The 72,089-nt window shown below is 40.1% G+C and overlaps 1 protein-coding gene across 1 annotated transcript; it reads left to right on the forward strand.

The window, feature by feature from the left end:
* Positions 1-2,708: 2,708 nt before the first annotated feature.
* Positions 2,709-50,057, forward strand: SH3BGR (SH3 domain binding glutamate rich protein). Its single transcript, XM_059921579.1, has 8 exons — positions 2,709-2,910; positions 10,374-10,559; positions 24,855-24,935; positions 32,896-32,970; positions 33,501-33,593; positions 41,868-41,897; positions 45,475-45,621; positions 49,626-50,057. The coding sequence occupies exons 1-7, from the start codon at positions 2,866-2,868 to the stop codon at positions 45,586-45,588; spliced, it is 624 nt and encodes a 207-aa protein (XP_059777562.1). The 5' UTR covers positions 2,709-2,865; the 3' UTR covers positions 45,589-45,621; positions 49,626-50,057.
* Positions 50,058-72,089: the final 22,032 nt, after the last annotated feature.

Below are 72,089 nucleotides of genomic sequence, written 5' to 3' on the forward strand. Positions count from 1 at the left end.
TCAGGAAAGTGTTTTCAAGGGTAAAGTGAGGGAGGGGAGTGCTGTAGGGTGGGTGATCAGCTTGTGCACAATTATCTGATTGGTTGATGGTGAGGGAACCAATCGTCAGGATGGTGTCATAGGAGTTAACATCATCAATCCTCAGGCTCCAGTTGGTCTGGGGGCTACGTGCTCACCATCATCATGCAGTTAGCTTCTTCCATTTGGTGGGGGCTTTAGTATCTGTAAAACAGCCCAGGAATGTGCATCAAATACTGTTATCTATGTCCTTCAGGGAGGAACTAAAGGTTCTGTGACTGCCGCATGGCTGATTTACTGTTTAAATCGTTACCAGTTCTCCTGGCCCAACTGATACTTTTGTCACTACATGTTCGTATCCTTTCAATCATTAATTCTTGAGCCAGGCTTTTGTGACTCAGGGGAGGCCTGAGATAACTATAGGTTTTCTACAGACAAGAGGCAGGCAGAGGATATGGGGTGAGGGGTCTGTCCAGGGAGGCCCCATAGGGTCTTCCTCAGTTATATTATATGATCAGCAGATGTATATTCTCTAGGGCACAAGAGCTACAGTTTATGTCACTAACTTACAAAGGCATTAAGAAATACACAGAGCTTATTACTTTCTTAAATAATATTTGCAGCAAAATAGTATGCTCATGTGGTAGATTTAAGACTAAGGTGTTTGAAAAAATATTTAATGTGACAAAAATGGTATATACTCACTGTAGAAATTTTGGAAAATACAGCAAAGAAGAAAAGCAAAAATGACCTATAATCTTTGGTGGGCTTTAAAATAAAATTTACTGGGACGAAGTGAGAGAGTGGTATGGACATATATACACTACCAAATGTAAAATAGATAGCTAGTGGGAAGCAGCTGCATAACATGGGGAGATCAGCTCCGTGCTTTGTGACCACTCAGAGGGGTTGGATAGGGAGGGTGGGAGGGAGAGGCAAGAGGGAGGGGATAGGGGGATATATGTATACGTAGAGCTGATTCACTTTGTTATATAGCAGCAACTCACTCAACGTTGTAAAGCAATTATACTCCGATAAAGATGTTAAAAAATAAATAAAATTTATAATGCTTGTGACTTAAATTTGGGGAACCATGAGTCATCTTCACCTAATTTGGGGAGTAAACTTTGCATGCCCTAAGTTAAATTGTTGCGGGGTCATCTCAACCATTCATCCTGATCTAAATGAAGTTGAGCTATATTCTAGGGTCAGGGTGACCTTTCGTGGAGGGCACCTACCTGAGGGGAAGGGGAGAAGGCCTCCAGACCTCCTGGGCTCTGGTGAAGGGGCTGGAGGTCAAAACCCACCAGATCCCTCCCCGCTCCCGGGATCTTACAGCCACGACCTTCATGAGCACCCAGGGACTTAAAATAAGAGAGAGACTCAGCCATCTTAAGACTAAATATATCCTCCTGCCTTTGCCCCTAACGCCCTTCATCTTGACTTTGAAACCCACCAGGAGAGTGGAGTGGCTACCATTTGGGCTTCTTAGTAGATTTTTAATGCCTCTAACGTTTAACACAATTCAAATTATCTATACAAATACGACAGAGAGAGAGCCTGTTACAAACAGGTCATTCATTTCTTCCCCCCAATGTCTCTAAAACAGTGGAAGCAATTTGCTTGTAAGCCAGCCCTCCCTGCCTGGTCGGGGATGTCAGTGAAACCTGACACGGTCCTCAGCTTGTCAGCCTTTGTTCTTTAGGAGAAACAGGTGGTAAAGGGGGAAAACTGGGAACAGGCCACTCCTAAAGGAATCTATTGTATGACAGTTCATTGAATTTTTTTTTTTTTCAATGCAAAACAATCATTATTTTTACTTTTTAACTCTATCCATAGGAATTGTATTTGAAGGTTTCATTAAGTTTCCAGGTATTCCTCAGAGTAGACTTGAATGTGGTAAAAGGTGAGTATTCATAAATGATAATGAACAATTATTAAGTATTGCTTAATTAGCATGCCCCCTTCTCTGATTAAAATACACGCTTTGTACATTAGGTGCCATTGCTGAGCGGTTTAAGGATAAAAATCATGCACCCTTTAAAAACACTCTTTAGTAACAGACCGTTATTGCTGATCCAGATGGCCTATCATTTGTATTAATGACAAACTTAATTTCTTGAGTAAATTTTCACCCACTGTGCTCCCTTGATTTTTCTTGCTCAGTGAAATTTATCTGAAGCAAAATATAATAAAGCATGACATATGCATCACGGAATTAAAGTGGAGATTAATTAAAGCTGACTCCAGTTGAAGGTCATTGAGTTTTTTTTAATCTGCCAGAAAATTTTAAAGTAAGGAAGCCGCTCTTTATTTAGGTAAAGGCTTCTGTAGCTGTTCTGACCCTTGCTGTGTGTTTGCCAAAAAACCCTGTAAACAAATCCTCCTCCCGCACCCGTGCTGGTGTTTTCTGGGCTTTTCCAGCTCCGGGGAGCGCCTCCTCCTCTTCTCTCCTCCTCCGCTACCCGGGCTCCACCTCCTTCCGCCCGAGGCATCTCCCCGCAGGTCTCTGATTGGTGAGGAGCGCAGCCTTGCCTTTTAGGGACTGTTGTCGGGCTTTCAAAGTGATAAGGGAAAGGGTCCAGCGGCTGCTTATATCAACCAATCAACTGTTGTCCTGACAGATCCCCAAATATTCCCTGGCCAATGGCGGGGAGAGCCCGAGGTGCCTGGGCCGCTCCTGGGAGAGGCAGGGCTTCAGTTGAGCTGAGAGGCGGGAGCTCAGACAGCCTTGGGCCCCTGGCCAGTCCCCACCTGGCACTTATCTGTGTCACTTTCAGGATTTGTCTGACTCTGCGCTCCCTCGCAGGGGTGTGTTGGGGGGGAGTCCTCTTTGCGACTCTCAAAATGGTTATCAAAGTGTTTGTTGCTACATCATCTGGGTCCATAGCGGTAGGTGTCTGATGGAATTTGGGGGCTTTCTTCCTGTCCTATTTTCTGAATAACTCAGACTTGGAAGTAGAAGGAGCGGGTATGGCCCAGCGCTGGCTTTACATGTCTTTTTGGAGCGTGTGTAAGTAAGCCTGTGAGCCCTTTGCTTTCTGCCTTGGTTTGAATGGTGTTGAAGAAGTGTGTGTGATCTGGGACAGCTGGGTGTGGAAGGGGATTCAGGGAAGGGGGTGTGTTTGATACTAGAACTTTTAACATGTGATTTGTGTCGTGTTGTGTCGCATATATGATAGAATGGGAGGCTTTTTTTTGGTGGAATGTTTTTGCCATTCCTTCTGCAAGACTTAGACTAATTTAAAATTGCAAATAAATGACACTTTGTGTAACAATATTTGGAGCGTATGATGGGCCAGATTACTAAAACGACTCCTGGGTGTAATTACTTGTGTATGCAATGTAATCCTAACGAAAGCGTAAAGTTAGCATGTGTAATACTATTATTTGAGAATAATGATGTCACAGTGACAAGAACAAACATCTCTAAGGCTAAAGATTTAAATGCTCTAGGAATCCAAACAGACCAAAAATAGGTACTAAAAGCCAACCTCCAAAACACTGCTTTGTCTGATTTCCTTGGGACGAGGCTGGGAACCACCCATCAATCTCTCTAAGTCCAGCTTTCATTCTGTGCCTTAAGAAATAGGGGCAAGGGAGGGACTCGTTTATCCTTGGAAATGATTCAGGCTTTGATTTTAGGCTTGAACCTGCAGTGTCTATCTGAGACCGACATTTCGACCAGCATTTTAGCATCTAGGAGGCTGTGGAGAGAAAAGAGTTTTATTAATCCTGAGAGTTGAAGACCAGCAAAGGGGCGGTTTCCTTTTATATCTGATTCCTGGAACTTCTCGGGTTGCAGCTTGGGTTTCAGTGGTCCCTCAGCCAGGGATGATAGCCTAGACAAATGGTTGGCCCAGGGAACTGTCCTAGTGGCAGCTCCTGAATCCACCCGCGGCGCCCCCACCTCGCCCCCTCCAGCCCTGAAAGTTCACGCGGTTTCCAGAGAGGACGAGAGGAAAACGCGAGAAAAGAGCCTGGTTGTTCCTTCTGAGCACAGCTGGTGGGCAACTGTTTAGTGATCTCTCGAACATCTTTTAACAGAAAACGATGAGGAACAATTCCAAATGCAAAACTGCAAAATCTTTTGTGGCTGTTGATGACCTCAGAAACTTTTAGTTGATCTACAAAAAGCACATTTTTGGATTGTTTAGATTAAAAAAATTTTTTTTTTGTAGAAAATGGCTTTCGTGGGCTTCAAATATGCTGTTGACACTCATTGCTGGAAACTTTTACCACTAACCTGCCAATCTTCTGCCTGTTCCATAGATCAGGTCTGAGTGGCCCCATGCATCCTTCCGGAGACAATGAACAAACTGATGGATTTCTTAGGATTACTGATGTCCTACATTCTTGAAGTTTGGGAGCATGATTTAGTTAGCTTGGGGGGATCTGGAGGGGTACTGTTTATTCCAGGATCTTAGAAAATCCAAGTTCATTCTGCTGCTGTAAGCAAATGTTTTGGTGCCACTTGGGACTATGTGACCTGAGGAAAGTTATTGCACCTTGCTAAGCCTCAATTTCCTTATCTGTAAAATGAGGATAAGAATAGTACTCATCTCATAGCGTTGTCATGAGGACTTAGGAAATAAGCAAAGGGTGCCCAGCAGAGTGTCAAGTGCTTAATAAATATTATCATTATTAGTTTTTATTTATTTATTTATTTATTTATTTATTTATTTATGGCTGAGTTGGGTCTTCGTTGCTGCGCACGGGCTTTTTTCTAGTTGCGGCGAGTGGGGGCGACTCTTTGTTGCGGTGCACGGGCTTCTCATTGTGGTGGCTTCTCTTTTTGCAGAGCACCGGCTCTAGGTGCACGGGCTTCAGTAGTTGTGGCTCACGGGCTCTAGAGCACAGGCTCAGTAGTTGTGGCGCACGGGCCTAGTTGCTCTGCCGCATGTGGGATCTTCCCGGACCAGGGCTCGAACCCGTGTCCCCTGCATTGACAGGCAGACTCTTAACCACTGAGCCACCAGGGAAGTCCTATCATTATTAGTTAATGTTATAATTATCAGCTATGGTTAGTTAGTATTATAATTATTATAACTATTGGTTATTAATGTTAGTTAATATTAATCAATATTTTTGTAGTTATATTTATTAGTTAATATTAGAAGATCTGCATCTGTGATGATGTTTCAGAATTGTCTCAAGCCACATAAATGGAAGAATTTCTGTCTTATCCTAAAGAATGACAACTGATTTTTCCCACGGTGTCAGTGCTAATGATTTTTCCGGCTGGGGAATTTCACCCAGAAACTTCTTTGCAGGATGACCCCAGAGCAGCTGCCAGTACTTACGCTGTGTGTGTGGCAGTTGGTCTTTTCCACTTACTTCTTCAGTCTATATACTTTAAAAGCAGGTTCTTGCCTGTGACCTCATCAAAGAGGGCATTATGACTTCTGTTGGATGAATGAAATAAATGAAAAAGGAAAAAACCAATTGTAATCTCTTGATGAGGTTTAAGCATGCAGCTGTGTATCACATCTCTATTTTAACAGTTGATGCCAAAGCGTGGTTCTGTGTTTTACCACTTTACACACAGATTTGGGTGAAGAGACCCTGGGAGTAGGGGAGAAAGTTGTTGTATCTTCGTGGCTGACCCTCCTCTCCTCCTGAAGCCCATTGCCACAGGGGTTGGGGGACAAAAGGAGAGAGGACAGTCCTCCTTGTTTTCAAGATGCACAGCCCCTGGACCACCATCTTTAAGGACAGACCCTAATGGTGGCCCCCGGATTTCGCAATCCTTTTTCCAGTCTTGATTGAGTGTAAATATAGAGGGAAAAACATGGCTCTTGAATTAGATGGCTCTGGATGTGAACCTTGGAAAATTCTTTAATTCACTGGCACCTCAGCTTTGTTATCTTAAAATGGTGATCAGAATTCTTGCCTGGCGTGGCAATCAGGACGAGTCATGCCAGGGTGACTGACTGCACAGCTTCTCGACTTGTGGTGCAAAATGCTTTTCCATACTTTCCTCATTTCTCACCAGCACCCAGGATGAAGGCGGCGTTCTATCCATTTTGCAGATGAGGCAATGGACGGGCAGAGCTTGTGCTCAGATAGCAACCTTCCCAGCCAGGATGGAAATGTAGGTCACCTCTCACTCAAATGCAGCGTGCTTTTTACTACAATACGGTGAACTTGTTCGGAAAGGTTCCTAACTGTACAAGACAATGAACGGAACATGCCAAGCGAGTGACCCAAAGATCACTCAGATGCAGCACCGTCACCAACAGTGGCCGGTGACTTCAGGACAGAGAATGATGGTTGTTTTTTTTTTTTTAATTATTTTATTGAGGTATAGTTGATTTACAGTGTTGTGTTAATTTCTGCTGTACAGCAAAGTGATTCAGTTTTCAGGTTCTTTTCCATTATGGTTTATCACAGGATATTGAATATAGTTCCCCGTGCTCTACAGGAGGACTTCGTTGTTTTTTTTTAAAAAATTATTTATTTATTTATCTATGGCTGCGTTGGGTCTTCGTTTCTGTGCGAGGGCTTTCTCTAGTTGCGGCAAGCGGGGGCCACTCCTCATCGCGGTGCGCGGGCCTCTCACTATCGCAGCCTCTCACTATCGCAGCCTCTCACTATCGCAGCCTCTCTCGTTGCGGAGCACGGGCTCCAGACGCGCAGGCTCAGTAATTGTGGCTCACGGGCCCAGTTTTTCCGCAGCATGTGGGATCTTCCCAGACCAGGGCTTGAACCCGTGTCCCCTGCATTAGCAGGCAGACTCTCAACCACTGCGCCACCAGGGAAGCCCCAGACTTTGGTGTTGATCCATTCTCCATGTAACAGTTTGCGTCTGCTAATCCCAAACTCCCAGTCCGTCCCTCCTTCACCCCCCTCCCCCTTGGCCACCACACGTCTGTTCTCTAGGAGAATGGCACATTCTTGTGAGTCAATGTAACAGGATAGGAGGTGAAAGCACGGAGTCCTAAGCACTGGTCCGCCAGGGAATTCCCATTGTAACAGGATAAGAAAACAGAACTCTCTCAGCCTCCACTGAGGTCCCAAAGCCTCCAAGTGACACACACCCCAAGGACACTGGATCCTCCAGAGGGGCTGCCCAGAAGGACGGTGCAGCCTGTGGGACCAGCAATGGCCATGGCGCCCTGGAGAGGGGAGAGGGGGTGAGAGGTGCAGGGGGGAGTGCATCTGTGGTGAGGGCTACTGGGGTGCTGTGCACACCGCTACCCTTGAAACCATAAAGGGGGGGTGACCTTTGGGGACTGATGCCGTGTCCCTAGGGTCAGCTCAGGAGGCCACACGGAGAAAGGCTGTACTTTGTGGTGGGAGCGGCGTCTAGTAGGGACCCTTGAACAAGGACCACCGGGGTGGGGGGCGGGGGGTGCTCAGGTGGGCATCAGAGTGCAGGCAAAGGCCACGTGCCAGCCAGGTGAGCTCGTGCGCTCCCTGCTCCCCCTGTCCCTCCTCTGGGCTCATCCTAAGACCCTTCTCCAGACCCAGGCAGAAGTCAAGTGCTCCAAACAGCCAGGAGAGCCATACTCTTGACCGAGTTTGAGTTGCTGGTGTTTGGGGAGTCTGGAGGGGCAGATTTTATTTTTCTTTTCTTTATTTGGGGGCGGTGCTGAGAAATAAAATGTAGCACAATACCGTGCACCCAACAGTCAGTCAGCTTCCTGTAGACGTAATTGCTTGTCTTGAGAGGAATCATAATAAACAGATTCTTTTTTTTTTTTTACATCTTTATTGGAGTATAATTGCTCTACAATGGTGTGTTTGTTAGTTTCTGCTTTATAACAAAGTGAATCAGCTATACGTATATATATGTCCCCATATCTCTTCCCTCTGGCGTCTCCCTCCCACCATCCCTATCCCACCCCTCTAGGTGGTCACAAGGCACTGAGCTGATCTCCCTGTGCTATGCGGCTGCTTCCCACTAGCTATCTGTTTTACATTTGATAGTGTATATATGTCCCTGCCACTCTCTCACTTCGTCCCAGCTTACCCTTCCCCCTCCCCGTGTCCTCAAGTCCATTCTCTAGTAGGTCTGCATCTTTATTCCCGTCTTGCCCCTAGGTTCTTCATGACCATTTTCTTTTTTCTTTTTTTTTTTTTTAGATTCCATATATATGTCTTAGCATATGGTATTTGTTTTTCTCTTTCTGACTTACTTCACTCTGTATGACAGACTCTGGGTCCATCCACCTCACTACAAATAAGTCAATTTCATTTCTTTTTATGGCTGAGTAATATTCCATTGTATATATGTGCCACATCTTCTTTATCCATTCATCTGTCGATGGACACTTAGGTTGCTTCCATGTCCTGGCTATTGTAAACAGTGCTGCAATGAACATTGTGGTACATGACTCTTTTTGAATTATGGTTTTCTCAGGGTACATGCCCAGTAGTGGGATTGCTGGGTCGTATGGTAATTCTTTTTTTTTTTTTATAAATTTTATTTATTTATTTATTTTTATTTTTGCCTGCGTTGGGTCTTTGTTGCTGCGTGCGGGCTTTCTCTAGTTGCAGCGAGTGGGGGCTACTCTTCATTGTGGTGCATGGGCTTCTCATTGCGGTGGCTTCTCTTGTTGCGGAGCAGGGGTTCCCAGCACACAGGCTTCAGTAGTTGTGGCATGCGGGCTCAGTAGTTGTGGCTTGTGGGCTTAGTTGCTCTGTGGCATGTGGGATCTTCCTGGACCAGGGCTTGAACCTGTGTCCCCTGCATTGGCAGGCAGATTCTTAACCACTGCACCACCAGGGAAGCCCGGTAGTTCTTTTTTTAGATAATAAACAGATCCTCCTCTCCTGTTTTCTCCATCTTTCTTTGACTTCCCAGCAGAAGAAACCTAAGTCAAGACTTTGGGAAATGTTCATCTGTATAGAAACTGTGGAACAAAATGAAATCCTTTTCCATCCCACCTCAGGTCCTGAGACATGATTTTCTTTTAAAGTTCTTTTTTTAAATTGAAGTATAGTTAATTTACAATGTTGTGTTAGTTTCAAGTGTACAGCACAGTGATTCAGTTAAGTCCTGAGGCATGATTAATAGAGATGGAAATAACGCTGGTGAGGGAGTGGACCTCAGCCAGGCTGAGGCTCCCGGGAGGGTATTTGAGGGGGAAGGAAGACAGGGTTTTGGACAGAATAAAGGATGTTGCCTTCTGAATATTTAATTAAAAGTATATCTGCCTGAGTGGTTAAGAATCCGCCTGCCAATGCAGGGGACACAGGTTTGAGCCCTGGTCCAGGAAGATCTCACATGCTGTGGAGCAACTAAGCCCATGCGCCACAACTACTGAGCCTGTGCTCAAGAGCCCACAAGCCACAACTACTGAGCCCACGTGCCACAACTACTGAGCCCGTGTGCCTAGAGCCCGTGCTCTGCAACAAGAGAAGCCACTGCAATGAGAAGCCCGTGCACCGCAATGAAGAGTAGCCCCCTTTGCTGCAACTAGAGAAAGCCCGTGCACAGCAACGAAGACCCAACGCAGCCAAAAATAAATAAATAAAAAATAGATAAATTTATTAAAAAAATAAAAGAGGGCATCATTCATTCTGGGAGTGAATTCTTTGATTGAAGAGAGAAAATTGTAATTGTTTCTGGGGAAGGAGTTCTAAGCTTTCAAGATGACCACATTCACAAAGAAATGGCATTTGGTAGATACAGTCCTTGTACGTGAACCAAGGGTAGAGAAAAGGGCCCTAGGATGTTCTCTCTTAGGTGTGGCTGGCACTCTGATCTCAGTTGCAGAGCTGGGTGTGAGTGGGAAAGGAGAACAGGGTTATTTTACTGCATTACTCTTCAATATTCTGGGAGAAATATCCACCAGCTTTTCTAGCTCTTTTTCTCTCTTTCTCTTCTAATAATCTCCATGTGGGCTTTTCAGTTCCTGTATTATTTCTAAAACTACTTTTGTTCTATGTGACTCGTTCCTATTTTCATAACTGTGAATAAAGTGCCTTTTAATGTGGGTATACTTGGTATTTGAGTTTCATAGTAAATTGTCTTTTTTTCCTTCTCTCTATCATCTTTTTCTTTGTAAACAATTCTTAATTATTTTTTGGCTTTAAAGCTTAGCAGAGAATTAAAAGTATTTTGAAGGCGTCAAACAAATGCTATGATGAGAGCATTGCTATTTTTATTATGTCAATTATACATCAGTGATTTAAACATTGATGAGATTAAGATTTCAGAATTTAAATGATGACCCTGTTGATCCTATGGAATGAAGAGCTGTGATTTTATGGATTTCCTTGTTTAAATATTTAGCGATATTATTTGTGTTGTATGGTATAGTTGAAGGAAGGGCTTAATTTATGTACATATAAATAAAATGTTTTTTTACAAACTGTCTAATAGTAATCTCTCTACTCTTGACCAGATTAGGAAGAAACAGCAAGAAGTAGTGGGCTTCTTGGAAGCTAATAAAATCGATTTTAAGGAGTTTGATATTGCTGGAGATGAAGACAATCGGAGGTGGATGAGAGAGAACGTTCCTGGAGAGAAGAAACCTCAAAATGGGATTCCTTTGCCCCCACAGATATTCAACGAAGAGCAGTACTGTGGGGTGAGGTTTGATTTTTTGGAAAAGTCTTCTGCATGTGTGTTTATCAGAAGTCATTTAAAGCAGATCAATTTTGAGGCAGCATTTGAATTTTTGGACATTTTTCAGGTCATGATCTATTTCTACCATTCAGTACCTGGATGGTAGATCCATGGTGAAGGATCAATAGTTAAGACTTACAAAATGATGGAAACAATAAAATAATGATTCAGAAGTTCTTGGGATTCTTTTAGGTTCCTTATCTTGTTTTGAAGAATTGAGGTCCCTTGTTCAAGCAAAATACACATTTAGTTGGAAAGATGGTCAACCTTGCAGGGTACACATACATGCTCCCACAGGGACACTGGGTATGTTTTCAATTTTGTAAAGAATAATTTGCAAAAGTAGAGTTTGGTGTAAATAATATCTAAACAGTTTAAAAACTGTTCTGGACACCCTTCCTCCTTGTGAGGACACAGCAAGAAGATGGCCATTTATGAACCAAGAAGGGGGCTCACCAGACACTGAATCTGCTGGTCCCTTGATCTTGGACTTCCAGAACTGTGAGAAATAAATAGCTGTTGTTCATAAGCCACCCAAACACAAAAAACAAAAACTGTTCTGGACATTTAATTATAATAGCAATTTTATTTTATACATCTAGTAGTCCATTTTGCCATAAAATCACTTTTTCCTCAGAGTTTATAGATTCTGCTTAGTAAATCAAATTGTTGAAAGGAAACATTTAAAAACTCAAAGGGCTTTGGAGCATGAGAACTGGAGTTATCTTAGGGGTCATCTAAGTCTTCTAGGCCGTTTTTCAGACGCAGCAATCAGGGTTCTGGAAGGCAGAAGGAATCAATTGAAGAGCGGACTACTTTTTTTTTTAAAATTAATTAATTTATTTATTTTTGGCTGCATTGGGTCTTTGTTGCTGCACGTGGGCTTTCTCTAGTTGTGGTGAGTGGGGGCTACTCTTTGTTGCGGTGCATGGGCTTCTCATTGTGGTGGCTTCTCTTGTTGCAGAGCACGGGCTCTAGGCGTGCAGGCTTCAGTAGTTGTGGCTTGCGGGCTCTAGAGGGCAGGCTCAGTAGTTGTGGCGCACGGGCTTAGTTGTTCCATGGCATGTGGGATCTTCCTGGACCAGGGCTCAAACAGGTGTCCCCTGCATTGGCAGGTGGATTCTTAACCACTGTGCCACCAGGGAAGTCCCAGAGCTGACTACTTCTGAAGGCTGTAGCCTGGTGTAGGAATCTTCACTCACCTTCTCTTCTTGCTGCACAAAACTGTTGGTCCTTTAGCTTAGCTTCTCTTTACTGTTACGTTTGTCACCTAAAGCAGGTGTCATCAAACTATAGCCAGAGAGCCAAGGCCTGCAGCTGCCTGTTTTGGTAAAGTTTTATTGGACACATCTGCACTAATTCACTTACCTAGTGCCTATAGCTAATTTTGCATGATGGCAGAGTTGAGCAGTTGCAACAGAGACCATATGACCCACAAAGCCAGAAATATTTATGATCTGCCCATTTACAGAAAAGCTTTCGGGCCTTTTATTTGAATCATGAATTGTTTTGTTGTTGGGGGTTTGCATTAGTTTCCTAGGGCTGATGTAACAAAACATCACAAACCTGGTGGTTCTTATGGACTGTGTGTTTGTGTCCCCCCCAAATTCATATGTTGAAGTCCTAATGCCCAATGTGATGGTGTTTGGAGATGGGACCTTTGGGAGGTGATTAGGGTTAGATGAGGTGCTGAGGGTGGGGTCCCCATGATGGGATTAGTGCCCTTACAGGAAGAGGAAGAGAGAGAGAACGGTTTCTCTTTACCATGTGAACAAACAGCCAGAGGAAACTGTCTGTAAGCCAGGAAGAGAGCAGAACCCAACTATGCTGCACCCAGGATGCATTTCTGTTATTTAAGCCACCCAGCCTATGGTATTTTTTTATGGCAGCCCGAGATATTACAGTGTCTTAAAATAACAGAAATTTATTCTCTCACAGTTCTGGAGGCCAAAGTTTGAAATCAAGGTGTCAATAGTGTTGGTTTCTTCTGGAGGCTCTGAGGGAAAATCTGTTCGCTGCCTTTCTCCTGGCTTCTGGTGGCTGACAACAATCTCTGGCATCCCTTGGCTTGTTGACATATTATGCCCATCTCTGCCTCCATCTTTACATGGTCTTCTTGCAGGTCTCTTTGTGTCTTCACATGGCCTTCTTTTTTAAAAATTAATTAATTAATTAATTAACTAATTAATTTATTTATTTTTCACTGTGTTGGGTCTTCATTGCTGTGCGTGGGCTTTCTCAAGTTGCAGCGAGTGGGGGCTATTCTTCGTTGCGGTGCACAGGCTTCTCATTGCGGTGGCTTCTCTTGTTGTAGAGCACAGCCTCTAGGTGTGTGGGTTTCAGTAGTTGTGGCACACGGGCTCAGTAGTTGTGGCTCACAGGCTCTAGAGCGCAGGCTCAGTAGCTGTGGCACAGGGGCTTAGTTGATCTGCAGCATGTGGGATCTTCCCGGACCAGGGCTCGAACCCGTGTCCCCTGCACTGGCAGGTGGATTCTTAACCACTGCACCATCAGGGAAGTCCCCACATGGCCTTCTTATAAGGACAAAAATTCACTGGAATAGGGTCCATCCTAGTCCAACACGGCCTCATCATAACTAACTACATCTGTAAATATCTTTATCTCCAAATGAGGTCACTTTCTGAGGTCCTGGGTGGACATTGCTTTATAGGTGAGAGTACAGGCTGTGTGAATTTACATGGCTGTGTTAGGATTCCTCAGAGGCTTAGCTCAAAGTCTTGTGGATGTGGGAGTGTCTTCAAACAGTCTTAACGTGGCAAGCAATTATTTAGTGGAACATATGGTCCAGTCCAGCTCTCCTGGGATTGAAGCTGGGGCTTCCCAGAGTGTAGAGAGCACTTGCTCTGTGAGGTAGAGTCCCTCCCCTGCACCCCACACTCCTCTCCCCACCCCCTCCAGACCTCCTGGCCTCCGGACATCCCTCAACCCTGAGCTGAATTTTTTTTTTGAATTTGACCTTATGTTTGTTTGTTTATTTATTTATTTATTTATTTATTTATTTATTTATTTATATTTTTGGCTGCGTTGGGTCCCTGTTGCTGTGCGCGGGCTTTCTCTAGTTGTGGTGAGTGGGGGCTACTCTTGGTTGCGGTGCGCGGGCTTCTCATTGCGGTGGATTCTTTTGTTGCGGAGCATGGGTTCTAGGTGCGGGGGCTTCAGTAGTTGTGGCATGCAGGCTCAGTAGTTGTGGCTCGTGGGCTCTAGAGCGCAGGCTCAGTAGTTGTGGCGCACGGGCTTAGTTGCTCTGCGGCATGTGGGATCTTCCCTGACCAGGGCTTGAACCTGTGTCCCCTGCATTGGCAGGCAGATTCTTAACCACTGCACCACCAGGGAAGTCCCTGAGCTGAATTTTTAAGAACTGCAACTCTTCTTGGATAAAGCAAGGGAGAATAAGTTTTTTCGGGGGAGGTAGTGGTGATGAGCAATTTTTATTTTTCATAAACTTTTTTAACAATTGAAAAATTAATAGATGTGCACACGGAAAAATTAAAATGGTTCCAAAGTTGCCTGCAGTGAAGATTCTTCTCCCTTCCATTTCAGCCCCCTCTAGTTCCTTCCTCTCGGGTGGGCCAGCTTCATGGATCTGCCATCTGGGAAGTCACACCAGACCCCGCTCAAGAGAGCTCTCAGCTTGGTTTAACGCTCTACTGTTGCTGTCTTGAAAGTCATAATGATTTTTGAACAAGGGAAGCCTTGTTTTTATTTTGCACTGGGGCCTGCAAATTATGTAGCCGGTCCTGCTCTGACCAACCAATGCTGGCAATTTCTTGTTTGGCCTTCCAGGAATTTTCTATGTGCATTAACAATTGCATATCACTTAAAAATGGGGGTGTACTCTATACACTTTGTTCTTTTCACTTAATAACCATATCTCAGAGATCATTGCATAGCTGCACATACTCTTTTTTTAAAAACAGTTTCATTTTATATTGGAGTATAGTTGATTAACAATGTTGTGTTAGTTTCAGGTGTATAGCAAAGTGATTCAGTTATACATATACATGTATCTATTCTTTTTCAAATTCTTTTCCCATTTAGGTTACTACAGAATATTGAGCAGAGTTCCTTGTGCTATACAGTAGGTCCCTGTTGGTTATCTGTTTTTTTTTTTTTTTTAAATTAATTAATTAATTATTTTTTTGGCTGCGTTGGGTCTTCGTTGCTGCACAGGCTTTCTCTAGTGGCGGCGAGCGGGGGCTACTCTTCGTTGCGGTGCGTGGGCTTCTCATTGCGGTGGCTTCTCTTGTTGCGGAGCACAGGCTCTAGGCATGTGGGTTTCAGTAGTTGTGGCACGTGGGTTTCAGTAGTTGTGGTTTGTGGGCTCTAGAGCGCAGGCTCAGTAGTTGTGGCACACGGGCTTAGTTGCTCCACAGCATGTGGGATCTTCCCAGACCAGGGCTCGAACCCGTGTCCCCTGCATTGGCAGGAGGATTCTTAACCACTGAACCACCAGGGAAGTCCCTGGTTATCCATTTTAAACATAGCAGCGTGTACATGTCAACCCCAAACTCCCAATCTATCCCTCTCCCCTACCCTTCCCCCCTGGTAACCATAAGTTCATTCTCTAGGGCTGTGAGTTTGTTTCTATTTTGTAAATAAGTTCATTTGTATCATTTTTTACGATTCCGCATATAAGTGATAGCATATGATATTTGTCTTTCTCTGTCTGACTTACTTCACTTAGTATGATAATCTCCAGGTCTATCCATGTTGCTGCAAATGGCACTATTTCTTTTTTTTTTTTTTTTAATCCCTCCCTCCCTGTCCCCTTTGGTAACCATAAGTTTGTTTTCTATGTCTGTGAGTTTATTTCTGTTTATAAATAAGTTCATTTGTATCATTTTTAATTTTTAAATTTTATTACTTATTGATTGATCGATTCATTATTTGTCATTTTTCAAATGGCATTATTTCATTCTTTTTAATGGCTGAGGAATATTCCATTGTATATATGTGCCACATCTTCTTTATCTATTCTTCTGTCAGTGGACATTTAGGTTGCTTTCATGTCTTAGCTACTGTAAACCATGCTGCAATGAACATTGGGGTGCATGTATCTTTTCAAGCCATGTGTTTCTCCAGATATATGCCCAGGGGTGGGATTGCTGGATCATATACTATTTATTTTAATGGCTGCAAAACATTCCATTGGATGTGACATAATTTATTGGCACAGTCCTCTAATGGGGAACATTCAGGTTGTTTCCAGTCTTTCTCAGCTACAAACGATGCTGCAGGAAACCTCTTTATGCGTACAGTGCTTTGTATTCAGTCTGAGTATATGTATAGGATAAATTCCTAGAAGGTGTGCTGAGTTACAGCATAAACGCTTCTCACCCTTCAATAGATATTAAACCTGGACTATAGTTGCACGAATTTACATTTTCAAACGTAATTTGAGGTGGCTGTTTCCCTGTGACTTTGACAACACTCTATATGCACACTTTTGGGTCTTCGCCCATCTGTTAAGTGAAAAATGTGTTCTTATTGCTTTGACGTGGTTTCTGTCTTAATGGGTGGGGCTGAACATCTTTTTCTCTGTTTATAAGCTCTCTGTGATTTTTTCTATGACTTACTAGTTTTCTATTTGGTTCCAGGTAATGTTTACTGGTTTGTAAGAGTCTTTACTTTTGAAGGAAAGTAGCCCTGTCACTACCGTTGCAAATATTTTCCCATGTTTCTTATTTGTCTTTTGACTTTTTAAACAGATTTTTTTGGAATGCAGGACTTAAAATTTTTTTGTGCAGACAGATCTATTAATCTTTTTCTAAAAAATGGTTCCTGTCTTGTTTAGAAAATTGTTCTGCACTCTAAAATTATCAAAGGAATCATCTCATGTTTTCTTCTAGTACTTTTCCAGTGAAAGTAGGATTTAAAACCTCTTACTTTTGCTTATTTTAGCTGTCCTTTTCAATCAAGGCTAGTTATGGTAGAAACAATATTGAAGCATTTTCTTTCAACCTATGTTAACTTCCAGGGTAAAAGTTCTGCAGTTATTTTCTGCTATAAAAATAAAACCTCAAAGGCATTTTTTATTCTGTTTTGCTGTGATCTAGCAATGCTTTTCATTTTAATTGTGGAAGAAGAAGAAAAGAATTCCCAAGTAAGAAAAAAGGCTTCTATTTTTAAGATGTATTTTCCTATTACAAGTATGGCTCTAATGAGATAAGCATACAAATTATTTTATGTTTAACTGTTTTTAATTCTTTTCAGTTCTGCCTTCAGAGAGGTATTAGAAGTTTTTCTTACTAGCAACTTTGCTAAATTTGCTTTTCTGCAGTCTGTGGATATTCTTAACAAAAGTTCATTAATGAGGCAAAGGACTTTGTTTTCAGAAAGTAGGTAAAAATGACTATTTGTATTGTAGGTTCTGATTTTGAAAGGAGACTCAAAGGTTATGAAGGATATGTCAGGTTTAAAATGGCATAAATCTACTCAATATTCTGTAATAACCTATATGGGAAAAGAATCTGAAAAAGAATGGATATATGTGTATGTATAACTGAATCACTTTGCTGCACACCTGAAACTATCACAACATTGTAAATCAACTATACTCCAATATAAAATAAAAATTAAATAAAAAAAGAAAGTGATAAACCTGCTTAAAAAACATAAAATGGCATAAATCTGGATGGCCAATGTATCTTTCCACACGATTGAAATGTGGACTGTCAGAATAATGCTACCATTTAAGTTGAATCACTGGACTCTGGATTCTTGAATGGTCACCTATATGTCATACCTGATGATAGCAGCAGGGAGAGGGGACCTCAAGGGCAAGCAGTGGCTTTCTGTGCACCAGGGCAGTGAGAGGGCTGGGTGTCACAGGTAGTTCTGAGTACCATCGTGTCCCTGCCAGCCTGAACCCCTGCTGCTCTGGGCAGAATAGATGAAGATGTTATCGTGAGGGCATGGCAGACAACTGTTGGCTACAGAAAGGGGACACCACCGGGAAGCCAGCACAGTGGAGGCCGGGTCACCCGCCTGGCAGAAAAACACTAACAGGAAGTAGCCAACTTGTCTGTTGATGCCAAGTCGGATTCTGTGCATTTTTGCCTAGGTGAGGGCTGAGGTGCCTGCCTGGGCCTGGATGCAGCAGCCAAAGGGGACCTTGACCATTCAGCAGAGAGGCAAGTATCTGTGGGGACTCAGGACTGCAAGGGAGGACAGGATGCCTGCCCAATTAGGGCAGGGGGAGGGCGTTCTCAACACACTGATGTTACTGAACAGGCTATTTTATTTTATTTTTTAATTAAAATTTCTTTTTCAGTATGATCACAATTTTATTATATCTTATATATAACTTTGACAGTACATATACAACACGTTAATAAAAGTTACTTTTTGTTTTGCCATTATGGGCAATTTTTCCTTGCCTCTTTAAAAAAAAATTTATTGAAGTATAATTTATTTACAATGTTGTGTTAATTTCTGCTATACAGCAAAGTGACTCAGTTATACATATATATTCTTTTCATATTCTTTTCCATTATAGTTTATCACAGGATATTGAATCTAGTTCCCTGTGCTCTTCAGTAGGACCTTGTTGTTTATCCATCCTCTATATAATCGTTTGCATCTGCTAATCCCAAACTCCCAGTCCTTCCCTCCCCTACCCCCTCCCCCTTGGCAACCACAAGTCTTGAACAAGCTATTTTACGTTATTAAAATTTTATTATGAAATGTGCCATAGATGATAAAAAATATGTAGTTTAAAGAGGGATAATAAAAATGAACAACCATGTGCACACCATCGGTTTGAGTAGCGTGATATCTCCAGAAATTTAAAAGCACACTGCATGCTTCTCCCTGATCGTGTCCAGCTCCCTTTGCACGAGAGGGAGCCAGGGTAGTGAATTTTGTGTTTACCGTTCCTTTCCTTTTCTCCCATCTCCCATGTATACACACCCAAGGAATACATTGTTTTGTTTTGGCTATTTTTGAGCTTTTTATAAATGGAGTCATACTATCTGTATTTTTTGAGTTGCTTCTTTCACCAACATATTTCAAAGATACCACCATGTTGATTGGTGTTGTTCGTAGTTTATTCATTTTCATTGCTTCACAGTGGACACTGGTGTGTGTCTTAGTTCGTCCGAGCTGCTATAACAAAATGCCACAGACTTAGTGGCTTATGAGCAAGAGAAATTTATTTCTCATAGTTCCGGAGGCTGGGAAGTCCAAGATCAAGGTGTCAGCGTGGTTGAGTTCTGATAAGGGCCCCCTGTTTCACAGCTGGTGCCTTCTTGCTTTGTCCTCCCGTGATGGAAGGGGTGAGGGAGCTCTGGCGGGGGGGTCTCCTCATAAAGGACACTAATTCCATTCACGAAGACTCCACCTTCATGACCTAGGTCATCACTCTCAGTATGTTTAGCTCTAACAGACAATACAAAGAGTTTTTTAAAGCTGAGCTGAGGGATGGTCACACTTCAAAACTAGTGACGGCAGTGATTCCAGGAGAGGGAAGACAGCTTCGTGGATGTTTGAAGCACTGGTGAGATCACCCCCACATTTCCATTCACTCTAAGAAGGTTTTTGTTGTTGTTTTGATCTGACCTTCCCTCTAGGTCCTGGGAGTCAGGACTGGGGTCAAGTGGAGTAGAACCTTTGCGAGTTGCACATTTTTACCACTTTTTTTTGGGTAAAATATATTTTTCAATTTTATGAAAAAAGATGGTGACAGTGGCTGACAATTTAAAAATATTTTCCTCCTTAACAAAATAATCCATCAATTCTATTTCAACCCCTCTCCCATTTAAAAAATGTTCTAAACCATCTGCTCTGGCTCCCTGTGGCAGCTCAGGGGAGGCCCCACAGGAGACATCCTTTAACTGTGGCCGTTAGTAAAGAGATTGCAAAGCTCTTCATGTTTGTGTGTCCTCTTCTGTATATATTTAGAACATTTTTCTATTGAGTTTTTGCCTTTTCCTTATGATGGAAAAAGGACAAGCATAATATATATTATATATATGTGTATGTGTGTGTATATATATATATACACACACATATATATACATACACATAATTAAGAAGAGCATAAAATTTGTGAAGTCCCTCCAAAAGAATCTAACAAGAGATGTCTGGAGAAAATTTAAATGTTATGGAAGACTTAAATAAATGATGCTATAGAACATATCCTTGGGTTGACCATCTCTATAAAAAGGTAGTATCTTAAAGATCCCAATTCTTCCCAAACTGATCTATAGATCCAACACTTTTTCAATCAAAATCCCAGAAAGAATTTTTGTAGAACTAAGCAAGATAATTTACTTAAAATGAAAAAGGAAAGGTCTAAGAATAACAAGAAGAAGCAGAAAATAAGCAAGTCTCATTATAAAGCTGTGATCACGAAGACAGTGTGATATTGGAGGATAAACAGACAGGTAGACCTCATGTCCGGCAATAGACCCCCACACGATACACAACTGGTTATGACAGTGCTGGCATGGCAGATAGATGGGGAAAGAATGGACTTTTTTAATAACTGTGGATGAAACAATTGGATGAAATAACTGGTGATTTAAAAAAATTAAAATAATTATTAAAAAATTTACCCTTATTTCTTTTTTAAAAATTGAGATGTAACTGACATATAACATTATATTAGTTTTAGGTGTGCAACACAATGATTTGATATATGTATATACTGCAAAATGATTACCACAATAAATTTCGTTAACATCTATCACTTCATGTAGTTACCATTTTTTCCTTGTGATGAGAACTTATACGATCTAGTCTCTTAGCAACTTTCAATTTTTTTTCATTTTTTTTGTCTTATTGATTCTTACTGATCTATATCTATATACATCTCTATCTATATATAATTTTTTTCCTATTTGCTAAATCTCTGCTCATCTTTATTTTTTCCTTCCATACTCTTTGGTTTCTTTTTTCCCCTAGCTTTAATGCTTGACTCATTACTTTTAAAGCTTTTTTCTTTTCTAATGTAGATATTTAAGGCTATAAATTGCCCTCTGAGTACTTCTTTAGCTCATTCCATGTATTTTGATATGCAATATTTTCATTGTTGTTTCTAAAACATTTGTAGTCCATAATATGATTTCTTTTTTGACCCATGCGTTGAGATTTGGATATATTTAGAGTTACTTCTATTATTTTGTTATGTACTTTTAATTTTTCCAACTTTTGCAGTTTCTTTCTTTTTTCATCTTTTCTTGACTTTATTTTGACTAAAGTCTTTTTCCCTAATTATATTTACCCCTTTACTTAATATAAGCTATCTGTTCTCTTAGTGGTTACTTTAGTTATTTTAACAACCATACTTAATTTAAATTAGGTAAGATTGTATCTTTACTTTAACCCTAATCACCCTTTTCCTATTTATATGTGTTCAGTTATTTTAGTATTTTAATTTGTTGGCCATTATACCACCACACAACATTTCTACTTGTTGTTTTTATAGTCAAGATTTGTTTAGATTTAGATTTACCCACATATTTATTAATATCTTTGCTCATTATTTCTTCTTGCATCTTAGATAATCCACCTGGAATCATTTTCCTTCTGCCTAAATGCGTCCTATAAAAGTTTCTTTAAGTGAGGGTCTGTTGGTGGTAAATCCTCTAAATTTTTGTTTGTTCAAAAAAGACATTTTTCCAGACAAGTGTCTTTATTTCACTCATGTATGAAAAATAGTTTCACTAAGTCTAGAATTCTGAGTCAGGGGTTATTTTTTTTGTAAGCATGTTGAAATTATTTTACTTTCTTCTGACTTCTGCATTGCTATTGAGAAGCCAGTTGTCAATCTAATGCCATACTTTGCGGGGGAAACTTTTTCCTTCCCCCCCCTTCTACCCCTCCCTCCATGGGCTGCATTATAATCTTTCTCTAGGATGTGTCTAGATTTAGAGGGTTTTTTTTTTTTGCCATGTGGCAGTGAAAGCGCCAAGTCCTAACCACTGGACCGCCAAGGAATTCCCTAGAGTTCTTCTTATTTATCCAGTTTAGGATTATTTTTGGGCTTCCTGAGTCTAAGGATTGGTATCTTCAGCAAGCCTAGAAGATTATTAGCCATATATATTTGAGTATGGCTTTCCCCCCATTATCTCTGTTAGCTTCTCCTATAAGATGTGTGTTAGACCTTCTCATTCTGTCTTCCTATAATAATATTTCTTCCATATTTTTCATCCTTTTTCCCCCCTCTCCAGATAATGTCTTTGGTTGAATCTCCCAGTTAGCTAAATTGTTTTCTTCTGATGTGGTCTAATTAGCTATTTAATCCACATTTTCATTGTTAGGAGGACTTTTTGGTTCTTTCCAAATTAGCTTAATTGTTCTTTCTAGTTTATTTCTTGTGTTTTCAAGCTTTTCTTTCATTTCTTTGTGTATATTAAATATAGATATTTGATATTTTCTGCCTGATAATTGTCTGATTCTGCTTTCCATTATTTCTGCTGGCTTTCACTCATGGTATATTTTTATTTCCTTATTTATTTTGTGATTTTTGACTCTGAATTGCTCATTTAAAAAAATGCTATTTGCAGATACTCTTTGAGCCTGGAATTTGTTTCTGCTAGTTTCCTGGGAGCTCTATAAAAGTTAGAACCCTTTTAACCTGATTTCCTTTGAAGATTTTCTGGACCACACATGTCATGGGAATTTGGATCAAAAACTCTCATGAATTTTGGCTTGTAGTTATAAATTCTCAGAGAATGTTTTCTCTTTCACTGAGCACCAAAGTTGAAGCAGGGAAGTTTTCTTCCATTCTATTTTTCATGACAAGGTTATTTCTCATTTATATTTACGTTGAGGGTAGAGCCCTCAGTGGGGTTCTGGTGTGTGTCTGTGTATATATGTGCATGTATGTGTGTATCTATGTATATGTGTGTATATATGTATATATGTGCATGTATGTGTGTATCTATGTATATGTGTGTATGTATGTGCGTATGCATGTGTATGTATGCATGTGTATATATGTGTCTGTATGTGTATCTATACATCTATGTATATACGTGTATGTATGTGTTTATATGAGCACATGTATGTGTATGTATGTGTCTGTATGTGCAAATGTATATCTCTGTGTGTGTATGTATGTGTGTGTATGTTTATGTGTGTGTGTTTTATAGAACTCCCCACCTTAAGGAGGCCCAGGCTTTATCCACGTCCCTCTTTTCTCTCTGTGGCATCAGAGTGGAAGATAAAGATTTCCTGGTTTTGTAAGAAACTCTCAGCGTGGATGGTGGCCTTGTTGTGTGCTTATTCTTAGGATTCTTGAACTCACTTGGCTATATTAGTTTTTTTTTTTTTTCCAGTACCAGCTTAGCAATGCATTTATACTTTTTTTCTTAATCTGGTTTAAAAAATTTTTTTTTCAAGATGGTGTTTTAGGGCATCTAATCTGCCATACTAATGTAACTGGAAGTTGAAAAACCATTTCATACTCATTATTTTCTATATCTATTTGTTAACATCAAGTAAAAATATGGAAAAAATATGGAAAAAAATATGGAAAAACTGTTCTTCAGTCCTCTGAAATTCTGAAGAAGCTATATGGACTTAAGTTGAAGCAAAACACAATCTATTCAATTATAAGAAAACTTACCTTGACTTGAAAGCTTCTAGAGTTGACAACTAGAGATCGTCAGATATTTATCTATGGAATTTTAAGAAACTGGCATAAATTTACTTTACTACCTTTTACCTACTTAGTACTACTACTGCTACTAATGAATTCTATCATGTAATCTTTAACAACCACCTAGTAAGTGTGTGCTCTGGGAATTAGTGAGAATTTCTGATACCAAAGAATCACTTACCATGCTATATTTCCCTCAGCTAAGATTTGAGGCAGCTTACAAAAATACATTCAGCACAAAAGAAGAAAATTAATCACTGAGAGAATCAGGGCTACAGATAGATAGGAAATTAAATCTTAGGCTAAGATGAACACACGAGAAGTAGATAACATTTTCTTCCCAATATAGGTGGCCTGTCTTTGGTTTTAAGCTCTTAACACACATAAGAGGAGGGTAGGCAATAACATGACCACGTTGGTTTGAGTGTCCTGTTCAGTTCAGGTCAGACTGACCCTGTACCTTCTGAGCCTTTTGGCAACACTGTTGAAATTGCATCACAGCCCCAGTGACAAAGATTGGCAGTAAGAAAGTGGCCAGGGAGTACCTTTTATGTTTAATGATAAAAAGTGAAACTCTTCTGAGCTATTGACAAATACGCTACTGGAGAGTTGGTTTAGGGCTGGACCCACCTGGTGAAGCACTGACCTTTATGTGGTCTGGCATGGGGGTGGAGTTTCACTGAGCTTCCGGTTTCTATCTGCTACCAGGTTTCAGATCGCTGTGCAGTTTTTCCCATTTTGGCAAAACAAGCGCCTTTCTAAACCCTCCGTAATCTTGTGGCTCCTGATATCAGAAGGGCCTGAGACAGGTCTGGGCCCTTAGAAGCTACTATAATAACAACAGAGAAATCCTGTGTTGGTTTAATTGTTTTAGTCCTGTGTTGTTTGGACCCTGATTAAGGTCCAAATCCATAGGGTCAAATTATAAGGAAACCAGCTAAAGATGTGAAACTTTTAGAGAAGTCTTCCACTATGTATGTTGTTTTTTTTTTTTAACGTCTTTACTGGAGTATAATTGCTTTACAATGGTGTGTTAATTTCTGCTTTATAACAAAGTGAATCAGCTATACATATACATATATCCCCATATCTCCTCCCTCTTGTGTCTCCCTCCCACCTCCCTATCCCACCCCTCTAGGTGGTCACAAAACACCGAGCTGATCTCCCTGTGCTATGCAGCTGTTTCCCACTAGCTATCTATTTTACATTTGGTAGTGTATATATGTCCATGCCACTCTCACTTCGTCCCAGCTTACCCTTCCCCCTCCCTGTGTCCTCAAGTCCATTTTCAACGTCTGCATCTTTATTCCTGTCCTGCCCCGAGGTTCTTCCTCAGTATGTATGCGTGTTGTCAGCAATTCCTGAGCAGGAACAATTTGTGTGTGTTTGTGTGTGTGTGTGTGTTCTCACTGTACTGTAATAGGCACAATGAAGGTGTGTAAAAACAAATGTAAACTTCATGGTTCAGTTTCCTAAATTTGGGCTTGATCATTTTGGCAAAGCCAAAGGGGATAACATTTTGTGTTAGCTCCTCACTTAATGACTAATAAATAAAAAATATTAACTTAGGTCAATATACTGGCTCACAAGTGTGCACTTGGTTTAATCATTCTTTTTCTTTGCTTCAAGGATTTTGACTCTTTCTTCTCTGCAAAAGAAGAGAATATTATTTATTCCTTCCTTGGCTTGCCTCCCCCTCCAGGCTCAAAGGTAAGCTTGAACACCCCCTTGGGGTCCAATATAGGTCATAAGAAGTGAGGATAAAATCAGCACCGACACTGTTTAATAAGTGATGATTTTTAAATTAACATGATTTTAATACACTTCTTATTCTGATGAAGTCTTATGCATAGAGATAATGCATGGTTTCTACTAAAGCATGTTTCAAAACTATGCTTTTATTATTTTTGCTCTGTTTACACCTTGTTATAGTAAGCTTTATAATACCTTAGAAATATCATTGCATTCAATAATCTTAAGTGCGTTAGTTAAATATGTAAAAATATAAATTCTCAGATTGTGTCTATGAAATTATTTTGTTATGAATTTCTCATGACAGCTTATGTTAGTTAATTTTATAATGATATGTACTCCTATATTAATTATTTCTATTTAAAATGAATTGAATTTTGCTTTTTTTGTCTGATGAGGAGGGAAAAAGTAAGATCTAGACTCAAGAACAAGATAAATTTCATCAGGTTTCTTTTCCCCTCTGGTGTTTCATCTTTGATTACGCATAATTATATCAATTAAATAAAGAATTATGCTAATAAAGCAAATACCATGAATTTGAATGTCTGGTGGAGATCACCTGGTTTTATTCCTTACCTTCACTGCATTCCTCACCTCTACCAAGCATCTCATACCTGACTCTCCATAGATACAAGACAAGCACACATTTGTCTAATTCATTTATTTCTTAACTAATCTGTTTGTGCCCAGCTTCATTTCAAAAGAGATTTGTGATGACTGAGTCCCAGTTAATTCTCACCATAGGAGACACAACTAAAAATCCTACCTTATAGAGATGGGTGTGTCTCAGAAGCATGTGGATGTGCTGTCTTCCATGTGTCCGCATTCTTCAGGTAATGACACCTGAGGTCTCTTAGTGCTTAGGTTAACACATGCAGGTGTAACACGAATTCCTTCTCCAAATGGTAACATGTAGATTTTACAGTTGGTTAATGTTCTATAAGGGGATAATGGTTCTATACGGGGAAATAAAAGTATTTCCCTTTTATTGAAATACCTTTCTGGCTTTGGTCAACTTAAATGCAACATATCTCATACACGTTATTAAACTGTGGGTTTACTGTTGTGGTTTTATATCTCTCACAAGATTTGCTTATTCTCAGGCTTAAGCCCTGAGAACAGCAACTCACCCAGTGCCATTCTCACTTTTTTAAAAAAAAAACTTTAAAAAACATTTTTAAAAAACTTTACTGTTCAGTAGTGTTAAGTATATTTACATTGTTGTGCAAAAGATCTCCAGAACTTTTTCATTTTGTAAAAATGAAACTCTATACTCGTACAACTCCTCTTTTCTCCCCCCAGTCCCTGGTAACCACTCTTTTGCTTTCTGTTTCTATGAATTTTTCTATTTTAGATTCCTCATATAAGTGAAATCAAACACTATTGTATTTTTGTGACTGGCTTACTTCACTTAGCATAATGTACTCAGGGTTCCTCTATGTTGTAGCAGGTGTCAGGGTTTCCTTTCCTCCTTTTTTAACGCAGTATTCCATTGTATGTGTGCTCATCCGTTCATCCCCTGATGATATTTGAATTGTTTCCACCTCTTGGCTATTGTGAATAATGCAGCTGTGAACCTGAGTGTGCAAATCGTTCTCATCTTTTAAGTCAACTTCCTCTTGAATCTTCTTACTTTGCTTCATTCTCCTCTTGTTTTTCCTTTACTTCTGTTTTAAAGAAAATTTATTTTTAAAAATTCACCCAGAGTTTATAGTCATTATTTGTTAGAGAGTTTATAGGATATTACTTGCCTACACTGGAATTGGAGTTGTCAGTGATATTAGATTTTAACATAGGTTGAGACATATGTTATTTATAACAATAAAACAATAATTCAAAGAAAAATGGAAATGAAGGGCCTAAACAAACAAAAGAAAGCTGGAGTGACATTAATAATATTAGATATAGAGGAATTCAAGACCAAAAGCATTAACTAGGTAAAAGAGGTATTATGAGAAATGGTAAAAATCTATAAAGAAAATATAGTAGTCATGGATCTTTATGGATCATACTACATGGCAGTCAAATACATAAATCAGAAACTCCTAGACATACAATGAAAACTTGTTAAAAACATACCTTTCAATAAATATATCGTAGTTATTACATATAAGGCACAATTTGAAGCATACAAACAAATGTAATCAGCAAACTTAATTTTTAAAAGTTTAAAAATTAAAAATTTTTCTTCTAGCTTTATTGAGATATAACTGACATACAATACTGCAGTTTAAGGTATACAGCATAATGATTTGACTTACATATATCATGAAATGAAGTTTAGTGACCATCCATCATCCTGTACAGATACAAAATGAAAGAATTAGAAAAAAAATTTTTTTCCTTGTGTGAGAACTCTTAGGATTTGCTCTCTTGATGGCTTTTGTATATAACACACAACAGTGGTAATTATATTTATCATGTTGTACAGTACATCCCTGGTACTTATTTATCTTGTAACTGGAAATTTGTACCTTTTGTCTACCTCATCCAATTCCCCTCTCCCCACCCGCTGCCTCTGGTAACCACAGACTTTTTTCTATGAGTTTGTTTGTTTTTGAAGTATAATTGACCAACAACACTATGTTAGTTCCCTGTATACAACATAATGATTTAATATTTCTGTACATTTCAAAATGGCCACCATAAGTCTAGTTACCATCTGTCACCATACAAAGATATTACAGAATTATTGATTGTATTCCCCATATTGTACATTGCATAACAGTGACATTTATTTTGTAACTGAAAGTTTGTATCTCTTAATCTCCCTCACCTATTTCTTTCCTCCCTCCATCTCCTTCCACTCTGGCAACCACTCTGTATTTATGACTCTGTTTCTGTTTGGTTATGTTTGTTCATTTACTTTGTTGTTTAGATTCCACATTTAAGTGAAATCATACAGTATTTGTCTTTTTCTTTCTGACTTATTTCACTTAGCGTAATACCCTCTAGGTCCATCCATGTTGTTGCAAATTCCATTCTTTTATAAGGCTGTGTAATATTCCATATATATATATATGCCACATCTTCTTTATCCACTCGTCTATTGATGGGCACTGAGGTGGCTACCATACCTTGGCTATTGTAAATAATGTTGCAATGAACACTGGGGCATATATTTTTTCAGATTAGTGTTTTCATTTTCTTCAGATAAATACCCAGGAGTGCAGTTGATGGATTGTGTGGCAGTTCTACCTTTAATTTTTTGAGGAATCTCCATACTGTCTCCTCTAGTAGCTGCACCAATTTACAGTTGTATCAACATTGCATGAGGATTCTCTTTTCTCCACATCCTCACCAACGCTTGTTATTTGTTGTCTTTTTGATAATAGCCATTCTGACAGGTGAGAGGTGATATCTCATTGTGGTTTTGATTTTCATTTCTGTGATGATTAGTGATGTTGAACATCTTTTTATGTGCCTGTTGCCCATCTGTATGTCTTCTTTGGAAAAATGTCTATTCAGGTCCTCTGCCCATTTAACATTTTTTTATGTTGAGTTATATGAGTTTTATTTTTTTTAACTTTTAAAAAAAAAAAATTTATTTTATTTTATTTATTTTATTTTTGGCTGTGTTGGGTCTTCATTGCTGCACGTGAGCTTTTCCCTGGTTGTGGCAAGCGGGGGCTACTCTTCATTGTGGTGTGTGGGCTTCTCATTGTGGTGGCTTCTCTTGTTGTGGAGCACAGGATCTAGGTGTGCGGGCTTCAGTAGTTGTGGCATATGGGCTCAGTAGCTGTGGCACACGGGCTTTGTTGCTCTGTGGCATGTGGGATCTTCCCAGACCAGGGATCGAACCCATGTCCCCTGCATTGGCAGGCAGATTCTTAACCACTACACCACCAGGGAAGCCCATGAGTTTTTTTTAATTTTTATTTTTTGGCCGTGCCATGTGGCTTGTGGGGTCTTATCAATAGTTCCCCAACCAGGGATCGAACCCATGCCCCCTGCAGTGGAAGAGTGGAGTCCTAACCACTGAATTCCCTATATGAGTTCTTTGTATATTTTGGATATTAATCCCTTATCAGATGTAGTATTTGCAATATCTTCTTTAATTCAGTAGGCAGCCTTTTTGTTTTGTTGATAGTTTCCTTTGCTGTGCAAAGTCTTTTAGTTTGATGTAATCCAGTTTATTTATTTTTACTTCTGTTTCCCTTGTCTGAGGAGACAGATCCAAAAAAATATTGCTAAGACTGATGTCAAAGAGCATACTACTTAAGTTTTCTTCTAGAAGTTTTATGGTTTCAGGTCTTACATTTAAGTCTTTAATCTATTTTGAGTTTATTTTTGTATATGGTAGGAGAAAGTAGTCCAGTTTGATTCTTTTCCATGTAGCTGTCCAGTTTTCCCAGCACCATTTATTGAAGACGCTGTTTTTTCCTTATTGTGTATTCTTGCCTCCTTTGTCATAGATTAAGTGACCCTAAATGTGTGGGTTTATTTTCAGGGTCCCTATTCTGTTCTATCGATCTGTATGTCTGTTTTTGTGCCAGTACCACACAGTTTTGATTTTGTAGCTTTGTAGTATAGTTTGAAACTAGGGAGCATAATACTTCCAGTTTTGTCTTTCCTTCTTAAGATTATTTTGGCTACTTGGGGTCTTTTGTTACAGCAAACAATTTAGTAGATATGTATAGATATATGTATACACACACAAGAATAAGAATATATTAGATAGATATTAATAGAATGTATTCTTCTATTACACTTATTAAACAATTTCCAAATCTACTATGTTCTTGGTCACAAAGGAAACTTTCATAAATTTCAAAAAGGGTTGATTTTACAAGATACATTTTTATCCCAAGTATAGAATTACAATCTGGAAGAGAAATATCATAAAAACTTAAGGAATAAATATATGCCATTTCAAATAACTCCATATCCAAGGGAAAACAAAACTGATATTACAAGTCATCAAATAATAAGCAAAAGATATTATTTCATACACAAACCCCAATATACAGCCAAATCTCTATACAGAGGAAAATTGTTAACTTTAAATATTCTTATAATTAAAGCAGAAAGGTAAAAACTTAGTAAAATAAATATTCAACTTATAAAATTAGGAAAATAGAAAAAAAAGAGTAGGCAGTGAATCAATAAAAAGAAAAACCAAGATTAATTTAATACAAAAGAGAAAGTGTGTGTCTGTGTGCCTCTGTGTGTGCATATATGAATACAATTTATATATAATTTGAATATATATAATTTGAATACATTTATATGTAATTTGACTATATATAATTTGAACAGACAAATGAAATAGATGAAATCCCTAACCAGTTGATATATTACTTAGAAAACTTTCAGTTATATACCTAGATCAATTTCTGTTATGAATTCAGATGGGAAGTCTAAATAATACATTAGCAAACTGTATCCAGCAATGAACTAAAGGTAATACACCAAATTAGAGCAGAATTTTTTCTATCAGAGTAGTTCATTACATGAACTTACTGATGGAGAAAAACTGTAAGATTGTGTCCATAAATACCAAGAAGATATTTGATATAATTCATCAGACATTCCTAGTTAAAATAAACACGGATTAAAATATAAGTAGAAGGAAACTGAGTAAATATGATAAAAACCAATTATCAAAAGAAAACTATATCCTAATGAACCATGAAATACTGAAGCATTTCTATTAAAATCAGAAGAAAGATAGGCATGCCTGTCATCACCATATTATTAAACATTGTTTTAGAAGCTGTAGTTATTACAAAAAAGTAAGAAAATGAAATATCTCATATATATGTAGCATATATGAAATATAAAAATTATCTTTATTTGTGTATGATGTAATTGTATGCCTAGAAATCTCAACAAACTCCAATAAAATCCATTAGAATTAGTATTATAGTTTATTAAGTTTCTGGATTAAAAAAATGCAAAAATTAGTAGCTTTTATTTATATCAACTATAAAGGATAGGAAGTTAAAACGTAAAAAACATATCTCACTCACAATGGTGATAAAAATCTCTAAAATGTTTAGGAATAAATTTATCTGAAAGACACCAACAAATACTAAAGTAATGGATAGACCTATGATGCCCTGAGTAGGATGACTTAACAATAAGAAGTGATAATTCTAAACTAATAAATACATTTAGTGCTATTTCAATGAAAAGCCTATTTAATATTTTTGACACTAGGAAAAATGATCTTAAAATGAATTGGAATAATACATGCCTGAGAAGAGCCAAGAAAATTTTGAAAAAGGAGACTTTGTGTAGCAAAGTCTTGCCTTTCTGAATATTGAAATTTATGTTAAAAACTACAGTGATGAAAGCTGTATATTGGCATGGGAACTGATAAATACATCCATGGATATGTTTATATATTTATATATAGACTTGTGTGTTAACAGATCCAAATGTATACATAGAACTTTATAAACGACAAAAATAACATCTCAGTTCAAGGGAAAAATAATGGTATGGGCATAATTTGTCATCTATCTGGAAGAAAACAGAGCCCTACTTTATATCATATACAAAATTAGATTCCAGGTGGATTAAGTCTCTAGATGTTAATAATTAATACAAAATAATAGAAATACATTTCAGAAAATAAAACTTAGATAAATTTGTGTACATAAAGGGTGACAGAACAAACCAAAAAACCCAACAAAATTTGTAAAAAGTTATAGACTGGAAAAAAACCCTTGTAACCTGACAAAGGGCTAATATTTCTGTTGTATAAAGAACCTCTAAAAATTGATAATAAAACACAAACAACTCGTAAAAATGGGCAAAACATATGAAGGCATTTATCTGAATAGCAAATGTAAGTGGCTAAAACTTGTGAAAAATATACCTTTCCTTTCCAGTAATGAGGAAAATGTAAATTAAAACAAAAATGAAATTCCATTTTCTCCCAACGGGTTGGCAAAGATTAAAAAGAGCAATCATCTTCATTGCTCATGGAGATAAAGGAAAAGGGGCCAGGCACATATTACGATGGGAATGTAAATTGCTACAATTTCTTTTTTTAGAAAGAAATCTAATCCTCCCCACCATTTTATTCATTTTAATATAGCGTTGTTTGTACAGGTACAAACGTGTGAACTTTCTGAAAAACCATCAACTGGGAAATATTTGAATAAGTTGTTATATATTTTATATTAAGCAGATGTTAATAACAATGAGTTACAACCATATGAATTAATCTGGACAAATGTCCACGATGTACTAAGCTAAAAAATCAAATTGTGCATAGTATGTTCCCATATCTGTTTAAAAAAAAAACATAAAAATGAAACAAAAATAGCCTCTATGTATGTATTAAGGTAGAGTGATACCTTTATATGTACCTATAAAATTTTTAATATTGAGGTACATATAAAATTTTTAATATTGAGTATCATAGAAGCTTGGGACTGGAAATTGTGTATATGGCTTAATTTTTTCCCGTGAGCTTGAAGTGCCTTTGTAATAAAAATCACCGACTCCTACCCCCACCCCATTTTTACTAAGATATAATTGAAATGTAACATTGTATGAGTTTAAGGGGTACAACCTAATGATGTAATATATGTAGGTGGTGTGAAATGATCACCACAATAAGTTAACATCCATCACCTCATATAGTTACAATTTTTTTCCTTCTGATGAGAAAAATAACCTAATATTTTAAGAGACTGGGAACCGCTGGTTAAGTCAAGAGAACATAAAGTAGAAGGTGTATCCTAGCCCTGCCCCTAACTTGCAATGTGACATTTTTTGCCTTTATTTCCTTGCCTCTAAGGTGTGAGTGGTGGTGACTGTCCTATGGAATTAGGTTACAGTGTCGTAGTGAAGATAAAACGAGGGATGAAGACAAACATAATTTGGATAGTTAAATGGTATTGAAATGCAAGCTATTTATCCTCAAGAAAATTCTCAGACATTCTCAATTTCTATGATGCAGGTGACAAAACCTCCCGAGGAAGCATCTTCCCTTCCCAATGGTGATGTGACAGGAGAAGCACAGAGCACCACAGAGGTAAGAGCTGGTATCTTGAGCCATCTCCTGGAGACCCATTTACTCAGAATGTCTACTAGGTTCTAATCTTTTCATATCTGTTTGTCTATCTGTCTACCTCACCTATCTATCTATCTATCTATCTATCTATCTATCTATCTATCTATCATCTATCTTTCTATCTTTTTTAATCTCTAAAATTATAAAGCCTCTTTCCACACAAGCAATAGAAAATAAATACTCCCTAAATATGGAATCCTTTGGACTTCTCTTCACAAGCCTTAAATGGGTGAATTAACTCCTATTAGGGTCTTTATTACTCTACCATGCACATGAGTCAGGTCTATGGACTTACACCGACAGATCCAATCAACAATGTCGAGTGTTGGTGATCCCATACTCCAGGGGTTAAGTGACTAATACACAGACGTCCACGTTTGCTTTGTTTATGTATTGTGTATCTAAATAAGGAAACCACAGCACGTGTGGTCTGGTGTTGCCTTAGAAGCTTAACCAAGGTTAGTGATACCATGGGTTTCCTTTATGACCAGGGAACAGAGGAGGCTGAAGAAAGTGGACAGCAAGAGGCACAGAAAGAGGGCAGTGAAGATGCGGGTGAGCACACCGGATCCCCAGAGAAGAATGTGAGTGTTTGCTTTTTTCATTGTAGTTTCACTGGATTCAGTTCTGTTCAACAAGCATTTATTTAGCTCTGCCAGGTGCCAGGAATCTTTCTGGGCACACGAGAATGGGCGTGAAAGTAAGGAACTGAGGGTTTAGCCAGGAGGCAGCAGGTAATTTTCACTTAATGTGTTAACTGCTGTGTTCAAGGTGGGTAGAGGGCTGAAAGGAAGCCAGAGGAAGGACCCTGAACCCAGGCCTGGAGTGACAGGCTACGCAAGGCTTTAATGATTTGTCATTGTGTTGTTACGGTTAGGTTGGGTTCATGTTCTTTCTAAAGCAAGGGACCTTATGCCTTGGTCATGTGTAGTGATGGACTCCTATCACACTTGTCGACTTAAAAAAAGTGTGCAATGTGAGTGTTGTGAGTTAAGTTTTATTTGGGGCAGAATGAGGACTATAGCCCGGGAGATAGCATCTCAGACAGCTCGGAGGAACTGCTCCGAAGAGGTAGGGGGAAACGTCAGTACACATGTGATTTTGGTAAAGGGGAGTCCATGCAATCAAGAGCATATTTTTGGCAGAAGGTTGCTGCTAGTCACGAGGAGCAGATGTCAGCATGAAGGATTTTAGTGCTTTTCTAGATATGACGAGAGATGCAAGAATTGGGCTCATAAAATCTTCTCCTGAAAGCATCTAACTATCTGAAGACCTGTTCTGCGAGTCTTTCCCAGAGCACAGAGTGCCTCATTCCTGATCTCCACACCGAACTCCTTTCAAGGGGTGTTGAAGATCAGCAGCTGCAGCAGCTCCTGATTTAATCCTTGCAGAGGCAGATGGCAAGTGGCAGTTTGTAGCTGGCGTACTCCAAGAGGATTTGTGGGAAGCCAATGGGAGCTGAGGATCATAGGGTCCCTGGGGGAGGGAAACTGACACCAATGCAAAGCCAATCAGGGGACTCTCAGGGCCCCGCTGATGCAAGACCTGTGAGCTAATTCTAAAGCATTCCAATGCAGGGCCCGCAGGGTAAAGGGCCGAGGGGAGAATGTGGTTCTGGAAGCACCAAGCTAAGATAATGGTGGATCAGATGGGCTACTTATTCAAGGAATTCTGAAAATGTGGTTGGGAAGCCAGGCAAAGGGGAAACCCTGGAGCCACCAGGGAGCCCGAATGGGCTGAGCCTCCTCTTGGGAGAATTTCAGTGGGCTTCTGCCTTGGGCCAATTGTAGCAAAGACTACTTACCAAACCCTGATGGTTTGCATTTGTACCTATTTATTGATTACAGGAGAGATGTGGACAGCTTTTAAGATCACTGGATTCTTGTTCCCAGCAGATGGAATTTGACTAGGAAAGGGGCCAAGACTGACAACCACGTTGTGGAAAATGGGGGTGGCATCAGTTTGTCTTTATCATAGGGAATTTAAATTTGGGAGGAACCAAGGCAGTAAATTCCCTTATGTTTGAATACTGCTATTTCAAAATGTTGATGATTTAAGACCCTTTGACGTTTCTGTTTTGAAGAAAGATGAAATCTTCAGTCTTGACCTAGAAGTTAGGTGGGGTTTCATGGCAGCCTGTATAATTCAGAAATAATCAATTTAAGGTGAAATAGAGTGGCAATTTAATTATCCTGTCATTTATAAAAATCTTTAAAAACGTTTTATAATTTGAACTTTCCATGAATTGCCTAATGCACTGGTACAGCATTATTGATTTACATATTGAAATTCAGTTTGCTCCTTTTAAGACAGAGACAAAGGTAAAAACATTACACCCCAATCCCTTTCTCCCATGAGACCAAGAAGAAGACAGCATTTTAAAAATCAGACCCTGACTTCTACAGCAAGGGCAGGGCTGGCTTCAGCTTCTCAGCCGCTGGGCTGGTTAGTTCAATGAAGTGATAAGCCATCCAGCTTGGGAATTCTCTTTGCTAATATTTTTAAAAATTGTGAGCCCTTTACAAAGTAAATTATAGTCTTGTGAATCCTAATAGGAATTAAAAACATCGCTGTGTTATTTTTGCTTGGGCTGCGATGGAGAAATGACTACATAGAAGACTTTTATTTTAGGTGAATATAGTGTGAACATTAATGATCAACTCTTTAGTAATATTTCTTCTACATAAAGAGAGATTTTGACTTTTTCCCATTTGACAAGTGATACATGCTCTTTGACTTGCTCTAATTCAGTTAAATAAGGAAAAAACTATGATTGGTCAGTGAACATTAAAAATGACATAACATGATTAGCTTTGGGATTGAATATATAGGAAACTCGATTGAAATTTAAAAAAGAGACAAAAACGATCTGATATTTGGGATGCTTGCATTTTGTGCTTCAAATACCTTCTGTCTGTTTTTCTGGTTTTTGGATTGTTTTTCAAGGTTAAGATGGGAAGGCGTCTTGGCTATTTGACATCACATCTTTCCCGGCTGTGCACCCAGGCTTACATGGGCTTATTTGTGATGAACAGAAAGGCCAATTAGATCATGTGTTTTAGCTCTTTAACACGAGTTTTTATTTTATTTTATTTTTAAAATTTTATTGAAGTATAGTTGATTTACAATGTTGTGTTTAATTTCTGCTTATAGCACAGTGATTCAGTTATACCTGTTATATATATATCGTTTTTCATATTCTTTTCCATTATGGTTTATCACAGGATATTGAACATAGTTTCCTGTGCTGTACAGTAGCACCTTCTTGTTCATCCATTCTCTATATAATAGTTGGCATCTGCTAACCCCACACTCCCAATCCTTCCCTCCTCCACCATCCCTTCCCTTTGGCAGCCACAAGTCTGTTCTCTATATTTGTGAATCTGTTTTTGATTGTAGATAAGTTCGTTTGTGTTGTATTTTAAATTCCACGTATAAGTGATATCATATGGTATTTGTCTTTCTCTTTCTGACTTACTTCCCTTAGTATGATAGTCCCTAGGTCCATCCACGTTGCTGCAAATGGCATTATTTCATTCTTCTTTATGGCCGAATAGTATTCCATTGTATATATGTACCACATCTTCTTTATCCATTCATCTGTCGATGGACATTTAGGTTGTTTCCATGTGTTGGCTATTGTACTAGGTTGGCCAAAAGGTTCGTTTGGGTTTTTCACTAAGATGTTATGGAAAAACACCGAACGAACTTTCTGGCCAACCCAATAAATTGTTAATGCGAATTTTTAAAGTACCAGTCACATCCAGTAGACTCTTCTCAGATAAATCCAAGGTTTTTAGATAAAATCTCTGGCTCTGTTGAAACCATTTTGGGGAAATCTCATGGATTTGTACCTTTTGCTCCTCCAGCCCATTGTATCTAAACCGCAGCTCCCTGTGCTTCCTTCTCTAACCAACATTCAGTGAGGGATATAAATAACATAATCTTTGTGGCTCCAGATTTGGTTCATAACACTTCTGGCCGTGGACCGTCAGCTTCACTAATTTCTCTAGACGCCATAATATCTGCTTTATGCCCCCACCTCCTGGCTGGCAGGAGATTCAATCTGGGCGAAGCGTTTCGGAGACTCACTCCTCCTTGGGGACTTAGAGTCATCATGGGGTCTTCAGTGGTGACTGGAGGGGAGAGGGCCCTGGTTCTTTGTGGTGGTGACTTTGTGACATGGGTTTCCTGCTGCCTCTTGGCAGCTGTTGACGCTGGTCCCTCAGCTTGGTTCAGGCCCTCTGCCCTGGCTGGACGTGGCCATGCCTCTCACAGTGACCAGTCGCATGCTTCCTTGTACATCGTGCCCAGGTGCTACCCAGATGCCCCAGTGGTCCCTGGTTCAGCGTCTACATCAAGCAGGGCCTGGGTAGCACCACCTAGAACACCCACCTCCTTCTGCCCCCTTCTCTCTTCAATCTGGCTGCTTCATCTCCTCAGCTCCAAGCCCTAAGCTCCAAGCTCGTTTTTCCAGGGATTATCTAGCTTCCTCGCCTCTTTCAGCCCAGGATTTTGATAAGCAAGGCTTATAACTTCTTCCCTAGAGGCGGAGAACCAGAACAAGTATGAGGCTGTCTTCTTGGAGTGTGGGGAATGACAGTAACTCTATTCCCTCCCTCTAATTTTGGGTAGTAGGGAGAACAAAATGAGAATTCTTATCCTGGTATATACAGTCATACTATTCATGACAAGGAATACAAATGTAGTTTAACCTCTTATTCTGAAATGATTACAGAGTATGAAATGATTACATAGTAGAGTCCTGTGTGCCCTTTGCCTGGCTTCCGCTAATGATGACATCTCAGATGGCTGCAGTAGGAGATGGAAACCAGGAGTATGACATTGGTGCATCTCTGTTAAGTAGACTTGCAGACCTTATTCAGGGTTGGCCATTTTTTTCGAACCTTTCATTTGTATGTTAAAAGTCATTCCTCTGTGTGTTAAGAACCATTTTCAAGTGTGCAGTGGTAACAGCTCCCTCCAGCGGCTGGCGGTGTTAAAATGAGTGACAGACCAGCTAAGTGAGTGTCTGAGTTGTGTTCATCTGATCTCAACTATTGCACATGCTTACTCAGTACACACTTGCAAATGTTCAAAGGACGCCATTTTAATGGGGAAAATATTTACCGAAGAATATCACATTGATTTGAAAAAAAGAGATGAGGACAGAAACTGTTATCTCCTTTAGCGAGATGGACTTCCCCTGACCACCAACCCAAGCCTCTGGGGTTCTTACACACAAGATGCCGAGGTGTATATTTCCTACTTGCTGCCAGGTTGGGGCAGCGTTTGGGAGGCAAGATGGTGCATACTGAAAAGATTGCTCATTCCTGCCTCAGAAGATGTCACCTGTAGCTTCAGTCTCCCTGTAGAGAGGGGACTTCATGGTGCCCTTCCCTGATGAGCCAGGGAGGGATGAGGGGATAAGGAGGAGAGGGGAGGCTTGTGGACAGTAGCAGAGGAGTAAAGGAAGAAAGCAGGTCACCTCAGGTTCTGGGCACACTGAGAAGGGGACTACAGACTGGGGGTGTCATGAGAACATTATGAAACCCTGGAAATGGAGAAGACGCAGCTTGTTCATCTTGGTGTTTGGTTTCCATCGAGGTCGAAGTACTTTACATGGTATTCTTTGCTAACTCAATGGTCCTCTCCAAAATCTTCTAAGACCTTGGCTTGACTGACTACATGATTATGGTCTATAAATCTTCCCCACTTTGCTTCCTCCAAAATCTGTCTTGAGGATAGTTGCTCAACCAAGGGGTGGGCATTGGTTTAGGTCCTCCACAAGCTCGTGAGTCTAAGGCTGCGTCCCTGTATTGTCTGCAGATGGAGAGAACCCTGCTCTTGCCCCTGACCTTCAGCCTCTCTGAGGCTGGCTGCCCTCCTCAGGTCCCTCTGGACTGGCCCCCGCCCTCCTTCCACACCAGCCACTTGTCCTAATCAGCCACTGCCTGACACTCACCATGGCTGACACCTGTCCTTAGTCCTGGCCACGTGCCACATCAGCAGCCTGCCTCCCTGGCCAAGTTCCCAACAGAAATAGCTGTTGGTGAGGTTCTAAGACTTTGAAGGCTTCCTCTGATTAGCTTTCTTAGAAGAACAACAAGGTAAAATGATTTTAAGTTGTAACTTCGTCAAGTGAATGATTCATACCCTATCCTAAGATCCTGCAAAATCTCAACTTAATTGACCATGTGATTATAATTATCTTAAAAATAACCTTTTGCCAATACAATTATTTGCCAACCATAAAAATCAATCCAAGCATTGTATATAGATGACTTTTAAGGATCTACCTAATTCTGACACTTTATAATTCTGTGAGCTAAGGATGGATGTTTAAGTTTTTATTTAACTAATATATCACACCTCCTCCTAAGGAAAATTTGAGGCGTGAGTGGCATACATAAATACCTTCATTCAACATTTTATTGACAGACTGAACGCTGCCATATGCCGGGCAGTCCAGGGACTGAAAATGAGCTTCTATTCTGGTGGAGCTGGTGATGGTCATAGCCAAGGTTCTTCAAAGCTTACCTGACCTTTTGAGGCTAAGTATTTCTATAAATTCTCTGAGCAGTTACTTTCTCTATTTAATGTCTCTTTCAAGAAATTAAGGTCAATTCAGATATTGATAAAGCCCTAGGTCCCTTGGTAATTGCTGCTAGCTAACCTGTAAAAGTTGAGATTAGCACTTATTCCTGTAAGAACCCCTACTGCCCTCCAGCCTAGGTCTAAGGATAATCCCATTTTTAATAGTGTGTTTTTTGTTAATTCATTTGTTTCAGCTGTACACAATTAACAAAAATAATTGGATTTAGAAAAATGTAAAACTCTACATAGCTAACAATTCTGTGTTGCATATAGTGAATTTTAATTTGATCTCATGTGGATAAGAAGAAAATGAATGTTCTTTGAGATCTAAAGAGTAAATAGGAGACTTTATAGGTTCATTTATCTAGTCACTTAACACATTTATTGAGCTTATACCTTGGTTCCAGACAGTGGCTGGGTCCTGGAGATCCAAAAATGAATAAAGACACAAGTTGTGCCCCAAGAAGTACACAGACTAGTTAGGGAGACAGATAAATAAATGATGATTATGGTAGCAAATAAGAGAGTCCCTTAACTCAGGCTTATGGGTCAGGAAAGTCTTCCTTGAGAAGATCATTTTAAGCAGTGTCCTGGAAGGTGCCGCTGATGTGAGAAAGTTGTATGTGACTGTTAGCTGAAATAAAGAATCATGAGGCTAGAGAGGTGAGCAGGGGCCAGATCATGGTGGCCTTTCAACCGTTCTAAGGATTATGGATTTATCTTGAAAAGATGGAAAGTTTTCAACACGAGGGCAGCGTGGTAAGGTGGGTTGTCTTTTAGAGTGGCATCTCTGGCTACTGTGTGGAGAACAGGTTGGAGATAAGGAAGACTAGAGGTGATGTAACCCCAGTGAGAGAAGATGGCGGTCCTGGCAAAGGAAGGACAAGGCATGGGCAGAATGAGACAATATTAAAGAGGTGCAATCAACACGTCGCTGAGAAACCAACACCCGGCTTTTGCAACAAGTGCAGGACTCTCTTTTCCTGGACTTTATTTTAGCTTTAAAACTTGCTGTGTTGCCAGAATTAATTTGGAGATTCCCAGTGCTGGGGAACCTCTTGGGCTGACTCAGTCTTGGCTGGCTGGATCAGGTTTTCACATTTTGAATTTTCTTTGCCAGTCTCAGAAATCTGAGAGTATTGCTCTGGAGCTGGCCAAAAATGTGAGGCTGGGCCAGAGCAGGTGGCAGTGTGCTGGGTCCTCCACCACCTGCCTTCCATGAGAATCTTGAGAGGCAGCATGGAAGAGTAGGAAAGAGACTAAATTAGGAACAAGGAATCTTGAAGTGAGTCCTGGTCATGTTACTTACTTGTGGTCTGATTCTGGGCACATTACTTAACTCTGTGGTCTTGGTGTCCTCATCTGTCCATAGAAGGGACTGGGTAAGAGGATGTAAGCAAATATGAGATTGCTTTCAACTCCCTCAGTCCAAAATTCCATGAGCTCAGGGATGGGAAGGTTCTTATTTCTTTGCAATTTTAGGAGATATCTCCTGGTTCTCCCACTTTGATCTGGGGGAAATAGAAATTCCAGTGGGTTGGCAGAGTGGAGACCTGTTTGAGCCCAGAATGGCCTCACTCTTTCTTACCTTAAAGTTTCTTTCTTTAACCAGAAATCAGTGTTTAAATATTACATGGTTCAGAAATGTTATCATTTTGTTCTGATGCTGAAAAAGCTTTTGATCTGTTTTTATTAATTGGTTCAGAACTGAAGTAAAGGCATGCTTATAAGGACATAGAAGCCAAAAAGCCATAATTTTGTTCAAATTTTCGAATTGCTTACGTATATGGTTTGAAATTTCCCTGATAGCTCTATAGGTCTGCAATATGCTTTAGATATAGATACAGAATCAAACATATAATTAAGCAGTATTACTAATTAGTTATATTTTCTCAGGAGTAAGAGTGATGAAAATATGTCTTTAATTTCATAATATTCCAAGGACTTGAAATCTAATGCATGAAATAACGAGGCATTGCTCAGTTATCATATCTTTGCTATTGATATGTTTTCTCAATAAATAGATGCCTTTCATTTTGATAAACATGCATTTTTTTATAGTTTGCTTAATTTTCATTTATTTTTTAAATTAAAAAATTTTTATATGTTTTAATTTTTTTATTTTCATACAATTTTTAAAGGTCACTTTTAATTTACAGTTATTATAAAATATTGGCTCTACAGTTTGCTTAATTTTTAGATTCAACTTAAAAACTTATGCGAATTTATATTTTTCTTTCATTTCTGTTTATGGACTTAAGGAAGAAGAGGGAGAGACAGCAACAGAAGAGGTACAGTAGCATATTTCACAGTCATGTTGTACTTAATAAAAGCATCTTTTAGGTGAGAGAGTTGCAGCTTTAGCCACATTCTCCTTGTTCTTCATGATACAGAGAAGTGGATGCAACCCACACTCCCAGAAAGTCCTCCTTTAGCCTGCCAAGAAGAGAAATAAAATAAGATGGAGATACATTTATCAAAGGGAGATTGATGGGGAAACAGGGTGTGGCTTTGGACTCTTTTCTGAGCCTCCTGTGGTGAAGATGTCGTCAGTGAAGTCAGGCCAGGCTGGACCAAGTCCTTCAGTGGAGATTTCTTCTCTATTTTTTCTTCCCACCCCATTGAGTAGCACACACTTTATGCAGCTTGCATGGTGCTTACTGGTGTTGTTTGATTGCCTCCTATTCACTTTGTTGGTGAGGGAGGGATTCTCTCCCTCTGGTTACATGAATGGCACAACACCTGCCACTGGACAGGTGAGATGGACAGTGGTTTATTAGTCACACGTTCTCCAAGCCCAAGGGATGAGGCTATCCACACATGCAGGGCCCCACAGGGGGGGTCACTTGGGACCAGAGTGAACAATTGGGGGCAGTGGGAGGCAGGCTTTGTAGTATCAACAGGGTGGGGTGTCCCCTGGTCCACGTGGAGGATGTGATTGGCCTGTTTGCATAATTCTGGGGGATAAGCAGGCACTGTGTCTGGTCCCTTGATAAGGAGGGCTGCTCAGGTGGGAGACCCAATCTGTGGGAGCAGAAGGGGAGGTGAACCAGTGGTCAGGCCATTTTAAGTCTTCCCGATTTTACCAGATGTTAAGGCAGCAGATAATACTGAGTCTTAATTTTAGGTCTTGCACCACAGGTGTGTACCTTAGACACCATGAGGTTTAAACATGCAGCTCATCGCTTAGCATCTGGAAGATATTTGACATTAGGTAACCACATGGTTCCAGGATTTCTAGTGGGGATCTACCCAGGGGGAGCATTATTATTTGTATGTGTGTGGGGGTCTTTTTTTTTTTTTTTGGAGTAGAGTTGATTTACAATGTTGTGTTAGTTTTAGATGTACAACAAAGTGATATATATATATATATTCTCTATATATCCATATATATTCTATACATAGAATACATATGTCCATATATATATTCTATATATTGTATACATAGAATATATATATCCATGTATATTCTATATATTGTATATATAGAATATATATATCCATATATATTCTATATATTGTATATATAGAATATATATCATATATATTCTATATATTCTACACATAGAATATATATATTGTACATATTCTATATATAGAATATATATTCTACGTGTAGAATATATATCCATATATATCCTATATATTCTGTATGTAGAATATATATATGTATATATATATTCTATGTATTCCAGACATAGAATATATATCCATATATTCTATATATTCTATACCTAGAATATATATATATTCTAAATATTCTATAAATAGAATATATATATATTCTAGGTATAGAATATATATATCCATATCTGTATTCTATATATTCTATATATATAGAAAAAAATCCATATCTATATTCTATATATTCTATATATAGAATATATATATCCATATCTATATTCAATATATTCTATATATAGAATATATATATTCTTTTTCAGATTCTTTTCCCGATTCTTTTCCCTTATAGGTTATTATAAACTATTGAGTATAGTTTCCTTGCTATACAGTAGGTCCTTGTTGGTTATCTGTTTTATACATAGTAGTGTGTATATGTTGATCCTGAGCTCCTAATTCATCCCTTCCCACAAGGGAGCACTAACGACTTGAGAAGAATTTTTTTTTTTAACCCTGTTTGGGAGCATTTGCCCTTTAATTTGCATTTAAAATCAGTTTCTTTAAATATTTTAGTTACAGATTCTGAATAGTGAAGACATAGGAGATGCTGCAGGCACTCAGTACTGGCTCCCACCCCGTCCCCCTACCCCAACCCGCAGGCCTTGCTTCTTCGCTCAAAATGCATATGGACACCCTGCACTAAATAAATGGCCCCCCGTGTCAAGTGTCAGCAGCCTTAGGACTGGATGCAGTTGGATATGAAGCGATGAAGCCCAGTAGCTTTCATGACAGGATGTGAGCATTTAACCATGCTCCGAAGAATTCCAATGATTGTGCCCAGACCCAAGGCAGTACCTCAGAGGTGACATTTGCCATTTCCCCACTGTGTGGGAGCCTCAAGTTGGCTTGCCTGTCGAATCTGCACTTTATTATCTGGATGTTGGGGAGTTTTAACTTTAACCCCTAACAGGGATGGCATCATGTCAATGTGTGGATGAATCTTTTCCGAGGATGTTAGTGGATTCTGGGGGCAGGTCCAAAGTGACATTCTCGGATTCTCCCTACTTCTATTCCATCCTCTCATGTTAGCCAAATCTCAGTGACCTTTATTGTAATCAAGACTTTTAAGAATATTGTTTTTGAACATTTTTGGGTTAATCATTTAAAAATGCTAATCAGAGGGCTAAATTAAAAATGAAAACTCAAGGACAGAGAGAATATTTACCAAAAGTCACGTGTATTGTCTAGGTATTTCAGTGGAAGGTCATCAACATTAAAGAAGGTCCCAAATGTCAAAAGAAACTCCTTCCCAAAACTTTTGTTGATTTTTGAAATTACAAAAAATTCATAATCTTTATAGAAAATTTAGAAAATACAGATAAAAACAGAAAATAAAAATATCTTATAACCCCGTTACCCAGAGAGAACCACTAGCTACATACTCACATACACATACACATATTTATCAAACTTTGATGAATACGCTTCTGTAATCTACTTTTGTTCATGTAATTAATCTATACATTTTTTGGGGGGATGGTAAATATAGATCTGCTTCATTATTTTTAATATTATTTTATCAAACTAATCCCTATTCTTAGACCTAAAAGTTACTTTTAGCCTATTCCATACAGCGACTTTTCATTATCTATGTATCTTTCCAATAATAATTTCTTTAGTTTCTCTCTTACTAGACAAGCTTCCATTTTTTAAAATCCCATTTTTATATATAAAAATAAGACAAACGTATTATTAATTTGAAAGTAGTTTCAGATTATATATGTAGGTTGCTGATAACTTTGGCTTCAAGAAATTAGCTCGCTATAACAAATATAACCAGCTTATACGTTTAAAACCTTCATCCCTTCTGACAAAATTCTATTTGCTGAGATTCTTTCTGTATTTTATTCTTCCAACTGCCTTCTGAATTTTTAAAGGCAACAAGATGAGAGCAATCTGTTAATATGAGTAAAGACTCTATGCTTAAGAGGAGTCATGAAACTTGTTAGAATTAATGTTTTGCCCTGCAGAACCATCCCAGATTGTGGGGTCTGTGTTTAGGAAGATGATGTCTTTGTGTGTGTGTGTGTGTGTGTGTGTGTGTGTTGTATGTGTGCAGTGTGTTTGTGTGTTGGGTGGGGTGTGTAGGAGGCCCTCAACTCTAGTCTGATGTTTTACACTCTTTTCCTCACTGTATCTGTTGACCCTTACACTTTTCAATAATAATGTAATTTTTGTTACAATAAGACGGAAGAAATAACCGCGGAGGGTGCAGAAGGGGAAGCAGAGGAAGAGGAAGCTGAGAAAGGAGAAGAGGAGGGGCCAGGAGAAGAAGAAGGAGAAGAGGAGGAAGATTCTTAGGCCTTTTCATGCTTTATTCTTCCACTTGTCCAGGTAGCCACATCGCTCTGGGGTTGAAGGTTTGTTTATTACCGTCTGCCATGTAGACCACATTTCACTTGGTGATAGAAGTGGATTTCAATTCGATCTATTTGTCTGTCTTCCCGAGGCCCTGGGCTGCCCCTTCCTGGAGCCGCAGGGCTGGTGAACTCTACCGGACCCGTTTCTTGGGCGCTAGGGCGAGGAAGGCCTGTGGTTGGTATGATTTCTAGGAAAAAGCATAACTTTGAGGTGAGGAAGAGTTTGTTTTGTACTTGCTCCCTCCTCTTCCTCTTTATTTAAGTGAAAGCACAGGACGTGTTCTGTTATCAGCGTTCTATCACATGGACTCCTTTACTGACCAACATACGTATCCTTAGGAGAGTTTACAATCGATGTTCATAACAATGGCAAGAAATTACAACCTAAAAATACCACAAATCTGGCTGCTCATGAAAAAAGATATTGCTACTAGAGATTCAACGATAAGTGCTTGATATTACATTTATTCAATTATATTCATTGATTTGTATCAAAATATTCATTTATTCAATATTAGCCCAAACACTCATGTAGAAACACTTTGGAATATGGTGAAGTCACTTGAGGTAACTTTGACAAGTACACTTGCTGCCTTGTAATTTTTTTTTTAACATCTTTATTGGAATATAATTGCTTTACAATGGTGTGTTAGTTTCTGCTTTATAACAAAGTGAATCAGCTATACATATACGTATATCCCCATATCTCCTCCCTCTTGTATCTCCCTCCCACCCTCCCTGTGCCACCCCTCTAGGTGGTCACAAAGCACCGAGCTAATCTCCCTGTGCTATGCATCTGCTTCCCACTAGCTATCTATTTTACATCTGGTAGTGTATATATGTCCATGCCACTCTCTCACTTCGTCCCAGCTTACCCTTCCCCCTCCCCATGTCCTCAAGTCCATTCTCTACATCTGTGTCTTTATTTATGTCCTGCCCCTAGGTTCTTCATAACCTTTTTTTTTTTTAGATTCCATATATATGTATTAGCATATGGTATTTGTTTTTCTGTTTCTGACTTACTTCACTCTGTATGACAGACTCTAGGTCCATCCACCTCACTACAAATAACTCAATTTTGTTTCTTTTTATCGCTGAGTAATATTCCATTGTATATATGTGCCACATCTTCTTTATCCATTCATGTGATGATGGACACTTAGGTTGCTTCCATGTCCTGGCTATTGTAAATAGAGCTGCAATGAACATTGTGGTACATGACTCTTTTTGAATTAGGGTTTTCTCAGGGTATATGCCCAGTGGTGGGCTTGCTGGGTCGTATGATAGTTCTATTTTTAGTTTTTTAAGGAACCTCCATACTGTTCTCCATAGTGCTGCCTTGTAATTTTAAACTTATACTGACGATGAAAAAGAATTATGTACTTCTTAATAGTCTGGTGAGTGCCACATAAATACATTAATAAGATAATGATAGTGGGCATTGAGATCACAGGGGAAATGCTCAAATATTGTGGGCCATACAGATAAGACGGTAGGTATGAAAACATCGAAAGATCATTAAGAGCTATAAAAATATCTGGTTTAACAGACAGTTAGCAAATACCCATGTAAATGTTATGTTTTTATTGACATTATTTGACCTTGCAACCAAGGCAGCTGTTTATTCTCTAGGGCAGTGAGGCTTACAGTTTGCTCTGGTGCCATAAGTGTTCTTGTTAATTTAAATTAAAAAAATTTTAGTCTCCTTTCTGTCCATATTATGCCTCTGCTGAAACATGTAAGATAGATTTGGGGGCTGTTGATATCAGGGGAGCAGGAAGAAGAGGAGAATGAGGGAGTGAGCCCTGGACACACAGCGGGTCTTCAGTTAAGGTCTGCGGTCACTCTGGGAGCCTGTCTAGTGAAGGGTGGACAAAGGGTTCAACTGGATAAGGAAAAAGAAATCCCCAGTGCTTGTAAATATCGTCCAACAAACAGCTCTGCTCTATGTACCAAAGACCAATTTGAATATTATGAATCTCCCCTCTTAATTTACTTACACTTATACATAAAATACTACTATTAAAAAATGAATATATTTTTAGGAAATCTTGTAGCTGGTGGGAGTAACCATCACATTGTATTATCGAACCATGAAAGTTTCATCACTCCTTTATTCAAATTACAAAGCAAATCCAGCCCATCATTTGATGTTTTCCCAGGTGGTTTCTTTCAAGTTGTGGACACATAGACATCAATTTTAGGGCCAAATGATTGTCTTTTTGGAAGTGATCCCATTTCCTTTCTTTATTTTTTATTTTCTTCTAAATAAAAGAAAATAAAACATTACTATTGAGCAGTCTGTTGTCAGTCTGATTAGTGTCCCTAATCCCATTTCTAAGGAATGAATAGGGGCTCAGTTTTGGAAAAAAAGAAAAGTGGCGAGTTTACTTTTAGAAATTTTATCTGAAGAATGATGGGAAAGGAGAATATGCCAATGTTTATCATTATACCAACTCCCCCAACAGTAAAAGACTCATAAGTACTGTTTAAATTCATTTCCATTCACTCCGTTTGTAATGTTCTTTTAAAATTATTCCGTTTTAATGTACTTATAAAAAAATATTGAATGTGAAATGACACAGCTGAGAGGGAATCCTTCATGTAGCCAGATGGCTTTATAGGCTGATTATGGAAAAAAGAAAGGCAAATATCACTGTGGCCAGCCCATTTTGACTGTTTCTCTGATGGCTTCTAGTTTGGAATTACTATATTGTCATGAGGTCAAAATGCCTGACAGTGAAGGAAGGAATCAGACAGCTTCCTAAATCCCACTCCCGACCCCCGGAGAGATCCAATGTCCTTCTTGAAAATGCAACATGGCAGTGCAGTCATGCATTTCACTGGGCAGACCATTCAGTGTCTAAAGACAAACCCATCTCATGGCTCATGGATCTGCCAGGCATTTTATTGGAAAAGATGGTTCTAGGACTGTGGCAATGAATGGAACTATGAAACGTTTCTCATTTCCTGTGTTTGAAATTGATGCTAAATTGATGCCCCAGGAGAAGCAGTGTATAGTCTGAGACTGAGTTCTGTCTCCTAACAGGCTGATGCTTAATACTGACCTCTAGTCTAGCTGTGGACCATTTCAATGTCCTCCCCCAGGACTAAGCTGTAAATTCAGCCTCTCCATTTTCCATGAAAACGCAGCGGGGAAACTATAATTGAAGATGTCAACTTCCTTCTTTTTTTTTTAATGTTGAAATCCAATAAATCCAATTTATTTCCAAAGGCTGTTATGTCTTTATTTTTACATTCTTACATTTTCTTGCCTTAAGCAATGGTATTTTATGACTATTTAATTTCAAAATTATAAGAGAAACGGCCCACAGACATTCCTACCAGTATTAGGAGACAATGTCTACGTCCCTTTTACGATAATATCTGCTTAGTATTTACTTAACACTTCCCTTTTAATCATTCTCAATTCCTTCTGCATTTAAAAAGTTTTAAATTTTTTATCAATTTTTATTGGAGTATAGTTGCTTTACAATGTTGTGTTAGTTTCTGCTGTACAGCAAAGTGAATCAGCTATACGTATACATATATCTCCTCTTTTTTGGATTTCCTTCCCATGTAGGTCACCACAGATCATTGAGTAGGGTTCCCTGTGCTATACCGTAGGTTCTCATTAGTTATCTATTTTATACATAGTAGTGTATATATGTCAATTCCAGTCTCCCAATTAGTCCCAGCCCCCACTTCCCTCCTTGGTAACCATAAGTTTGTTCTCTACGTCTGTGGAAGATTTCAACTTCCTTCTATGTTTGATAGTTTAGCACAGAGAAAGGATATAAACATCATTTGGTTTTCCATGAGAAAAATTTAATTTCCTTTCTTTGCACTTGATGAGTAGTGGTTTCTAGAATAAAAAGCAATACTTCCCTTGATTGTATGTTGAAGAGTTCAGTTTTTGATAAACATTCTCTGTCTCTCTTTAACAGTCTTCTCCTTAATATTTCCCCTTTCTTTTAGGAAACCCAAGCCACGAAGCACCATTTCAACTCTCTTCCCACAAACCAAATTCAACAAAATGCTTTGGCCCGAAGCTAGCACACGTCTGTCAGTACATCCAGGGTTCACCGAGGAATTGTATGATCCGACACGGTTAGATCTCCATGCATATACCTGCTTAATCATATCAACATGAAATCAAATGTGAAGACAACACATGCCTACCTTCATGGGCCTGACATTTGTGGCCTTTGCTTAATTTTTTTTTTTTTTTTGCTCTGCATGAATAGACCTTCTAATACCCTGAAAAAAATTTCAAAATATAGAACTTCTCTTTGTGATATGACGAAAGTATTTCTTTGTATGTGCCTTATGCTACTTTTCTCAGAATTAGCTTTGAAAATGAAGAGATTCATAGAGAATAATCATACTAATAAAGATGAATAGCAAATATCTTGTCCCAAGGAGGAGATTTCTTCATTTCTAGTCTCTCTGTGTACAACCTGAACTCAATCTGTCTCTTGCAGAGTCTGAATGCTCAGCAGAACTTTTCTGTCTCCATTGGGATGGATCCTTTTTGTTGCACTGATTATTTGGTCCATGATTTCAAATGTTATGTCTTGTTATGTCGTATTTTATATTATTCACACAGCTGCATACATTGTCTCCGAAGCCTTGTTTAAATGTCACTACCGTCCACATGTGTGGGGGTCATGATGCAGACAAATAAATTAGCCACCCCAGTGCCCTTTGCTCGTTTCTACGCTGGAGGAGTGGCTGCTTCTGCTTCTCTTGCGTTGGTTGATTTGCAGTCGTGGCTGCTACGTGCAAAGCCCGTGACTGTAATTTTGCCTCTTGACGCTGAGTGTCTGTTCAGCAAGAGCTGGTCCGGCCCCATGACTTGTTCACCAGGTAGGTCTGAAGCGATTCTCTGCTCACCTGCCCCATCTCAGTGTCTGATAGCTATGTTTTTCTTTATGGTAAGACGTTGGTGACATCTCTCCCCTATCTGCGTATGTGCCGCTCCGTGTATTTTTCTTGCAGCCGGCGTTGCTTCTGTGCTCTCAGAAGGGCCCTTCCCCGTGCTGTTTTCCTAATTAAGGACAATGATGGCCATCAGCTTGGAGTGGCCATAAACTTTTCCTCCTTCTGAATCTGCCTATTGATTTTGCAGCTAAGTCTGTTGGTGTCTTTGGGGAATGTAGTCTCTGGTGGCAGAAGTCGTGTGGCTCACAGGAACTCTGGCAAACAGCTCTTTTCTTGTTACCCTAGTAACAAAAAGAGGCATTTTGAAGAGAATGAAGATGATTTTATTCCAAATTGTTGAAGTAGACTACTTTGAAGACATTTCTCCCTAGTTAAAAATAAGGTGAGAGACTGCAGTGGGATGGAAATTCATATAATTAAAAATTAGTTCCTATTTTGTACTTCGTTGCATTAAATTATATCCTGTCTAAAAAGCATCACAATTTTATAGCACCTCCACACCCAAATAGGCTTTAAGTTTTTGCTGTTGCTTGGGCTGACTCTTAGCCCTTGTGGTAGAGTAGGATGGAGATAGACTTATTTAGCTAGGTGCCAATTTCCCTCCTATTTCTCATATTTTTAAATGAAGATAAATATTTGTGCTAATAATAAGCAGAGTAGACCACTTATTTAAATTGAATTAATTTTTTTCTTATGTTGTCTTTCTGTAGTTAGGAAATTAATATTCTAGTAAATATTCTTTAGTCACTCACATTTCATTTTCTATTAAATATTATTAAAATGCAAAAATCACTTAGGTCAATAATACCATGTAACTAGTATCAGTTTTCTTCCAGATTTGGCTTCACCTATAATCTCCAGTGGCTAGTGGGTCCAGTGGCACAGTGACAAATATGGGCAGTGTGATATCAAAATATAGTTAAAAAAATCCACATGCTTTATCAATATAGGAAGTTTCTAGAAACTAAACAGCATTATAAATATGCAAAAAAGAATAACTCAAAAGAAAAACCCAAGTGAATAAGCAAAATCCGTCTGCAAAAAAAGGGAAGAGACCAGAGACATGGAGCAATTCTATGATGATCTGAAGCTAATAGAGTTGCAAAGAGTTGATTAGTCTACAGAGGGCCTGAACATTCAAAGTGACTGTTTCTTTTTATTCTTTAATTTGAAAAGCAAGTACACAAAAATTTGAGTGCATTTTTTAACCACTGAACAGTAAATACTTCCTTCTCCACTTTTCCCCTTTGGGGTTTCCTTGCATTTCTTTGGGTTGTAATCTTCCTTTGGTACAAAGATCCAAGGTATGCAATAGGGAGGGTTTATCGTTGTCATCGACTTTACTAGATTAAATGTGAGAGATGTAGACAGGGAGTGGAATGTTTTGCCTACAAAGTTCCTTGAGGAATATTTAGAAAAGTTTTCTTTAAAAAACAATGTTAAGTGTCAAACCTGTGCAAGGGTGGTGAGGGTAAGACGACCCTAGTGAGTTGTAATAATAGAGAAGGACCACTAGGTGGTGATAAAAGACAAGCTCCTTGATACAGCATTGCTGTCCTGGAGCCCCGCTGGCTACGCGTGCGGGTCAGTGTACTGTTGAGATCAGAAGGTGGGCATACATCATTACACTTACAAGTAATTTTATGACAAACGTCTCTGTATGTAAAGCATTTGATAATGGAGTATTTTCTTATAATACATGCCAAGGAATGAAGTTATTGGATTAAAGCAAAAAAACATACACACACACACACACACACACACACACAAAAGAAGGTGGGCATAAAGTATTTGTCCACCAGACAGAAGAAAAACAAACAAAACCCCTCCAAACCCATTGGTCAATTAATCAGTATATTGTTTATAATGCTTTTATCCAAGGCAATTAATTTTGGGCAAAATGTTGTGCATTCTTAAAAGCCATTAAAACCAGTCATTGATTGTTTGAATTTCACACCCTTGCATTACATAGAAGGAGTCTAAAGTCGGTCAACAACTGATTGCCTACTGACAATTTTGATCAAGATACAGGATTGTCCTTTAGCCTGTAAATGGCTCTAGCTCCTCACTGAAGTGTAAACAGAGCCCCTTTTGGCCAAATGGCTGATTGTCATCTCCTGGTTTAAGCCTTTTAATCCTAATACAACATATTTCCAAATGTTAGGAAGTAGACTCATGATCCTTGCAAAAGCCTTCTTTTCACGGGTGCCTGAGATACTCGGCTTTTTGACTATTTGTTTTGGAAGGACTTTCTCGTAAGTAGAAAAAAATGAGTTGTGAAATCTCTAAAACACATCAGTCGGTCGGACAGGTCTTCCAGAACCATTCATCTGGAGATTGTTACAGATGTAGTAATGCTCTCAGGGGTGGAAGATTCAATTCAGGAAAGGGCTCCGCCAGGTGGGTGTGAGTAGCGTGGAGGGTGCGGGGGTCAGGGAAGAACGCGGGGGGAACTCGGTCAAGTCCAGCAGACGCAACTTGACAGCTCAGGAGGGTGACGCCTTTCCTCACCGACTCACGGGAAGCAAACTCACCGTTTAGGATTAAACTTAGGCTGCTGGATATTGTGTTTAATAGTACTTTTACTTGCTGACATTTATGGGGTGCCTGCTGTGAGTCGGGCTCTGTATCAAGGGCTCCATGTGACCCCTGCAGTAACCTGGTGAGGTGGACACGGTACCCATTTCACGGATGAGGAAACTGAGGCACGGGGACATCCAGTCCTTGTGTGAGGTTACACAGCCTGAGAACGGCCACGCTGGGACAGAGGTCTATGTGTGTTCTGATCCAAGGCCAGGACCAGCCTCCCAACAAACACTTTCCTCTCTGCTCTTGACCACTGCCACGCCCCTGGCCGGGCGGTGGGCAGTGGGGCCTTGCCCGCAGAGGTCCTCCTTCCCTGGCCTCCTCTGGTCCACGTGTTCTGTCTTTAGACTCAGTGCCAGGTCCCGGAGCAAGGTGACTTGTACTTGTTGGCTGTGATCCACTGTGTGCTGGTTTCTTAGCTAAACCATCAAAAAAATAAAATAAAATAAGATAAAATGGGAATTCCCTGGTGGTCCAGTAGTTAGGACTCGGCGCTTTCACTGCCGGGGCCGGGTTCGATCCCTGGTTGGGCAACTAAGATCCCGCAATCCGAGCGGCTGAACCAACCAACAAACAAAAAACCCCCAAAAACAAACAGAAAAAAGCATTAGAGGGTAATTCCATTCCCCTCATTCTCAAGTTCTTGGGCTGCTCACTGTGGCCACCAATGCCAGCCCCAGTTTTAGAGGGATTTGAACCACCATCAGCTGACAATACTCTAGAAATTGACTGGTGGCTTTAGACCTCAAGTCTTAGGTTGCAGAGAGAAAAACTAAAAATTGTCATCTGTCTTTTCCAGTCTGCTTGTCCTTGGGTACACTCCACTCACTGATGCTGAAGCAGTGCCCAGAAGTCCTCTGGGGCTTACCTGTCAACCACCGTCCAGTGACGCACCCATAGCAGCCAAACCCTCACGGTAGTTGTAGCTGAGGGGATGGTTCCTTCAGGCTCCTAGAATGACTTAATGAGGTAAAGTATACCTTAGTCCCAGGACATGAATTTTAGTTTGCTTGTTTTGTAGCAGGTCACTTTTCTCTGTGGTCTGTTATAAAAAATGTTTGTTTTCTTGGTCTACCCCTGGAATGAAGCAAAAGTTATCTAGGGAGGAAAGTAAAGCTCCTACTAGAAAACATCATACTCATAAACTAATTTCTCCTCAGAGTCTGCAAAAATAAAGCAGAGAAATGCAACCTGGCTTTATTTTTCTCTAAGGACCACTCCTTAGATAGATATCTCTATAGATAACTTTCTCCAGCCTTTAACTACATTCAGAGAGATTTAAACCTTGAAATACTGGTAGGTCAAATCCACTAAAAATGTACCTGATGGTGTTTCAGAGTGGTTACAGGAGGATTTCCATGGTATGTGGAGATTATCTGTAAAATATCTAGGTAGGAGAATGGGAGTTTTGCGTGGTTTCTGAACACACCTGTTGATGGTTATCCACCTGGCTTGAATTCCTGAAATGTTTCTAGTACAATGATGGCATTTTCGACTCACTATGAAGATTCTTGGTGGGGTCAGGCACCAAAGTATTTTTAGAAGCTCCTCAGATGTGAAGCTGGGTTTAAGAAATGCTGGCCAGGAGGCATTTAGATCCTGGGAAACACCCAATTCTTTCTCCCACACCTGTATGGGACAATAAAATTGATCACTCCTTGTGGACTTTTACAAAGGAACCCGTGGTTTTCAAATATATATATATCTTTAAGCCATGGAACGCTTTGTTTAAACGGATCTCCACATAAAAATCAGGTGGAAGGAGAGCTGCTCTGAATGTAATTACAAGGACCTTGACCCCCAAGGGGACTCATTCAGAGTACAGTTTGAAAACCCTTTGCTTGGTTGTAGATTTTTCTTTTTAGGTCAACTCCATTGAGGTTAATTTACACAATAATATACACCTGTGCTGTTTTTCCAACACTAGCCAATTTTCCAATTTTCTAACACTAACTGGATATCTTCCAAATCAATTCCGACACTATCTCCTGGGGTTAGCTCAGCCCCATAAGACTGCCACGACTTCAGGCACCAGCGGAAAATGGGGTCCTCAGGCTTTCTGCATTTCTGTCCGGTGGACTACAAATCCAGAGGCTTCTCCTCCCCACCCCACCCCCAGGTTTGACGATTTGCTAGAATAACTCATAAAACTCAGGGAACCACTATACGTATAATTATAATCTATTATGTAAGATACAAAGGAACAGCCAGATGCACAGGTATGAAACCCAGCAGGACCCTGTGGGGATCCTGGTCACAAAAACCTTCTGTGTCCCCTGTTTCTTCTTTGTAGGAAATAGGTTTCATTCAGCCTCCTTGACCTTCCCTGAGTTCCAAAGGGTTAGATTCAAACAGTTGCTAATCAGGGAAGGGAGGGGATGGGGAGACAAGGGAGGAGCAGTCAAGGAGCAATAGTGCAGCCTTGGGGCAGGGTCCTGGCTCCTCCTCAAGGGATACAATATAAATAACAATATCTTTGAGTTCTTCTGTAGAACCAGAGCTCCCACCTGGGTGGAGGATGGTAACTTCAGGCCGAGGGTAAGATTCTTGGAGCCCCGCCCTGTTACCTCACCAGCCAATCAGAAAACAGCCACACACCCTGCACCCCTCACCCCAAATTTTGCCTAGAAAAACTTTTCCCGCCAAACCATCAGGGAGTTCAGGGTTTTTTTGAGCACCCGTTCTCCTGGCGTGGCCCTGCAGTAAACCTTTTTCTGCTCCAAACTCCAATATTTCAGTTTATTTGGCCTCACTGTGTGTTGGGCATACAAACTTTATTCGGTAAATGGTATATGGGGCTAGGTTCAGAAGGGTCCTGAGTACAGGAACCTCTGTCCCTAAGGAGTAGGGCAGCACCACTTCCAAGTACATCACCGTGTTCAGCAACCAGGAAGCTTCCTGAAACTTATCTGAGTTGTTGTTTTTTCTTAACATACACACACTACTATATATAAGATAGAGAACCAACAAGGACCTACTGTACAGCACAGGGAACCCTGCTCAATATTCTGTGACAACCTATATGAGAAAAGAATCTGAAAAAGAATGAATATACGTATATGTACAACGGAATCACTTTGCTGTACACCTGAAACTAACAACATTGTAAATCAACTATACTCCAATAAAATTAAAAATAAATAAATAAAATAGAAAAATTAAGGTTTCCTTATGTAGGCACAATTGATTAAACCATTGCCATTGGTGACTGAATTCAATCTCCATCTCCTCTTGCTTCCTGGGAGGTAGGGTGGGGAGCGATGAGGGTTCTAACCTTCTAATCACGTGGTTGGTTTTCTTGTCCATCAGCTCCCATCTTGAAGCCATCTAGACCCCCCGCCGCAACTCCTCAATGAGTCACTTCATGATTCAAAGGGGCTCTTTTGGATCCACTTTTATCACTAAGGAAATTCCAAGGGTTTTAGGAGCCCTGTGCCAGGAATTGGAGACAAAGACCAGAAATATTTCATATTATACCACAGCACCCATTTTAAGGGCGCAGTTTGATGAGTTCTGACAAATGTGCATATCCATGTAACTAACACCCCTGTCAAGATACAGAACCTTTCTATCACCTGGTCGAATTCCCTTGTGCTCCTTCACGGCTAATCCCTCCCTTCCAGCCCATCCCCAGGCAACCATGACACTGCTTTCTGGCACTATAGATTTCCCTTTCTAGAGCTTCATATCAATGAGTAAAACAACTCTTTACTGTTTTTTGTCTGGTTTCTTTCCCTCTTCAAAATGTTTCGGAGATTCATCCATGTTGGTGCTTGAATCAGTAGTTTAGAAACCGTGCAACCCAGACTGGGACTTGAACCCATGGTCTTTTCTTTTTTTATTTTAATTAATTAATTAATTTTTGGCTGCATTGGGTCTTCGTTGCTGCACGCGTGCTTTCTCTAGTTGTGGCAAGCGGGGGCTACTCTTTGTTGTGGTGCATGGGCTTCTCATTGCGGTGGCTTCTCTTTGTTGCAGAGCACGGGCTCTAGGCACACGGGCTTCAGTAGTTGTGGCACACGGACTCAGTAGTTGTGGCTCGTGGGCTCTAGAGCGCAGGTTCAGTAGTTGTGGTGCACGGGCTTAGTTGCTCCGCGGCATGTGGGATCTTCCCGGACCAGGGATTGAACCCATGTGCCCTGCATTGGCAGGTGGATTCTTAACCACTGCACCACCAGGGAAGTCCCACCGTCTTTTAATTAAGATCACACACCTGGTCTCAGGATTTAATGAAGCTCAGGTTCTTGATGTCTTGTTGCAGAAAGAATTCAGTGAGAGACAATGTGATAGGTAAGAAGTGGATTTATTTAGAGAGAAACACCCTCCGCAGACAGAGTGTGGGTCGTCTCAGAAGGCGAGAGGCCCTGAAATATGGGGAGGTTAGTTTTTATGGGCTGGGTAATTTCATAGGCTAATGAGCGGAAGGATTATTCCAGCTATTTGGGGGGAGGGGCAGAGATTTCCAGGAATTGGGCCACTGCCCACTTTTTGATCTATGATGGTCGGCCTCAGAACTGTCATGCTGCTGGTGGGTGTGTCATTTAGCTTATTTTAATGTATTACAGTGAGTGTATGAGGCTCAATGTCCACTGGAAGTCAACACTTCTGCCATCTTGGACCTAGTTGGTTCTAACCAGTTTTTGTCACGTCCTATGACTATGTCATATTTTTTGTTTTTTGTTTTTGGCTGCGTTGGGTCTTCATTGCTGCGCACGGGCTTTCTCTAGTTGCGGCAACTGGGGGCTACTCTTCGTTGCAGTGCACGGGCTTCTCATTGTGGTGGCTTCTCTTGCCACAGAGCACGGGCTCTAGGTGCATGGGCTTCAGTAGTTGTGGCACTTGGGCTCAGTAGTTGTGGTGCACGGGCTTAGTTGCTCTATAGCATGTGGGATCTTCCCAGACCAGGGATTGAACCCGTGTCCCCTGCATTGGCAGCCAGATTCTTAACCACTGCACCACCAGGGAAGTCCCTATGTCATTCTTCTGATGGTTGTGCCCTGCCCCCTTGCCTCTCATTTCAGTTTGTACCCTTCTACTGCTGAGTATGAGATTACCAGTTTGTTTATTTATACATCTGTTGATGGACATTTGAGTCATTTCCAGTTTCTGGCTATTTTGAAGAAAGCTGCCATGAACATTTACAGACAAGTCTGTTTTGTACACAAATGTTTTTTATTTCTCTTGAGGAAATACCAAGTAAGGGAGTTTCGATTGTAGGTTTCGGTTGTAGATGCATTATAGAATGCATCTGTCATTCACCTTTGTGACCCAGAGCACAGCGCCTTGAGCCCAAGTGTTATGTAAATTTCTTGGTCAGAAAAGAGAGCTAACACCTAATGAATATTTGCTAGGTGTCAGATACTCTTTAAAGGATTTTTCATTGATTGCCTTACTTAATCCTTCCAATGACTGTAAGACCTAAGTGTTATTTTTACGGAATTTTATTTCCAGCTGGGGAAATGGAGGCTCAGAAAAGTTAAGTGGTCAGCCCTGGAGCACACAGCTAGGAAGTTGTAGAACTAGGATTCAAACCCTCTTTGACTCCAAAGGGCAGGTTTATTTGTTCCTACTATTTTTGGTCCCTCCTCAAACAGCTAAGGCAGTTTAATTTGTGGGAAAATCCTTAAATTCTCCAGAGAGCCTCTGTGGGATCAGTAGAGCCTCTCTGGCCACAGACACAAGTCAGATCCTGCTGCGATGGCCTCTAGGGGTTAGCCCATAACCCTGGGATGCTGTATCATTTACTGTTGTAAATGATATACGGTTAAAAATAAGAGAATCATCAGTTGGGTTTAACAGTTTTGCCTGCATTGTCCATGTTATCAATGTTTGGCTATTAAACGAATTCTCCATTGCCATCTTGTGGAAATTTAATTATCTGGCTCTTCACATGTTGATTCACAATAAATAACACTTCCACCATGTTCATTGGCTATTCTGTATTCTGGAGCCTTTTTCTTGAGCCGTGGGAATCTTTTGGGGGAAAAAAGAGATCTTTGTGGGATCCAGGGTTCAAGATTTTATATCCATCCATCTCCTTCAAGTGGGTGTGAAATATAGGAGGGCAGTTGCTACCAGAGTTCAGTGTGGCACACAGGGCCAGGATAAGGACAGGTGGGCTGGAAGTGGGGCTGACCTTGCTGGGATGCACTGGTTTGCTCCTACTGATGAACAAAATGGTGAAACACTTCTGCAGCCGTAGGTAAATAGCATACTGCTCTGGCTCCTCCCCTGGGACACCCTCCTCTCCACTGCCCCCCAATCCAGCAACTAAAGGGTTAGCACCCGTCTCCACAGGGGGCCCCCAGGACCCTGTTCCAAAGTCCTGGCCACTGTCCATTCCCACCGGTTGGCCCCATGACATGAAATTGTTAAGAAGTTAGAATATAACTCCTGGCTAAAAGTCATTTTCAAAACAGAAATGTACAGGCATTGGGTCAATCATATTTTTACCCCACTTTTCATTATTAAAAAAACCAGCAACCTGTTGTTTTATCCCTTCATGATGTATGCATGTGCTTTAGGCATAAACAATTGGTTAAAGTCTATTTCCAAGTTTTTCTGGCTGTGCCAAAGCACAAGCAGACATTATAACACAGCAGTACAAGCACTGATTTTGGGGTCAGACAGCTTCACTTTTTTTTAACATCTTTATTGGAGTATAATTGCTTTACAATGGTGTGTTAGTTTCTGCTTTATAACAAAGTGAATCAGTTATACATATACATATGTTCCCATATCTCTTCCCTCTTGCATCTCCCTGCCTCCCACCCTCCCTATCCCACCGCTCTAGGTGGTCACAAACCACCGAGCTCATCTCCCTGTGCTATGCGGCTGCTTCCCACTAGCTATCTATTTTACATTTGGTAGTGTAAATATGTCCATGCCACTCTCTCACTTTGTCACAGCTTACCCTTCCCCCTCCCCACATCCTCAAGTCCATCCTCTAGTAGGTCTGTGTCTTTATTCCCGTCTTGCCACTAGGTTCTTCATGACCTTTTTTTTTTTTTTTCTTAGATTCCATATATATGTGTTAGCATACGGTATTTGTTTTTCTCTTTCTGACTTACTTCACTCTGTATGACAGACTCTAGGTCCATCCACCTCACTACAAATATCTCAATTTCGTTTCTTTTTATGGCTGAGTAATATTCCATTGTATATATGTGCCACATCTTCTTTATCCATTCATCCGATGATGGACACTTAGGTTGCTTCCATGTCCTGGCTATTGTAAATAGAGCTGCAATGAACATTTTGGTACATGACTCTTTATGAATTATGGTTTTCTCAGGGTATATGCCCAGTAGTGGGATTGGTGGGTCATATGGTAGTTCTATTTTTAGTTTTTTAAGGAACCTCCATACTGTTCTCCATAGTGGCTGTATCAATTTACATTCCCACCAACAGTTCAAGAGTGTTCCCTTTTCTCCACACCCTCTCCAGCATTAATTGTTTCTAGATTTTTTGATGATGGCCATTCTGACTGGTGTGAGATGATATCTCATTGTAGTTTTGATTTGCATTTCTCTAATGATTAATGATGTTGAGCATTCTTTCATGTGTTTGTTGGCAATCTGTATATCTTCTTTGGAGAAATGTCTGGGTCTTCTGCCCATTTTTGGATTGGGTTGTTTGTTTTTTTGTTATTGAGCTGCATGAGCTGCTTGTAAATCTTGGAGATTAATCCTTTGTCAGTTGCTTCATTTGCAAATATTTTCTCCCATTTTGAGGGTTGTCTTTTGGTCTTGTTTATGGTTTCCTTTGCCGTGCAAAAGCTTGTAAGTTTCATTAGGTCCCATTTGTTTATTTTTGCTTTTATTTCCATTTCTCTAGGAGCTGGGTCAAAAAGGATCTTGCTGTGATTTATGTCATAGAGTGTTCTGCCTATGTTTTCCTCTAAGAGTTTGATAGTGTCTGGCCTTACATTTAGGTCTTTAATCCATTTGGAGTTTATTTTTGTGTATGGTGTTAGGGAGTGTTCTAATTTCATACTTTTACATGTACCTGTCCAGTTTTCCCAGCACCACTTATTGAAGAGGCTGTCTTTTCTCCACTGTATATTCTTGCCTCCTTTATCAAAGATAAGGTGACCATATGTGTGTGGGTTTATCTCTGGGCTTTCTATCCTGTTCCATTGATCTATATTTCTGTTTTTGTGCCAGTACCATACAGACAGCTTCACTTTTGATTCTTGGTTCTGCTACTTCCTAGCATGTGTGATCTCTGGTGAGTTATGGCGAGTCACACAACTTCTCTATGCCTCAGTTTTCTCATCTGTAAAATGGTTATGGTAATATCTACCTCACAGTTGTTGTTAGGGAGAAATGGGTTAATGGGTGCAAAGACCTCACACGAGGTGCTCCCAAAGTGTTGGCCACTGTATTTCCATTGAATTTTTGTGGATTCACTCAGTGAATGCTCCTTTCAGACATATGAGGCTGTAGTTGTGAAATCCAAAAGAGCTTATTCTATGGCTTCAGACCAACTTTGTTGAAGTTGATTTTGGCTCCATGCTTTTCTGTCTTCATTTTTTGGTCAGAGATTCTTTTGCTAAGGATTAATTGATTCAAAATAGTAGAAAGTAAAGAGAAAACAGGCTTTAAAAATGAAAGACAAACATAATGCTTGAGTTTTGCATTTTGGTCTTTACTCTTTTTGCCTATAGATTTGGAAGGAAGCAGGCAATCACTGTGGGCCTTGCATCTAAAATCAACTGAAGGCAAAGAAGTATGGCTTCCTGGTCAGAAACCCTGCAAATTCCTTGGGGTTTGAATCTTTGACTTTAAATCATTAATGACAAATATCGGGATTCCTATTCTTCCCAGCCATTCTTTCCCTTGGTAAGACCGTATTTCTGAATTGAAATGAGAGGCACAGCTTTTTAAAAAATTTTTATTTTATTGAAGTATAGTTGATTTACAATGTTGTGTTAATTTCTGCTGTACAGCAAAGTGACTCAGTTATACACACACACACACACACACACACACACACACACACACATATATATAATATATATATATACACATTTTTTGGTATTCTTTTCCATTATGGTTTATTACAGGATATTAAATGTAGTTCATTGTGCTATACCTTGTTGTTTATCCATTCTATGTATAATAGTTGGCATCTGCTAATCCCAAACTCCAATCCATCCCTCCCCCACCTCCCCTCCCCTTGGCAGCCACAAGTCTGTTCTCTATGTCCGTGTGGCTTTTTCTGTTTTGTACGTAAATTCATTTGTGTCATATTTTAGATTCCACATATCTAAATATGTGGAATGAGTGAGTGATATTGTATGGTATTTGTCTTTCTCTTTCTGACTTACTTCACTTAGTATGATAATCTCTAGGTCCATCCATGTTGCTGCAAATGGCATTATTTGATTCTTTTTTATGGCTGAGTAGTATTCCACTACATGGATGTACCACAACTTCTTTATCCATTCATCTGTTTATGGACATTTAGGTTGTTTCCATGTCTTGGCTATTGTGAATAGTGCTGCTATGAACATAGGGATGTATGTATTTTTTCGAATTAGAGTTTTCATCTCTTCTGGATATACGCCCAGGAGTGGGATTGCTGGATCATATGGTAACTCTAATTTTAGTGTTTTAAGGAACCTCTGTACTGTTCTCCATAGTGGCTGGAGCAATTTACATTCAATTTACATACCAACAGTGCAAGAGGGTTCCCTTTACTCCACACCCTCTCCAGCATTTGTTATTTGTAGACTTTTTGATGTTGGCCATACTGACCAGTGTGAGGTGGTACCTCATTGTAGTTTTGCTTTGCATTTCTCTAATAATTAGTGATGTTGAGCATCTTTTCATGTGCCTGTTGGCCATCTTATGTGACAGGCACAGCTTTAAGGGTAAAAGCTATATAGCAGCTTTCGTTCTAAAAGTGTCAAGAAATAAGATGGAAAGATAGGCTTTGTGGGGGGTGTGTGTGTGTATGTGTAGAAAAGAATAACACCAAAGAAATGGAAGCATTGAGCAAGAAATGAAGAGCAGGGAGCTTCCAGATCAAATGCACAGTCCTCATGATGGCAGAGCATTAAACCACTGGTTCTTCCTTCATCCACACACAGACCCAAGGAGAAAGGGCTACAGATGGTAGATGAAGTTTTCTAAAAGATTATGACCATTTTCATATAAGAGTGCTTCCTTTGTGAACACCTATTCTTGGTTAAAAGTTCATTGGATGTGTCTTGGGGGAAGGCAAAGGAAGAAACTAGAAATATACCTAAGAAAAGGAAAGATTTTTTGGTAAGTGATGATGATGGGAGATTATTTTCAAAGATGCAATTGCAAATAAGGTTTTATTTGTTTTATGAAAAACAGTAATACAGTGGAGGTCCCAGAGTCCTCTTTCCTTTTACCAGTATAATCTCGAGGTCAGCTAAGGGTAGCTGTCCCTTAAGATCTACTTAAATTTGGCTCAAACCCCTGTTTCATTCATAGAAGAAAACCCATCCCCCATTGGGAAGTTTTCAAAGCAAAAGATTATCTTGATGACATGTTAGTTTAGTGGAGAGAAAACCTACAATGATTGTATGTTTCTGTGTACATATAACATGCGTATATACACATATCTGTTATAGTTGCTTTCACTCAATTGAAATAATTTTTAAGTTAAAAAGAAGGACTCAGAAAGGATAGGTAGGCAAACCAACCCTCTTAATATGGGTCTTTTTCAAAATAATTACAGCATTCACGTGGCTGAATTTGGACTGGTCTGATCTTGTCAGATTTGGCTTACTGGGGTGTATTTGTTGTGTCAGTGAGTATTTATGCTCTTCATATTAAGTAAAATTGGTGGCAGAGGTGGGACTCAAATCTGCATATTATGACATCCCAAAGTGGCACACTCAGTCGGTCCAAAGTCATGGAGAGAACTGTGAGTTTTATCTAAGTGCCTTTCCTCTGGTCTTGCTCATGTTCAATCCATAACCATCAGCCACATCAAACCTTATCATGTCACTTCCCTCCTTGAAATCCTCCCTTTCCTGCCTGTTGCTTTTAGCATGAAGTCCAGACTCTTCTGTGTGTCTAAAAACGCTCTACAATGAGGCTGTGCTTTCCAGGGCTGGTCTTCTCTCTGCCTTCCCCATCACACTTGAGCCATAGTGAATTGCTTTTTTAAAGGGTCCTACTGAGCCATTGTCCGTGGTATTCTTTCTCCTAGGGTGCTTTGGCTCATACCTAGAAAAACCTTTTTGTTCAGATCTTAGCCAAGACATCATTTCCTCAGTGCAGCATCACCTGACCACAGCTCCCCTGCCCCCATCTCTTCTGTGTCCAGTGAGCCTCCCCTAGCCGTTCACATACTCCATGTGTTTAGAACTCTGATCACCCTATTAAATCATAACCCAAGGCTGTCCTGGGAAACTGGGTGACAGCCACAGAAATCAAGACTTCCAGGAGGAGTGAGTGATTAAGCCCATCAGGTCACTCTTTAGTTCTCCTGTTTGACCAGCACAGAAGAAGAGGTGATCCAGGAACTGTAGTGACCACCGTGGCAGCCTGCTGGGGTCTGTGATCATGCAGCTGTTCCTGAACTTTCACTTGGTTTGCTTTGCCAGGGCTGGGAAATGGTGGGCACTACCAGAACTTGGTGATGGGCTTTCCAGTTCACTTTCTTTACCCGGCTGGGGCAGCGGTGTACCCGTCCATGCCACCCCCAAACCCAGAGACACCTCTGTAACTGAGTCTTTGTTCTATAACCATTGTGCTCTTACATTATGCATATTCCTTGACGAAACGTGTCAGGAGAACACAGAATCATGGATGACACTGGATGAAATGGGAATCAGTCAATTAAGGAAACTCTTGTGAATATATTGAGGCAAGAAATTCAGTTCATGAGGCTGGGCTATGTGGCCCCATTTGCTCAAAAACATATTAACAAATTGTACTCAAATGTGATATTTCTAACTCGGTGGTTGGCCCTGTAGGTCAATGTGTGGTCTCCTTCTTGTTCTATCTCAGCCACACAAGTGTACTTGGCTGTTGCTCAGACACACCGCCTGTGCTCTTGCCTTCTCTCTTTCTGTTCTCTGCCTGGCATGTCCTCCCTCCGTCTCCATGTATGACTCACTTAGGTCACCACCTTCAGATGTCTGCTCAATGTCATCTTATCCATAAGGCTTCCCCTGACCACTCCATTTAAAATGGAACTCTCTCCCTCAAAATTAAACATAGGGTTACCATATGACCCAGCAATTCCACTCATAGGTCTATCCCCAAGAGACAGGAAAACATATATCCATGTAAGAGCTTGTACACAAATGTTCAGGGCAGCATTACTCACAATAACCACAAAGTAGAAATAGCCCAGATGTTCAATCAACTGATGAATAGATAAATAGATGGTGGTCTCTCCATACTGTGGAGTATTATTCATCCACAGCAAGGAATGGAGGGCCCACACAGGCTCCAACACAGACAAGCCTTAAAGACATTATGTGATTGAAAGAAGCCAGACACAGAAGGCCACATATTGTAGGACTCCATTTATATGAAATGTCCAGAACAGGCAAATCCAGAAACAGGAAGGAGATCTGTGATTGCCAGGGTCTGGGGAGAGGGGGTAAAGGCGAGTGGCTGCTAATGGGTATGTTTTTTTTTTTTTTTGGTGGGGAGACTGGGTATGAAAATGTCCTGAAAGTAGATTGTGGGTTTGGGTGCACAACTCTGTGAATACACTAGAAACCACAGAACTGGGCAGTTTTAAAGGGTGAACTGTATCACAATAAAGCTGTTATTAAAAAAAAAAAGTGAACTCCCTGTCCTTCTGATACTCATTATCTCCCTTTCTTGATTTATTTTCCTGCTAATCTCAACATACTATACCATTTATTTTGTGTACTGTCTGTCTTACCTCACTGGGTTATAAACTCCATGTGATTAGAGATTTTTGTTTGTATTGTTCACTGTTGTATCCCAGGAGCCTAGAATAGTGCATATAGTAGGTGCTCAATAAATATGTGTTTTCTAATTGATTGAATAAATGTGACTATATAGTTGATCCTTGAACAATATCAACTGTGGGGTTTAGGGGCGATGACCCTTCACACAGTTGAAAATCTGACTATAACTTACAGCCGTCCTCTGTATCTGGGGTTCCATATCTACAGATTCAACCACCCTGGATTGTGTAGTACTGTAGTATTTACTACTGAAAAAAATCCATGTATCAGTGGACCCATGCAGTTCAAACCTGTGTTGTTCAAAGGTCCACTGTCTATACATTGAAGCTGGCACAGATGTCCTTTCCAAAAGATGATAAAAAGATTGTTGCTCAGATGAGGAAAAGAGAGCAGACATGGAGACATTTTCGTGTTAGGTTACCGTAAGAAAATGACTTAGTGAAACTAGGTTTGGGTTGAAAACCTCAGTATAGACTTATGACTTTATAAGATGTAAGACTCTCTTCTCTCAGTGAGTAGCTAAAGGCTCCTTTCTGGGGTCAATTTGCCTACAACTGTGTGGGCCCAGCAACTAACGTTCAATCTTTTACTCTCTCTTCCCCCCAGGAAAACTTATAGTGTATTAATAGAAAACTTGAGGTTCATTAAGGCCAACTGATCAGGAAATGATTGCCATTGAAATGATAGTTTGTTACTCACAGTTCCCAAAGGAGGGGGTGCTCGGTGCCATGGGGGGGCCACACGGGAAAGCACCAGAGTGGGTCAGAAAGCAAAGGGAGTGGGAGAAATATGGGCAAAAGGCTTGATTGTGGTTCTTGTGGAAAGGGACAGCCTAGGCAGGCAAGCAGGCTTAGGATGGGCTAGTTTGAATAATTCCAGTGGACGCTGGGGCCTAGGGACTGCCTACTTGTCTGGTACCTGGCCCTGATTAGGACAGGGGGATAGTAGCCCAGAATGTGAGGAGAAGTGGTCAGAGAGTGGGTTCTAGACAGGTTGGTTTGCATTTGGAGAGCTCGTGAGTTGTTGACTATCTTTAGGAATTAGCTAGCTCTGGGAGGGGCAATCTTTCAAGGGTCAGCAAGATCCCAGATGCCAAAGCATCAGGACACAGAAAATGTCATGGTTAATACACCTGAAGGGTAAATAGCACTAGATCTTAGATCTTGGAAACCAAGATAATCCTGAGGTGTCTTGTTTTGAGAATACAGAAGGGATTGGGGGTCAAGTATATACTGGAATGTGCATGGAGGTCATCTATAAAGGGGTTTCCAACAGTTGGGGTGGCCAAGCATTGCAGAGTTGGGTCTGAAAAGCAATTATAACAGCCAGATGGAACAAGCCAAGTCTATGAGAACCTTAAGTCTATGAAGATGCTGAACAGATCCTGGAAGGTGCCAAGGACCTGTGTCCTAAAGTGGTTGTAATGTTCACAGGGGCTTATATGTTATCAGTTCCAGGCACACCGTAAAATAATTGAACTGTTATGAGCTCTTCACTAAAACTTTGGCCAACACCCAGACATTATTACTCTATATAACTTTAGACTTGTTCAAGTCGTTCTGTTGGAAGTTGAGAATGTATACCATACTTTATTATTCTGGCCAACTTGTATTTTTATCAAACAAAGTGTTTGTTGTGTGTGAAAACTGAGAGTTGATGTCTAACAATTTCTAACTGCTAATTGTATTTCAAATGCTTAGGTCATACACACACACACATGCATGCACACACTTTGCGTGCATGCACACACACACACACAAAATTGGATCTGCCACTACAAATTCCTATAATGGCACAGCTACCCTGCTCTTGGAATCAGGGAAATAACTCTGCTTCTTAGCTTGAAATATGCTGGGGAAATGTCTCCGCGAAAGATGAAAATCAGCACAGCATTGTTTCCCTAAGCCTTGTTTCTTTGGTAATCTTTACTCTCTGCCTCCCAGGCCCGGTTCTGAAGCCAACAAATGTTGCAAAAGGCAGCAGATGACCTCATATAGTTCCTGCTCCTTGAAGTCCAGCTAATACTTGATTTTACTGCTCTTTGTTGCTTGGTGGCACTTGGAGGGGCCAATTTTATGAGGACGATGGTTAAGTGGCCCCAACGAATTCTGAGTCACAACCCAGTCTCTGAGGCTTCCTCCTTAGCTATGCTCTGGAGAATGGACGTTGGGACAGAATGACTGTTCTGCAGAGCAAGTGGGTAAAACTGAGAGTTTTAAAGCTGGATCCTTGTTTTATCTTCTAAATAATGTTCCTGTTAAAGTCGGGGGTGGTTGGGTGGATTCTTTCATTTAGTTAAACTATAAGCAGAAAAGTGAATCTGTATGGTCTGAAGGGAAGGTGAAACAAATAGAGATGTTTCCAGAGTCATGAATATATACACGTCAGAGTCAGGATTCGAACCCAGATCACTCCGTACCTCAAGGCCATGACTCACCATCTCCACCCCTGTTTATACATGACAGATACTGTAAACATTGTAAGCATTATAAATACTTGTTTTCTGAATCTTCTTCCTCTTTCTCTCTTCTTCCTCCTGCTCAGGGCTCCTCCTTCCATTGCCCCCTCTCCCTCCTCCCCCTCCTCCCTTTCCTCCTCCTCCCGGCCTTCTTTCTTCTCATTATTATTATTATAGCCACCACTTATCAAATGTTTACTATGTTGTGTCTTGAGTGTTGTATCAAGCATTTCACCTACAGTGTCTCAATACATTTTCTCATGCAACTGGTGTCATCATTCCCGTTTTGCCACGAGGAAATTGACACTTAGAAACATTACGTGGCTCACCTAAGTTCTCAGGGCTAGCCAGGGGCTGGGATTTGACCCCAGATTTCCCTGACTTCATAGCTGGTGCTCTTAAACTATCATTAAGCACAGTGCCTTGATATCCACTTATCTGTAAATCTTAATTGAGCCAAAAAAAGGACACAGCCTTCCCTCTTGGCATGGTTCAGTGGTGCTCAGGCCTTGTACGTTTTGTAAAATTCCAAGGTCAGAGGCTTCCCTGATGACGCAGTGGTTAAGAATCCACCTGCCAATGCAGGGGACAAGGGTTCGAGCCCTGGTCTGGGAAGATCCCACATGCCACGGAGCAACTAAGCCCGTGCGCCACAACTACTGACCCTGTGCTCTAGAGCCTGAGAGCCACAACTACTGAAGCCCACGAGCCACAACTACTGAAGCCCATGCTCCACAACAAGAGAAGCCACCGTGATGAGAAATCCACACACCGCAATGAAGAGTAGCCCCCGCTCACCGCAACTAGAGAAAGCCCGCACACAGCAACGAAGACCCAACGCAGCCAAAAATAAATAAGTAAAATAAATTAATTTTAAAAAATTCCAAGGTCAGTAATAACGCCCCTGGTATTGTTTTATACTAGCGTAGATTGGGTTGACTTAACTTCATGATGACAGTCGGGACCTGGTGCCCATATGGGCATGTGCCGCCCTCACCTTGGCTGGTGTGTGCGGCCAGCTTCCGGCAGGTTCTCTCTGAGAGAGCCCTCCTGGAGCTGCGGCTGCTGAAGTGATGCAGACAACGTCCCCGAGATCTTTGCTTTCCTCTAGGGCCCAGTATGGTCCATCCGTGCTTCACCTTAAGTAATTCTGACCACTGGGAAAGAACTTATGCCTGCAAGCCATAAACGATGGTTTTTAGCTGGTCTCTGCAATTCTTACTTTATTATATCTGTAATACATGTTTGAAGAGGAGTGTTTTTCTTTGTTTTCTTTTGCTTATTGAAGTAACTCATCACAGGATTCCCTGGCAGGAAACTCCACCAAGATGTGAAATAGACATAACGGAAGGACGTTTACATAAAGGCATAAATTCCATTTGTCCAGCCAAGCAGCATGCACCATGGTTGATAAAACCACGTGACGCTCACAGGCTCTTGAGTACTGGAACCGAGATGGATTTTTCTTTGATGTCAGAGGGTCACGATGGTTTTTCATCCAAGAATAAAACAGTGGGAACTGTGTGGACGGAGACCAAGAAGCCAGTTTGTTTTCAAGCAATATCTGTAATCTGGAAAGCACCCTAGGAGGGCCTGGTAACTGTGGCAACAGCATTGCCACATGAAATGGCTCTCAGAGCTCAAGGGGCTCAGGCTGGGAGGCTAATTCCTGCAACAAAGTCTTTTCTGTGTTCGGGTGGACCCAGGAAAGCCACAGGCTGTGACAGTGGCCATGACAAGCCTTCAGCCCGAGGACCCGTGAGGGAAAAATGTGTCTTAATTGTTGCACCGTTAATTATTTTATGAAAAGATGAATGAAAAAATGCCAGCAAACCCGATGAATGTGCCCATGTGATTCGGGCTCCTCTCCTAAAAGGTTAGCTTTGCTTCATTCGACATGTTACCACATAAACGCATTTGATGGTCCACAGAGTCTGAATGTGTTCTTTAACTATTTCTCATTTTATGTACAAATTGCACAGTAGCCAAAGCTGTCTCGAATGTCTAGAAGGGACTGTAAAAGCCATCGTCTCTCAGAGTTTGTTTTAAAATAACCCCCACTATTAGAATATTATGCTTCCATTAGGTGCTGCTTTAGTTGGTTTTGCCACTAGTTCCCCACTCAGAAATGAAGTAGGATTAAAAGTAGCACCTTTTTCACTTTGCTGTACACCTGAAACTAACACAGCATTGTAAATCAACTATACTCCGGTAAAAATTAAAAACAAAGTAGCACCTTTTTCATGATGTGTGATTCCCAAAGTTGTCTACTTTAGTCCCATTGTTTAGGGAGTTTATTGTCAACTAACAGATAATCAGTGTGTTACAAATTCAAGACAAAAATAGATCCCAAGTTAATAAAATGTTTGGGATGGGAAGTATTGAGCCTGAAAAAAGGTTTAATTTTGAATTTTAAAGAAAGAGAATTGCTAAGTTTGGAAGTTTTCGTGACAGTGAAAATGTGTCTGAATTCCAGTTCATTTTGATCAATGACAACAGCTATGTTGGAAGTTACGACGGTAAATCCTAGGCTTTGTGGTTTGCTCTTGTTTTTTTAATCTTCCATGTGTAAGATTTTGGATTAATTACTTAACCTCTTTTTAGGCGATTTCTTTTTTAAAACATTGAGGCAAACTTGGTATATAACATTATTATCTTTCAGGTATACGACATTATAATTTGACATCTGTGTACACTACACAGTGATAAGCACAATAAGTCCAGCTGTCGTCTGTCACCATACAACTGACACCCTTCACCCATTTTGCCCACCTGCAACCCCCTTCCCCTCTGGTAACCACCAAACTGTTCTGTGTATCTATGAGTTTGTTTCTGTTTTGTTTTGTTTGTTCATTTTTTTTTTAGAGTAAAAAAAATTATGAGTAAAATCATATGGTATCTGTCTTTCTCCGTCTGACTTATCTCACATAATACCCCCGAGGTCCATCTTCATTGTCACAAATAGCAAGATTTCATTCCTTTTTATGGCCCAATAATTTTCCATTGTGTGTGTGTGTGTGTGTGTGTGTGTGTGTGTGTGTGTGTGTGTGTATATACCCCACATCCTCTTTATCCATTCATCCATCAATGGACCCTTAGGTTGTTTCCATACCGTGGCTATTGTAAATAATGCTGCAGTGAACATGGAGGTGCATACATCTTTTCAAATTAGTGCTTTTGTTCAATTCTTAATTTTTTGAGGGATCTCCATAATGGCTTCCACAGTGGCTGCACCAATTTACATTCCCATCAACGGTGCAGGGTTCCCTTTTCTCCACATGCTTGCCGACACTTATTTGTTGTCTTTTTTATGACAGCCATTCTGACTGGTGTGAGGTGATACCTCACTGTGATTTTGATTTGCATTTCCCCAATAATCAGTGATGTTGAGCATCTTTTCAAGTGCCTGTTGGCCATCTGTATGTCTCCTTTGGAAAAATGTCTATTCAGATCTTTGGCCATTTTTAAAATTGGGTTGTTTGGTTTTTTGTTGTTGAGTTGTATGAGCTCTTTATAT

Source organism: Balaenoptera ricei, chromosome 4, assembly GCF_028023285.1.
Source record: "Balaenoptera ricei isolate mBalRic1 chromosome 4, mBalRic1.hap2, whole genome shotgun sequence".
NCBI lineage: Eukaryota > Metazoa > Chordata > Mammalia > Artiodactyla > Balaenopteridae > Balaenoptera > Balaenoptera ricei.

Coding starts and splice junctions, on each gene's coding strand:
- SH3BGR (XM_059921579.1), top strand. CDS start 2,866: ATGGTTATCAAAGTGTTTGTTGCTACATCATCTGGGTCCATAGCG. Junction 33,594..41,867: donor CCGGATCCCCAGAGAAGAAT/GTGAGTGTTTGC, acceptor TATGGACTTAAG/GAAGAAGAGGGAGAGACAGC. Junction 41,898..45,474: donor GAGAGACAGCAACAGAAGAG/GTACAGTAGCAT, acceptor TGTTACAATAAG/ACGGAAGAAATAACCGCGGA.